Here is a 71,727-nt window from a genome sequence, read left to right on the forward strand (position 1 = left end):
TTAGGGTTATTTATAGAAAATTTTGATATATTTTAAGATCAATTATGCAAACGAGTTAATATGGAATAAACAAAAGAAGAAGACTCTTTTTTACGAATTTTAGTTTTTCACTTTACATTTTTATGTTTCTTTTAGTGGCAATAATGGTGACAACTACGATGGTGTTATCGGTGATGGTAATGGCAATTTTGATGATGATGACCTTCATGATGGAGGCAATAACAATAATCTTAATAATAATAATGATCGAGGAGTGTCAACCTTATGGGCGACATCATAAGCATAGAAAGAGAGATTCGTGATATACTTACCAACTTAGGTTTAGGTGCTAACAAAGTTCATGATGATAATAGGATTAACGGTGCCCGAATTGATACTAATAGCCATTATTAAAAAGGGATATTGTCAATTTTGTAAAAAAATGTCTAACTTATCAAACTACAAAAGTCACAAAATACTAGTTTACATATGCCATTAATAGAAGATATTTGAAAGGATTTATTCATAGATTTTGTATTAGGACCGTAAAAAACTTAAAGGGGGAGTTGATTATGTGTTTGTGGTTATAGATCGATTTTCCAAGATGACTCATTTCATATCATGTCGAAGACTTCATATGTACAAATTGTTAGGCTATTCTTTCAAGAAATCGTGTGCCTACATGGGATACCAAAATAATCACTTTTAATGGAGATTTTAAATTTTTATCTCATTTTTGGTTGACCTTGTAAAAAAGATTTGACACAAGTTTGAAGTTTAGCAGCATAGCTCACCTGCAAACTAATGGTTAGATAGAGGTAACCAATAAAACTTTGAGAAATTTGATTCATTGCATTTACGGTGACAAACCAAGAGAATAAGATTTCACACTTGTATAAGCTAAATTTGCCTATAATAACATAATTCATAGTTCTATCATAGCGTTATCATTCTTTGTTGTTTACAAGAAAATACCAATGCATGCTCTAGATTTAGTTTGCCTACTAAAAACTTTTGGAATGAGTTAGCAGCTAATATGATTGAGCAAGTACAATCAACCAAAGTTGAAGTGAAGAAGTTGGAAGCTACTAATGTCATATATATATAAGGAAGCAAGCATAGGAGAGAGAAAGCGTTTAAGGAAGGAGATATAGTTATAGTGCACTTGCAAAAAGAGATATTTTCCATAAAATTGAAGTCGAATAAGTATGATTCCTATAAGATCTTAAAAAAAATCAATAATAATGTTTATGTTATTGGTTTACTAGATGATTGAGGGATCTGAAAGACCTTTCTTGTAGACTTGTATGATTATATTTTAATTAAAAATCTATTGTCTCTGAACATAAAATTAAAATTGAGAGCGAGTTTTTCTCAAGTGAAGAGAATTAACGTAGAACAAGTAGAAGAAGACTATTTTAAAATAACATAAAATTGTTCACTTACCATTTTTATGTTTCCTTTATCCCACGTTGCTAGTTAATTAATTTTTAAGTTCTAAAACGAGTATAAATAAAGGTTTTCTCTAAACTTAGAGTCATCAAAAATTAATGTATTTAAGTATTATAAAAGTCTTCTCCACTATAAAAAAATATTTTTCTTATCCTTTGTTAAATCCTTTCTAGTAATATTTTTTTTCTTTTTATTTTCGTTCTAGGTTATGAGTGCAACAAAGATAGTGTAAGAATCTAAACATTATCAAATATATTTTAAAATTTTGTGATATAAATAAAAGAATATATAAATTATGAATTCATAATTTTTTAAAAATAAAATTTAGTTAGTGTCATAAGGAATAGAAAAAATGTCAATATAAGCGAGAAAGATAGATTGGTGCAAAAGGCAAAGAGAACGATTGAAGGAAGGAAGAATGGAAAGGGCAAAGGTGAGACCAAGGACGATAGTGGAGGAGAGGGAGAGGTGAGTTTTTTAACAAAGGATAGTGAGAACAAACACGCCCGAAGTCACTAAGAGGCATGAAAAACGATGATATTTTTTTTCAAAAAATAAGTGACGAATGCAGGATTAGATCATATGGTAAACTGTTAAAGATGTTTATCAACTAAGCCTGCTAACATGTTAAAAAAACTTTTTAATAAATCAAATAGTATAGATAACATTTGATAAGATCATTTAATCCCATATTCATTGAAGAGTATAGAAATCAAGGATTTATAAGTCCGCAAGATCTCCTTTATTTTTAGAGATACCCTTTGGAGTTCATATCCTCCGAAAGGACAAAACCGTGTTACCCATTATGTAATAATAGACTAACAAACTTAAATATTTCAATAGAAACATATTATTAAGAATTTTTCGAACTAACCAATTTGGTTTAAGAAAAAACCTAAACCAAGTATAACACTTGGTTTAAGAAACAAATAATGCACCAAAACTATATCATAAATTTAATAGTACAAAGGTATACTTTTTCATTATAAAAAAACTTTTTCCTTTGGAGCTCATATCCTCCGAAAGGACAAAACCGTGTTACGTAATAATAATAATAGACTAACAAACTTAAATATTTCAATAGAAACATATTATTAAGAATTTTTCGAACTAACCAATTTGGTTTAAGAAAAAACCTAAACCAAGTATAACGCTTGGTTTAAGAAACAAATAATGCACCAAAACTATATCATAAATTTAATAGTACAAAGGTATATTTTTCCATTATAAAAAAAACTGCAAAAAATGAAAAAAAGGTATTGTTACATTAAAAATATTAAGGATGGCTTTTTTAGGCAAATCATTATATATATATATATATATATATATATATATATATATATATATATATATATATATATATATATATTCAATATCGAATGTTGCCAAATAAGTCCAAAGTTTCTTCTGTGTATGGTTATCGGCCTACAAACAAACAAACAAAAAAGCAAAAAAACCTCGTCTGCATGTCGTATATACCTCGCACCATTTTCTTTGTTCTGAAAATATAGATTAAAAGGGGAAAACCGTCCAAAGTAAAGGTCTTAAATTAGCGAAAAAAGAGGAGCCTTTTGAGAAATCACATAAAATTCACGGATTGGAGAATTAAGCTTTTTTCTGAACGTATTCCATGTTTCCTTTTATTTCTCAAAAATAATATATTTACTCATGTAAACATTTTAATACAACTCCTTTAGGTATCTATGTCCTTCATGTATGCTACTCCCATTCGTATCCATCAATATTCTTAGATTTTTTAAAAAGTATTTATGTCTTTTTCACTTTATCGCATGGATCTTGAAAATTTATAGGTGTATAATTGTCAATTAAAATTTCATATCAATGTGGAAAGACTGTTTTTAACTCTAATGATGCAATTTTATAATTAAAATATCCTAAATAAATAAATTTAAAAATAACAAAACTCAGAGGGAATGTACATATGCAGCTAATATATAGACCATTTAACCCTTTTAATATATTTAAATACCTTCACAAAAAAACTTTAATGTAAATGAATAAAACATAAAACTATTAATTTATACAAATATATAATATTTTTGAAATATATTAAGGTTGTCTGTAGTTTTAATATTATTATACTACCCATCATCTAATGTAGATTAATTATAATTAGAGTTATGTAATTTTTTGAGTTTCGTAGCGAGTTATATGTATATATATATATATATATAAATATATACTCTTAAAGGTGTGTATAGAAAACTCATTGACTTACAAGGGATATGAACGCAATTGTGCATTCTAGGAGGAGTCAAATGGGAATAATAAACTTAAGGGGGATCTGTATGCACTTTTGTCTTCTTTGACACTCCCAAAACCTGTATATCGAAGAGAAACCATAGAAGGGTCCACGAATTAAAATAACAAACGTAAGGGCTGTTTAGAGAAATTTAAGGACTAAAATGAAAACTTAACTCCTCGAGGAGAGCGTTCTCAGATAAAGCTGATTTGTCGCCAACGAAGAGAGGAGGGGCTGAACATCTCAATCCGACGTCCCCAACGTCTCCTCTCTCTCTCTCTTCGAGCGAGGGCCCGATCGAAGCCCCAGATCAATGAAGCGCGGCTGAGACTGGATAGGAGCCCCGCGAAGCGCTCGCGAGGAAGGCGACGAAGCCGCGAGCGAGGGGCGGCACGTGAGGCCGAGGAGCCGAGAACCTGCGGTCGCCGAATCGTTCCTTCTCTTGTTCCCTCTAAGGAACCTAGGAAAGGTCGAATCCCGGGGTCCTAGTCGAATCGCCGCCGGTTCCGCACTTCGATTCCCCTTCCCTTCCCCGCCTGATCTCTCGTTTCCCGATTCAGCGCCGGTCAATCTCAAGGTTTCCTCTTTTTCGTGATCTGCGTGTTGGATTCCTGAAAGAAGCATAGTGTGTCTAGTTTCCTTCCAACCAAATTAAATGCGAGATCCGATGAACTCTGGGAGTGAGAGAAACTAATTTGAGGTAATTTGAATGCGATTTCGAACATTTAATCGTTGAAGTCTCAGATATCGTGTTCGGTTAGTGAGATTAGGCTTGGCGTTAGGAATGCGGAAATTTAACCGACACAAACCATAATGCTTTCTGGAAGGAAACATGCAATCCGAGTAGCAGACGTGTATAACAACTGTAAACTAGTGGTAGGTGTCCTATTTTTGAGTTGCTGACATTTTCTTGCAATTTTGCCTTGGACACATTGTTTGCATGTAACAATCGTTTCCCTTAAGTGCATCTTTGTGTTAATCGTGGGTGGGCGAGTGATATTGGTTCTGACAAGTGTTTTTTTCTAGTGACTATGAATCTCATTATCCACAATATAGTGACCACTATTTAACAATATTCATGGTCTTGATTAGTCATATATGTGGTGTAATATTTTTTTACCTTTGGTGGGAACGTTCTTTTTCTCTTGGATCAATATGTATCCTATGCATTAAATCTGCATGCTTAAAACTATTGTTCTTTTGTAAAGCAGGAGCAAGCACATCATCTCCAGTTAGCCATTACTGTGGTTGTTGCTGTTATATCTGTAAAAACATAATATGTTTAGATAAAGATAAACAAGTTATCCGAAGCAACACATTTTATGTATACCTATTTGTGTTGCAACAGATTTGTTTCTTTTTTTGGCATAAGTTTATCATGGAAGTATATGAATGTCATAAGAGCTGATAATAAACTGTCCTGACATTGTGATCTCGTTAGAGAAATATCAGGGGTTGATAACAGAAGAAATGAATGGTTGTATAGCTGTATTACACAGGTAATTATGTATTTCATGATCAGGGTTTGCAACGTTTAAAAGGTTTGACTGTTTCCACACAGATTTATTAATTAGAGGGAACTAGAAAGCCCAGAAAAATGAAAATTTGAAGAGACCAATTAAGAAACTAATCATGAAATTATGTGAAGCTATTTAAATTTTAAAGTTTAAAGCAAGTACAGAATTAATTTTTCCTTTATGCTTCACTGCCTTTCAATTGCATGTTAAAGCTATTTATTTGTTCTCTTTATAATTGTGCATATATTCTTTTGCTCTTTCACATGAATGATGGTTAGTAATTTTCAATACAAGGTTCCGATAGCAAACTAAGAAGTTAGATGGCCTCAGGCTTGTGCCTTAGTAAGAAATGGAATTGTTCAAGGAAATCATTCATTATGTCAAGTTGTGTTTCATTTATTGCAAGTAATAGTTTGATAATATTTTGACCTTTTCCGTGATTGTAATTTAACTTAAATTTCCATAGTATAGGTTGCTTGTCCCCATGGTATGCATGCTTGGACGTGGGAGAATGGCAGCAATGGTGAGGCTGCTTAAGGTTGGAAGTTTTCAAGAAATTACACGAGGTGATTCTGAAGTTCTTGGACATGAGCCTTTTCAGGTTATTCATTGTGCGAAAGTACATGATCTTGCGAACACATGACTAGCGAACTTGGTTGGTTGTTTTGTTCTTGCTAAATTTACACTTTATTAGCAAAAGAATTACAACAACAATCTGAATTTTATTTAAAATTTAATAATAATAACGATCATATCTAAGACAAATATTAGCAACTTGATAAGAATATCAACATAGTTTGCCATTGCCAAATCAACAATCCTAATAATTTCAGTATGAAGATTTATGTGATTATTGACATGCTCTAATTTTCTTATAAAAAAGATAAATATATCTGAAATGTTAATTTTGTAATATCCATCCAGAAATTTATTTTGTGTATCAAATAATCCAGAGATCTTTAACTGTTTTCATGGAATCTTGAACCCATATCTGGATCTAATAAAAGAAGGGAGAAACTTGATTTTTGGTTTCAGAAGTTTTCCTTGACATTGAAGAAAATATTTTCTGTATATCTAGGACAAATACTAGCAACTTGATATTGAAAATTAATGTGATCATTGACATACTGTAATATTCCTTACAAAATGGAGAAATAAATTTGAATGTTAATTTTGAATATCCATTGAAAGTTTTCTTTTGTGTATGACAATGTTTGTGAAATAATTAATTGTTTTCATGGAATCCTAAACCCGTAGCTGGATCTATTAAAAGAAGAAAGAAACTTGATTTTTGGTCTCAGAAGTTACCTTAATATTAGAGAAAATATTTTCTTTATATTTATTCAAGTGTTTTCTGGCTAGAAGTAAGTGATTTTGTTTGTTCTGTTGTTTCTGTTATCTTTTATTGAAATAGAGGCTGAAGTAGGTTGTGGAGTACTGATAGCCTTTGATGAATTTAGGATGAGATAGACGTGCACGGATTCTTCTCAACTCAAGTGAATGATTGGACTTCCATTTGTTTATAGTGGTTTAAAATTGAATTGACCAAAACTACATAATAGCTGACAACTGTCTGATTTGATTTCTTTTGAAATGGCCATGCTGGTTAATTGGCCACAATCAGGATGATTTCACTTCTGGTATGGTTTCAGCTTGGAAACGGTGGAAATTTCAAATGTTTGTATTGTTAGGAAGGAAATGGGTAAATACAACGGATTTTATATGGATGACGGTAAAGAAGGTTAAAGTAGTACTAGGTATAATTGTTTCTCTCAATTCATGTTTGACAGTTTTGTTTGACTTGGAAAGTAGTGATTTTATTGGTGTCTGTGGTGCTTGCCTATCACTTTTTTTTTCACTAATCTTGAAGAGCAAAAACGATATAACTGTGATCACTGCCTCAAATGAAGCCTTGGTAGCAATAACCAGGTTAGCTTTAGTTGTTATAGAAGTTATTACCATTATCAGCAGATACCTGCTGTTCTGCAAGTTCTAAATTTTTTCTATAAATTGCCACTATGCAAAATCTTAGGCCTTTCCCTCTTTGTCATAGTTTCTTGTTTATGAATAGCTGTTCATGTTTGCCATCATTTTTTTCATATGTTCTCAGTTATCTACACCTTGTCTAATAAATTTGTCCTCTACATAGGCTTAAAAATGGATATGATATAGAGGTCTGAAGACTCTGAACCAGTGATTTAAAAAGCGCTAGGTGCCAAAAGGCGCCAAGGTCCAAAAACGCTCGAGGCGCTAGGCGCTCACTCGAGCGAATCAAGGCGCTAAAATATAAAAATATATAATATAATTAATAAATATAATTATTTAAATAAAAATATGATATTAAATTAAGAAAATCTTGTAAAATTACAATATCCCATTAACAAAAAGTCTCAAAATTCAAAACAATAACAAAAATTTAAATAAATAAAAATTAACAATATTAAAATTAAAATAATATATTATTAATCTAATAAATAAAAATATTGTTACTAGTATACAGTTAGTAGTATACTGTTAATATACTGTTAACAGTATACGAAGTGAGAAGAGTGTGAGTAAGAGGAAGATCAAGGCTGCTGACTGAGAGCAACGACAGCGGAAGCGGGAGCGGTGAGCGACGACAGTGGCAGTGGTAGTGGTAGCAGCGAGCAGTGGGAGCGGGAGAGGCGAGTGACGATAGTGGCAACGATAGCAATAAGCAGCGGTAGCAACAAGCAGTGGCAGCGGGAGCTGCGAGTGACGATAGTGGCAGAGGTAGCAAAGAGCAACGGGAGCGGGAGCGGCGATAGTGGTAGCGGTAGTAATAGAAGTGAGCAGCGGCAGCAGGAGCGGTGACAGTGGCAACGGTAGCAGCGAGAAGCGGTAGCGATGAGCAGGGTTAGGGTTAGGAAGTCACGATAGGAAGGCTGATATCGGTGCTTTAGTTGGTTCGATTGAACCAACTAAAGCACCGGAGACCGAACCAGACCTAAAACACTGGTTCGGTCGCCTGGTTTAACCCGAGCGCTCGCCCGAAGCGCCCGACGCTTGGGCTCGGGCGAGTGCCCAGGTAGCGCCTCTTTGAAGCGCGTTGCCTGGAAATGAAGCGAGGCGCTCGGGCCTCACCTCATCTTGCCCAAGCGCCTATTGAAATCATTGCTCTGAACATGGTTTGAGTCTTAATGGAGCCAAATTTCACTAATAGCAGATACTTAAACATGGCAGAACTTGGCTAAATAAGATAATTTGTAGACTCTTTTTTTGGTATTTGAGGTGTTCACTTTTCATTTCTGCTAACCACTTTTCTTTTCGGGCCTTTATGTCTAAAAAAAAAGCTTGTTGGCATGTTTGGGTTATTTCCTTTGTACTTGGTAAAATTGTTGAAATCACACTGACATTGTAACATGATGTATTGACTAAGCATCCATTCATTTAGGTAGAGAACATATGGAGGTTTACTGGAATATTTATGACATCCCAGTTTAGTAATGTTAATATGTCTATTATTGACTTCAATGTAAGCATTTTGGGCTGCTGGTTCAGACCTATTAAATTAATGGATCATTTATCCTATCAGATTGGATTGTAACAAGTGGTGTTAGTGTGGGTTTAGTATTAAACATGATGAGTGATTTAGTAGAAAGAGACCAAGGACACCTCTTAACATGAAGTCATCACTGGACTGAAACCCATGCACCTTATTAGAGCTTGATTCTAGGCTATGAGCTGGCTTTTGATGAAGAAGTCATCCTAGGGGGAAAATTCTGACACCCTATTTTAGTCTTATACGAAGTAGGAGATTTGAGTTGGTTTATATGGTTAGATGAGTCTACTACTATTAGTTTGAACTTAAACATTTTGAGCTAGAGGTTCAGGGCTATTAGATTAATGAGTCAGTTATACTATCAGGTCTAATGGTATCATAATAATTTAAATTCGTTTAGTATAGATATTCAATGTCCTTACCATACCTATTTCCATCCATAGTAACGATGGTACTGATTTATATCCAATTTGTGTCCATGTCCTAGTGTAGAGCAATTGTTTCCCATATTGAATGTGTTCATATCCTTGTTGATTTTTGATATCTGCTTGCTAGAGGTAGTAGTATCTGAATACCAATGCCATGTTAGTTGAACTAGGTAGATGTAAGGTATGCATATAGATACATTTATATTAATTGTTTATGTGGAGCAACACCTAAAACAGACCATCTTTTTTGTTTAACAGTTTCCAATATGTCTTTCTGTTGTTTGCTTTTGATTTCACTGTGATGACTCGTGTTTAAGTCTATTGATCTAGCTCTTCTATGACTCTACAAAAACTAAGAACTAATTTAGATATTCCTAGTTATGGTTTTTTTATCAAATGAATTATCTCAGAACAGCTGTATTGTACTATTATAGATAATATTTCTTCTTGTTTTGCAGAAGAGGCAATCAATGAGAAAATTGCTACTCAATCCATAGACAATGAATTTCATGATGCGGATGAGGCAAACTTACTTGAAGAAGAAGGTTGTTTTTCTTACTTTCTACAATAAAGTTACATTATGTTTTTATACTGGAATTTAATTCAGTATCTTTCTTTTATGCTTTTACATTGGCTGATCTTTGTGCATTTATCATCACGTCACATTTATATCACAGTGGTGCTGAGTGCTGTTGATTTGGATGTTTACTTGTGAAGTCTAGTAAGGATGAAATTGAATGCAGTTGCCATGTTTTGAACTGCTGTAGTATCAGAAGATTTGGCTGTATCATCATCAACTTACTTTTATTTATAAGAAGCTGGATGGATGATGCATTGTGCCATTAGAGTTATAAAATCTCAGTCTGGTACTGACTTTGGTCAATGGCTGACCAATACGACACCATTATGGATTGACGTGCTGTCACTTGATATGGATTAATACCCTTCAGTCCAAAGAGAAAGAGGAAGAGAAGATGGGGAAGGAGGAGTAGGATGAGGGGAGGTGGAGGCAGAAGTGGAGATGGAGGAGGAGGAGGAGGAGAACATAGAGGTGGAGGCAGAGGAAGAGGCATGCTGATAGGAGATGTGGGATCAGTGATTGAAAGAGGCGCTCGGGCGAGGCGAGGCGAGGCCCGAGCGCCTTGCTAATGTCCCAGGCGGTGCGCTTCAAACAGGCGCCGCATGGGCGCTCGCCCGAGCCCAGGCGTTGGGCGCTTCGGGCGAGCGCCTAGGTAAACCAAGTGACTGAACCAGGATTTTAGGTCTGGTTCGGTCCTGGTTCGGTTGTTAGTTGGTTCAATCAAACCAACTAAACCGATATAACCCTTACCCAACCCTAACCTGCTGCCGTTGCCGCTCCCGATCTCGCTGCTCGTCGCTCTTGCTCCCGCTGCCGCTGCTCGCGCCTCCCGCGAGCCCTCCAGCTGCTCGCGCCTCCCGCTGCTTGCGACTCCCGCGAGCCCTCCCGCTGCTCGCGCCTCCCGCGAGCCCTCCCAGCTGCTCGTGCCTCCCGCGAGCCCTCCCGCTGCTCGCGCCTCACGCGAGCCCTCCCGCGAGCCTTCCCTCTGCTCGCGACTCCTTGCTCGCGCCTCCCGCGAGCCCTCCCGCGAGCCTTCCCTCTGCTCGCTACTAGAATTTTTATTTAAAATAGCATGTTTTTATTTAAAATTTTAAATAATTATATTTATTAATTATATTATATATTTTTATATTTTAGCGCCTCGTTTCGCTCGGGCGAGCGCCTAGCGCCTCGGGTGTTTTTGGACCTTGGCGTTTTTTGGCGCCTAGCGCTTTTTAAATCACTGTGTGGGAGGAGGTGGTGGTTTTACAAGGAGGAGGAGCCAGCAGTGACATGCTGGGATGGAGGAGGAGAAAGAGGCAGAGAAAGGGAGAGAGAAAAAGCACAGGAGACAGAGAAAGAGAGAGAGATAGAATGCTGAGAGGAGATAATGAAATAAAAACGAAAAAAAGATGGGTTTCAAAAATTAAAATAAAATTCATAAGGTATCAGGCAGTAGGCCTTTTTGCTGGTACACCTGGTTCCGACAATTAGAATCAGGTGGCACATATGGTAAGATTTATACCAGAAGAGAAGCCTGGGATGAACACAAACTGGGCAAAAACATAATGGTCTACAACTCTACATAACATTTCACGATTAGACTGGTATTCACCAGCCTATACCAACCAGTACAGGCCCGGTTAATAAACCTTGATCCAAATAGTTACGAGTGTGAAATCATACTTGATGCATAATTGCATGTTTGCTATCATGGTATAGTGAGAGCAAGAATTGCCACCTTGTGGTGTACCACTTCTTTTGGCTGGTATATGCCTGTCTAATCAGGGAGAAGGAAGCAGACTGCCAAGTTTTGCGTCGTGCTAACCTGGTCTCCCTTCTTATTTGATTTCAATTCATTCCAGTGTGAAACTTATCTAGACTGAGTCCAGATTGATGTTAGCTAGCCTCGAAGCAAGATAAAAATCATGAGTAGCTCCAGTTTCAGAATGACTTTTGTTTCTCCTTGTTTCTCTTCACCAACATCACACACTGGATATGGCTGGCTGCTAGCCCCCCATCCTGCGATCCATCCCATTGCTGAATCCAACGAGTCTTTTTCTAATAGTTTAGTGTATGATCCACAAGTTGACATAGAATTTTGCATAAGGATTCTTATCTCCAATATATATAATAGTTCAAGAGGTTACTTGGATTGGCATTTTTCTAATAATCTTTTCCTTATTAGACTTGCTGCTAGTTAAAGTTGAAGTTTCTTTGCCATTTGTTTGTTATTAAAAAAATCAATTAAATTACTTTTTTTCTCGTCACTTGTGCAGATATGCATGTATTTGATTGTAGACCATTGACAGATCCCCTTCACCTGGTAATTTCTTTGTTTTCTGGTGCATACTATACGGAGCTTGATGAATGTCTTGAATAAGCATTTCATAGCAGCTTACTCTTATAATACAGTTTAAGTTGTATAATTCAGCATATATTTCAAAGTTCAATGCATTTTTGTTTTCAGTTGCATCTGAGATTTTCTTCTTGCAGTAATCTGTTTATTGGCAGCATTTTTCTGCTTTGGTTCAGAACTCATGTATTGTTAACTTCTGATATCTTAAGAAGTGTTTTAGGAGTTTTGGCATCATGGTGAAATTGCTCTTTTATGACATGGGTGATTCGAGTCATAGAAATGGCTGCTAACTTCGAGTCTTCCTTGTAATGTTCATGTATTGATCAAGATAGTTTCTCACAGAAGATTTGGCCATTTTGAGTCTTCAGTAGTCCTCTAAAACTGTTACCTGAGATCATATCTTCGTTTAGCTCATAAAATTGAGATAGAGACCAATGGTACTTGTTTAATATTCTTTTATTTCTTAAGTTCTTGTTGTTCTCTTGTCCAATTTACTTAATGGACTCATCAGTGAAAACCAATGGACCGCTGCATCTGCATCACAATGATTGCCATAGGCCATCGCCATCTTTGCCTGACCCCCGTATCCACCAACCAGTCCTTTCCAACTAACCATGTCCTGAACTGCACCACCTGCATCTTAGCTATGAGCTTGGATGCTAGTTGTTTGTGATCATCTATGCCATGACCTACTTTTAGATGGAGGAGAGCAGGAGACACCAGGATGAGAATTGGTATGGATGGTATGATGGAAAGAGGAGAGAAGGTGATAATGTACTGACAATTATGAAAGAGAAGAAGGGGGGGGGGGTGAGGTGCTGATTACGATGAGTGTTGGCATGGCTGAGAGGATTCGGGTGAGGATCAATGGATGGAAACTATTCTTGAAAATGAAACACCTACCATGTTTCTATTTTCTTGTTCTTTTCCCCTGCTTGTTCTGAAAACTGAGAAAGGAAAACAAATTCTTAAACAACTTTTTAGTCATAATAGATGCAAGAAGCTTATGAATTGATATCCCAAGAAAGATTTAGTTACATCATGTTTAATGTTGTGGCATGCTGCTATGCTGGTTAAGTACAAAACTGCGACATTATAAATCTACCTACTCATATCAATTTGATAAGTGTTTGTTGGATCTTGATGCAGTCTACTTATTAGCAAGACTATCACATACTTGATTGAATTTCCTACCAAAATTGAAAAATCTATTAAAAAGAGATTTTCTTAGGGTGGAAATTTACTGATTTGTCAATAGCTCTAGTATTTTGTGACAATTATAGCCTAACTTTAATTGCAACACTTTATTGCTGATACGAGATTATCTAATTTGATGGCGTTTACTTGAAACTAATAAATAAGGTTTATAAAACCAAAGTTTTCATCACTAAAAATTGTTTTTGAAATATCTAAAATGATGATAAACCACAAATATATGTATTTATGAGTAAAAATGTTTCAAAAATATTGCCAAAATTCTTTCTAGCTTTTCTTTTGGTTTATTTATTTCTTTATTTCAATGATTTCATAGAATTTTTCTATCAAGACCACCAAATCCGTCAAAAATGTATGGTTGTAACCAAGGTCTGTCGTACCGAAGCATACCGCCCGTACCGGGCGGTACATACCGGTCCGATAGGTTACCGGTACGCAGACCGTCTGGTACCACTACAGTGCTACAGTACTATATCGTAGCACTGCTACAGTATGAAAAAAATAAAAAATTATTCGGTACACCCTGATGTACCACTCGGTACACCGGCACTGTACCGTACCGAGCCCGGGTTGAAACGCCGGTACGGTACGGTACAACGAACCTTGGTTGTAACTCATCTTATTGAAACAACGAATGATTATAAAATCCTGAGCAAATTGACATTAAGGATGTTAACAAGATGGGCTTGGGCGGGGAGTGCTTCCCCTATCCCCGTCTCATCCCCCATCTCCCATCCCCACTTCATTCCCTATTTAGACAGGGCGAGGGCGGGGAATCTACGAGTTCTTCATATTCTCTTAATTAATATATTTTATTTTTTAAAAAATAAAACTATTATAAAAACTAATTAACAATATCAAATTTATAAATAATAATAATAATTATATTATAAAGTTTACACATAATAATAATATTCAAATACAAATATATCTAAATATAAATATAACCAAATATATCCAAATATAACTACAACCAAATAAATACAAATATATCCAAATAAATTTATAAATTAATAATTTTCTCAAATAATCTTGCTTTTCTAATTTTCATGCTCATGTAATGGATCCCACATAAATTAGAGGGAGGATGTGCTTCCGACAAAAGGGGGTGGTAGCGGAGGTAGTTGTTGTTGGAAAAAGGGGAAGATGGTAAGGAAGAGGGGAAGGTGTGACAGTTACTGGGAAAGGGAGAAGAGGGGAGAGAGAGAGAGACAGAGAGAGAGAGAGAGATACTACCGTCGAAGGGGAGTAGAGATGTCAATTATACTCGTGGGTATAGGCACCTATGGGGATATGGGGAATAAATACGGATGGGGGTGGGGCTGAGGGGCATTTTCTATTATCTATGTTGTTATGAGATGCATTCTCTATCTGTTCTTGTCCTATTTATGTTATTATATAGTATATAATATATATTCATTAATAATAATATAAATAAAAATATACATATTTAAGAATTGAACCCAATATCTATGACTTTAATATTTCAACATTAACCATTAAACCAATCTTATGTTTAATTTTTTTTATATATTTAAAAATTTTATAAATAAAATAATAGAAAAATAAATAAAATATTTCATCAAAAGTTCAAAACCCTAATTCAGATTTGCCTCTTCACCATAAAGAAAAACTCCTCATTAGTCACAAGTTTTTAGCCACAAATATTAAGACTTGTTATCAAAAAATGATTTATTGATGAGATTATCACTAAAAATATTTTTAATAATAATAAATATTTTATGATTAAAACATCATCATTGAATTTTTTATATTTATAAATTAGTGATAATTTTGACACTAATGTTATCATGAATATTTTGGGTCTTATGATGATAATTTATAATTATAACAAATAATATTTTCATTGATAGACATTAATATTGTTGTCACTAAAATTACTATTAGTGACAAATTATACAGTGTCACTAATGTTTATTTTATAATATTTAAGTTTTTTGGTTTAAATATATATTAAATTTAATGGGATGCACGATTTGGACTGTAGACTCATATATTAACTAGACCATAGGGTCGCTTGATCCTACAACTGAGATGAGAATGATAAAAAACCCTAAATGCTTTACTGTTATTGTTGTATAAGGAACTTACAATGATTCAATCTTTTGGAGAAGCAATCGAGCCCACATTCCCTTTGACAATTGATGATCGATGATTGGTAACAGCTCCCCTTTAGGGATGTCAATGGGAAGGGGCAAGAGCCAGGAGTGCTTCTCCATCCCCGTCTCATTCCCTATCCCTCATGCTCACCCCATTCTCCATTAAGACGAGGTGGGGGCAAGGATGGAGAATTTGCGGGTTCTCCATATTCTCCTAATTAATCAATTTTATTTTAAAAATTATTGTCAAAATTAATTAACAATTCTAAATTAACAAATAATAACAATAATATTTATAAAGTTTACACGTCATAACAATATTCAAATATAAATATATCAAAATATAAACAAAACCAAATATATCCAATTATATCCACAACCAAATAAATATAAATATATTCAAATAAATTTATAAATTAATAAATTTCTTTATTAATCCCACTTTTCTAATTTCCATGCTCACATATTTGTGAAAGATAGATCCTACATACATAGAAGGGGGATGTGCTTTTGACGAAAGGGGGTGGTAGTGGAGGTAGCTGCTATTGGGAAAGGGAAAAGATGGAAGGGAAGAGGGGAAGGTGTGGTGGTTACTGGGAAACGAAGAAGAGGGAAGAGAGAGGGATACCAATGAAGGGGAGTTGTTGCCAATCATCGATTGTCAAAGGGAATGTAGATCGATCGTTTCTCCAAAAAATTGAATCGCAACGTGTTCCTCTCACAATAGTAGCAGTGAAGCATTTAGGGTTTATCTTTCTCATCTTAATCGTAGGATCAAGTGATCCTATGGTTCAAATCACACATAAGTCTATGGTCTAGATTGTGCATCCCTTTAAATTTAATATACATTTAAATCTAAAAGCTCAAATATTAAAATAAACATTAATGACAATGTATGATTTGTCACTAATAGTAGTTTTAGTGACAACAATATTCAAGTCTATTAATGAAAATATTATTTGTCACAATTATAAGTTGTCATCACAAGACCTAAAATATTCGTGACAACATTAGTGACAAAATTGTTATCAATTTGTAAATTTAAAAGATTCAGTGATGATGTTTTAGTCACAAAATATTTGTTGTCATTAAAAATATTTTTAATGGCAATCTCATCAATAAATTATCTTTTGATGACAAGTCCTAATGTTTGTGACTAAAAATTATGACTAATGAGGAGTTTTTTTAGTGAAATGGCGAATCTCAGTTAGTGTCTTGAACTTTTGATGGAATATTTTATTTACCTTTTCTATTATTTTGTTTATAAAATTTTTAAATGTATTAAAAAATTAAACACAAGATTGGTTTAATGGTTAATGTTGGAGTTATAGGTATTGGGTTCAATTCTCAAATATGTATATTTTTATTTATATTATTATTAATAAATATATTATATATTATATATAATATAATATAATAACATAAATGGAGTGGGGATAGGATGGGGAGTGTTTTACCCTTCCTCATCCTTGTCCCCATCCCCACCCCATTAGGGGTGGGTTCCTGCAGGTACGAGACACCTCTAGTTGGCATGCATATTCTTATTCTGCCTATGTCTACCACCATTCCTTGTTATTCGGCATTTGGTGGCATGGACTGGTGCAGAATTCAGTAATCATTGTATTTTTTGACTTGTAACACGAGAGTCGGTATACATAGGAACATGCTAATCATGACAATTTAATTTAAGAAATCATATCTCCTTACTGTTTTGGGCCTTTTGGCCACTGAGTTTTATGGTTCTGAAGCCACACAGGATTATGGCCTTTCATCCTATTTATCTTGATTTTGATGGTTAACTTTAGTAACATGCTAAGCATCGGATTTTATATAAAATATCTCCATATTGCTTTTGATTCTGAATTTTATGTTTATGAAGTCACATCAACAACAAGATTATGCCCTTTTGTCTCATTTATCTTGATTATAATGGTTAACTTTATAGCATGTATTTTACTTATTCATAACTTATGGCCTTCAAATGTATTATCTCATTTTCTGAGTTATTATCATTTTACCATTTTTCTTATATCACCTATAAAATTGTTTTTAATTACAATTGCATGATATTGGGCTATCGCTAATTGTAAAGACCATCATGTAAAGTAGTAGTTCTCTTTCTAAAATAGTATAGCATATCTGTTCAAATGTACACTTCAAATTCACCAAAAATAATACAATTAAAACATATTGTTTACTGTTTCTTTCTCAATTATATTATCTTTTTGCCTCTTAAATCTCCCCTAACAATACTATTTATGTCCAAGGTTTGTTGCAATGCTTGTAAGAAGCCAATTAAAGCCAGTCAGTATTCAGCTCATGCAGGTTCAACTTATACTTATTTTTTATAGATTAATAGTTATTAGTTAATCTCTATGGCTGGGTGTATTGGTTATTGATTAACTTATTTGAAAATGACATCCATATTAAATTGTCTGGGATCCTGATTATTGGTTATGCTCTTGGATTAGTTCCAGCTTAAACTCATTTTAATTTTAAATTTTGTACTTCGTTGAAAAGTGTGGTTCTTTGACGTTGTTGTGAAGCTGTGGTTCTCTCTTGATGAGGAAATGCTGGATTTGTCTTTCATGCTAAGTTCTTTGTGAATGCATCCTTAAACCAGACTTCTTAGTTTGTAAATTGATTAAACAAGATTCTAATAAAATAAAGGAAACATACCAATTGGAGCAAATGACATATGTACCATTGCTATGAATCAGATTAAATCTGATGTGAACCTTTGGCTTGAGTCAACAAGCCAATGTATGACCAGCTTCGGAATATGGGACTGGCCAGTACTTTCAAGCATCCACACATGCAATCAGAAACAGATTGAATCTGATGTGAACCTTCGGATCCAATGTCTGACCAGCTTCGGAATATGGGACTGGCCAGTACTTTCAAGCATGCACACATATGCAATCAGCTTTGGATGATTAAAGACAAGAAATGGCTTGACGTTGTAAGGGGTGAAGAAAGAAGCCGATTTGAATGAATCGCCTTACACGTACTAGGAAAGGAGGATCAACGTTGCAGTCTTATTTGGGAAAGGAGAGTGGAATAAACTGGATAAGGATTGACCTGAAAGAGAAGGTAAGGCCTTAGATAACTTTTCCTATCAAAATAGAGCTGCCTCTCCTTGTTTACCAATATCTGATTAACTTATAATATTATATACTCAAGTTCTGTGACAGTCCACAAAGAGTAGAGGGGGATAGTCTTAAGAGGTGGCCTCTACTTTCTTCCAAAATATGCTCTGGCAATATTACTTTTCCTGTTTCTAATTTATGATATTAACTACTGAACTATGATTGAACTGCTCAAGTTAGTTACTTTTGCTCTCTCAATAAAAAGAAGCAAAAGTAACACTGTAAATGCCTATATATCTAGAAGATGAATATTTGGACTGTGGCAGTTTCCTGAACATACTGAAGTATCAGAACCTAGTCTTAACCAGTATCTGCTTCATGGGCTGTCAGTATTCCATCTTATCTTGGATCTGATATCTGTTCTGTTAAACCTGTTGGTCAACATTCATCTTTGTTCCATATATGTATATGTATATGTATATATATATATAATATGTATATGTATATATATATAATATGTATATGTATATATATATAATATGTATATGTATATATATATATATATATGTATATGTATATATATATATATGTATATATATATATATACATATATATATGTATGTATATATATACATATATACATACATATATATATATATACATATATACATACATATATACATATATACATAACAATCTGTTTTGGCTGATTGGTAGCATCTTTTAAGCATCCAACTTTTTGATTTGTGGGTGCCACTCCTCAGTAGACATTACTGTTTCTGCAGAACGCTGTGGACCATCGAACTGCATGAATGATGTTCTGGAAAAAGATGGTGGTTCAAGCCGTAAGAAGCCTCCAAGGAAGGGGAGAAAATTAATTCAACCATCGAATGGAAGTATCCTTTCTGTTATTTCTTTAACATATTTCTTTTTGTTTTTGTTTTTATTTCAATGCCTTCTGTAATGTAGATTGTGAAATGAAAATCATTTACAGGTTGGTCCTTTGGCTTTTTAATTTTTTGCTACACTACTGTCGTATATATTTAACCCGTCGTCGAGTTGGCACCATGAACTGCAGCTGCAGCCCATGCTTTCTAACATGGTATATAGTACATACACAAATCTTAAAAAGGTTTTGCAGCAATGTGTTGGCATATCTTATATAGGTATGCCGGCATGTTCTGGACCCTTATAATCCAACAGGTAGCCAGCACAGGTCCAATACCTGAAATGTGAAACCATGCTCTAGATGATGCTCATGTGGTGAAAGTTTACTGGTTTTCATAGACTTTCTCAAAGCATATGAATGGGATGAGTAACATTTGACAGAAGCGTTAGAAGGTTGCCTAGCCTTAGCCCAAAAATTTGTGATTTAGCACAATAACGACCATGCTAGTTCATACAGAGTTGTAACAATATTAGGTTGAAAAGTTACTTGAATATGTTAGGAAATGCATGGAGTAAAGTAGCTGTGACTAACTTTTTAGTTTTTAATGGTAAATTGTCTGGTAAAAATGATATGTGCTTGCAACAAATTAGAATAATTATCCTCACAACCTAAGGAATCAAGTATGAGACTGCTGTGTGCCATTTAGACTGTTATTTACTGGCATCACTATGATGTTAGATTGATATTTATCTCTTGGTACATTTGATAGGTTTTAGTATATTCATCCATGTCACAATCAAACTGAGAGTATATAAAACCTTACCATTTCAAAGTTGTTAATTAAACTAGCCATTTTGGTCAAAGAATAAAAATCGTTTTATTGCTTCCAAAAAAGTTAATCTGGGATAATAGGCTTTACAGGCATAGAAATTCAAAGCATTTAAGGATACTAAAGCAAACTTGCTTAAGTGGCCATATTGCCACTTGCCATCATGTTGTTCTCATGTGCCTTGCTTTCTCAATGACTAGTTACAACTTGATGAGCATGTGGGCCATGGGTTGGCATCAAGCAGCATGGTATCATGTGATGTTTTGTTATGCTGGAGAAACTCGGGTATGTTCAAGTACTGGGCTGTGCTATTGGTAGAAAAGTTAAGTGGTGGCCTATATCCACTGGTCAGTGATGGATTTTATGCCATCATTGTGCATTAACATGGGCTCAAGACAGGTATTAAATATTGTACATACGTGCTGGCATGAATGCACTTACTGTGCTAGTTATACTTTGAATTGCACTATGCTATAAAAGCACAGATTGGTACTTTCTTTCTTAGTCTGGAAACTCCAAATACTTCTGTCTTCAAGCAAATAGCTATTAAATTTTTTTAGAAAATCAAGTTGAACAGATATATTGTAGATAAGACTTGCATTGGCAATTTTCCTATTAATGCGATTTGTTCCAAGTTGGTATACATATTGCAGGGTCAAATCATTAAAAATAAAGTTCTTATAGACACTGTTATAAACTTGAAGTCAGTATTATGCTTACAATAGATCTGTGAAAAAACTTCTAATTTTGTAAGTCTTAACTTTTCCTGGATCTGCAAATGACTATTATAGAGCAAGAGAAGTCTTTATTGATGGATGCCAATCATGTTGGTGGTTCTGCATCAAACATTGGTAAACATAGCAACATTTGTAGTTTTGAATTATTTATTGTATTTTGGTACTAGATTCTTATAGCTTCCCCCTTTCCACCTTTAATTTGAATGATATACTGCATAAACTCTGCAGTTGACTGGTTACATGTGATATTATGCCTATCCGAAATCGAGAATTGATGTAGGGAATACATATTATGGCCTATTATGAGCAAATTGGGTTTAACAACCTTTGAGAATATTACTTCCACATGCTATCAGGTCACTAATTTAACTGGATCAAGACAATGTAGAAAAGAAATCATTACCATGTTTCTGGCATTCTTTTTTATAGATGCTAATGGTTCTCCAGCCCTTGGAGTAGTTTACAACTGTGTTGGAAGTTCTGTTGACATGACCATTTGAATGGCACATGCTGAAGCATAATGACACTTAGCACAGCTTGGAGTGTTGATGGCACACAAAATGAAGCCAAAAATTCATAATCTGAAACTAGTGTTGAATCAGAGGGGTAAAAACAGTTATAAATGGAAGATTTAACATTTTATAAGGAAAGAAGTGGGAACCCAGATCTTTTGTTGTAATAGCATTCAATGCAAGAAGTGAGAGGGAAAAAGAAAGAAAAAAGAGAACTGAGGGCTGAGAGCTTCCTTTCAATGATGCCGACCTTCAAATTGTTTTTGTCATTCACTGGTTCTTGATGCAGTTCACACCCTCTGTTCCCTTGTCTTCAATCTGGTGGATATAACTTCTTTCTTGGCAGTGATACTTGAGTAAATTGAATTATATTATCCACTTCTCTCTATATATTTTTTGGGGTTGATACTTGCACACTCTATATTGTTTACTGGATTTTGCTGTCCTTGCACTACATACGGCCTGTCCAACCAACGATGCATGCTATCTTTGTTTTTCCACTTTGCACTTTCATCCTTCTAAGGATTTTCTTACAGTGGACCAAACTGGGTAGTAGGAAATATATGGCTGGATATGCAATCAATCTGTGTGTGTTAATGACTTGAAATGATGAATGTAAATGATATTTTCAGATTCATTTATAGGAAACCTAATAGAGTGGTTCTGATGTTCTTAGTGGGCCTCAAGCCTGATTGAATCAGGTTGGTTGGAGAACGTTTCAGAATAAAGCTTGATCAATACAAAAGTTCAAAATAAGGGCGAGGAGCATGTTTGAGCATTATCAACAGGATGCAGTAGCTGTTAAAGGGGGTAAGGGTGCTGGCACTATGTCAGCATGAAATTTTCCGGCCACCATGGTTCAGCACTACCATGCAACCCTGTGATATCTCATTTAGTTGTCAGCTATTGGTATATATTACACAGCTAGTTATGCAGCCAATTTTTTGTAACTGTGATTCTTGCATTACATTCTTGTGAAGCCTTCTATCTGCTTTCTGCATACTCTTCTGTGCTATAGAAGCAAGTACAAAATTATTGTTTTACTTGCTAGTTGGTTCTTATTTAACTAGGAAAAGGTCATCTTAACCTGTCTCATATATGTTTCTCTGCTGTTTGTTATATTGACTGTCTCTTGTTCACTTTGCCAATTCATTTTCAATTCATCTTCACTAATTCTCTTTTCTGTCACTGCTGCAGCATTGGATAATCATTCCAGAGCAATTGATGCTTCTGAGATTACATCTGAGGGTACAAGACCAGTTCACATATATAATGCCTTTTTTAATCCAAAATTCTTGAGCATTGTCCTGTGATCAGGAATAATGACCATGTTCATGCAAAACCATTAACATGTGTGTGATTGTTTTTTTTTCAAATGCATGATACAATCTGTTTATTTAGAACTCCTTTCCCCTCTTAAGGTTCACTAATCATTTAATTTTATTTTACTCTTCAGTTTTTCATTATAATTGATTTAAACACAAAAATCATTATTCATAGTTCTGTAACTGAAAATTATGCTGAAGTTGCAAATATGCAAGCACTTTAATGCACATAGATACAATACCATTTCTAAACAAACATGCTAAGCTTTATGTATGCTTCATTTGTTTGGTATAGTTGAACTTCTTGGTGTTAGTACCATTTATAGTATTAAACTGAGATCATGAAGGTCCTGAATACTGTCCTCGTTCAAAGCACTAAAATTGCTGGTCATATTTTCTCTATGCTATCTATTGCCTGACTCAGGTGGACATTTTTGGTTGGCACTACAATACAAATCAGTGACATAGTCTCGTTTTACTAATAAAAAATTTATATGCCCACTTTGGAGTAAAGTTTTTCCTACCTCAGTGCAAGTAAAAAAGATATATTTTTGGGCGTTAATTTTTCTCTTTTGTTATTGCTTAACATACTTAAGTTGGGCTTTCATGGAGGGCCTTGGATTTTTACTTTCTAATGCTATCCTTGTTTTATCTATCAACTACAGCTTGTGGACATATAGCTAGCAGCAAGTCCAAAACTATCTAGTTTCACCAGCTTATTATTTGTTGTACTGGAAAATAATTTTCTACAGAGATTTATCTATTAGAATGTTTCACTTAAATTTGAGGCAGACAAGCTAGTCACTGTTCTCTGAAGTCTTTCATGCACTAAATGTTTATGACAATATTTTTTTTCCTCTTTTTCTTCAGGATGTGAGTTAGAGAAGAAAGCTTCAAGTAGAAGAGAAGTACCTGGCAATGCTTCAAGTAAATATCAATCTGTGACAAAATTTGTTGAACATGGCCTAGTCAATAATCAACATCATCGAAGAGGTAAGTTCACTTAACTGAGTCTGTTGAGGCTGTTATTACAATAGGATAACAGATTCTTCAATGGAGATCTGTCTTGTATTATTTCTCTAGCAGGAAAAAAATATGTTGGTTGTAAATTAACAGTTTTGTTACTGAAACATTTTATCTGTCTTGCATGGTTATTTATAGACTGTTTTCCAAGAATTTGAAGGGCATTCCATAGTGCGTTAAGACTGGCTGGTCCACCAGTAGAGTTAGTGCTGGTATGGACAATATCAAATGGTACAAGCTGTCAGAAAGAAAGAAGGAAACACTGAAGGAATTAGAGGGACTTACCGGTTTAGATTTTTTTTTTTTGCAGGATTTTGAAGGTCTGATGCCTTCTTCTCTACTTTCCCACCTTGAGTTTAGCATTGAACCTTAAGTCTAACCAGTCCACTTAAATATTTTCTTAAAGAGTTAAATGGATTAGTAACAATTTACTCAAGTGAAACAACTCAGTTCTTAAGGGAAAATGTCCTAATAACCATTCGGTTCTTGACCAGTATCCATCAGAACTGATTGGTATGTTCACTCTTCAAAGAATATTGTCCCACATTTTTCCAGTATAGGCAGTATGTCTTGGTATTTGTCATAGTTTAAAAATAAGATCCCTGAGTTGAATATTGGAAACCTCATTTCCTTTTGGGTAGATAATGCAGTTTCCCTCATAACCCATATTATTTCAATACCGACTATTATAGAATGCTTCAAAGTGTTATTTGTTCATACCATAGTCATGTGCAACTATGTAGCTTCAAAGTGTTATCCATCACAATTTCAGATGCCCCAGCTCCACTTGCATCCAAAATTTACTACTCACGTGGAGACCATCGTCTCCGGTGGGAGCTTTGCCACCTTTTCCATGAAGCATATGCAAAAGAGCATGGCAGAGATTTTCAAAGTCCAGAAGAAGCACGGGAGAATGACATGTTATCTTCACAGATCTCCTCTTCTAGTAAATTGCCTCATGGAACAGTCAGAGATGATGTCGCTCCAAATTAAGGTATGAAAAGGACTAATCTTTTTTCTAGAATATGATGGCAAACTCAACCTTTGTTGCTTTAAAGCTCAATTTTCTTTTTTTAAATTTCAAGTCAAAACAAATATGACACTTCTTATCTCTGATTGTCAAACAGTGTTTTGCTATTCGCTGTTTTATTTCAAAAGACTAGTAATGTTAGCTTTTTGTGGAAACTTCCGGAGCAACTTGACAAATTGAGGTGTTCTTTAATAAGAATGTTCTTAAACGAGTCTTCAAGTAAAAGAAACCAGCATTTCCAAAAGTTTCAGTGATTCCTTTGGAGATATTAGACAGAAGTATTAGTCTGCCTAGAAATATTTTTTCCAGACTTTTATTAAATCATCTAGCTAGCTGTTGGACTTTGGAATCAAATGCACATAATATGTGATTGTGTCCCAGAGCTATTTTATTTTGAACTTCTTTACAAACACAACCAAGCCTCTCAAATACTGGTGTCCTTTTACATGGATCTTTCTGTCCATTTGGTTCTAATAAGGGTTACAGTTTTATAAGTCAAAAAAGTTATTATATTTGCTGCCTTGCTTCTTAATAATTAAGCGCAAGCTTTGAAGGAGGCTTAAAATTGAATCTATGAGTCAGCAGATCAGGTTAAATTTGAGGCATCAATAAACTGAAGGTTCTTTTGAGTACATCTAAATTACCTTAAAATGATATTACCTTGTCTTATAATCAATTAGATTTATTCCCAGTTTGCTACAGTTTGATTATTTCTTATATATCTTTTTTTGGTAAGACCAGTTTTCATCTCAAAGTTTAACTAGGCATAATCTTCCTTTCTATCATTTTTGACAAAAAGGTGTAGTGACGGCACATCAAAAAAATAAGGACCTTTTTTATTTTATGTTTTTGTTTATGCTTCTGTATGATCATAGATGATCATGTTGAAGTTTAATGCCAGTTTTCCTTGGGAGTTAATCTTGTTTTTTTATCAATGAGAATATAGTAGGGTTGAAATCTGTTTAGAATTATGAAAACCTTAGATAAAAAATATCTGAATTGAAGCAGGACTAAGATTGATATACTCTAATTAATCACAGTGAACATCTTATGCAAGTAAAACTAAAAAAAGCTACCTACATGATTTATTAAACAGCTTATCAAAGTAACCCAGTTATCTTTGTTTGATCTCATGTTTTTGTTATCTCCTTCTATGCATCTGATTTTATTGGATCCTTTAGTTAGTTTCTATTCTCCATCCTTAGTATTTAACTTGCATGAGAATTATATGTCATGCAACTATACTTGCTAATCATTTTTCTAGTTTCTTTCTGACTCGACACTTTTGGAAATTCATTATAATTTGGTTACGTAATTTATTATGAGGTAATATCATGTATGATTACTTTCTCATAATTCTATCAGCTTCATTTCTAGTGAATTTATATATTATTAAACTATCATTGTCTTGACAATTTTCTCAGGCTTTAAAAGGAATAATATAATTAGTATTGTCTCTCTAAAATAAAAAAAATCACTTTCATAACATACGTGTCAATAAAGGTTTTAAGTTTTGGTGGAAGCAATCTAAGTAAGTTGTACCTAACTATTTCAGCTGGTTTCTGTTGGACTTTAGTAGATTCAGCTGGTCCAGCGGTTTCATACAGTTTTGATATGTTTCAGTTGGAATTGATTGGTCTCAATAAATTTTTTCCTCATTTTGTTGACAGTCTGATTTTGATCAAACTCGACCAGCAATGATTAGACTTAATTATTCCAAGCACTTGGAGAATATTTTTCTTGCTTTCTTTTTTTTATTCTTTGGTAATTAGCAATACTTACATCACTCTTAAAAACATTCATCCTTTCTATTTAAATGTCCACAAACTAGCCAATGACTTCAGCGATCAGCCAATAACAATGAGCACTAGCATATATCTTACCTCATTTTAGCATTTCTGATTAAACCTTAAATGTCAAGTCAAGAAACTGAGGTGCAACAGTTCAGGTATTAACAATTTCATTCATCTAGTCAAATAAAGTTGTACTTATGTTATGCATAATATGGCACTACTAGGTAGTGTATATGTAATGTCTTAAAATTGGTACTTGATACTTCATAGTTATATCTTTGAAGATTGACTACCATGGTTGACAATTCATGGTGCCCACGGTGACAAACTTTCAGCCAGAAGTCCAGATACTGGACCTAAACAATGGCCTGTAGTTGTCACTTAGGTCTGTTTGTCTTGGCTAGATTGTGCCCCACTGAATAGTTTTATAATATGTAGTCTGAAATTAAAAATTGATAAACAAGAAGCATATGTATCACTTCTTATGGAAATTTTTATCATTTCAACCATTTAAGGTTCAACAATTCCAAATCTAGATTCTAGTCATTTCAGCTAAAAATAATGTATGATCAGTAGTTGGAGAAAATGTAACTTGTACATTGCAAGGTTTACTCAGTTAAAGTTGAATGGACATGCTACTTATTGCAGGCAAGAAAAAGGATAACAAATAAGAAATCTACTATGCCTCTTTCATCCTCTTATACAAGTGCCATATGGTAATCATAAGGTTTATGAGGCTGAAGACATTCCAGACCTTGGTTGATTTTAATTTGTCATCAAAGGAAAGCAGATCAAGGATTAATCAGTGATCAACTACAAATAGTGTTGAATATACTACTCTGATTTTATTCATGTTGTTACTTGCTAGTTTGCATGTGGCTCCTGTTCATCAAATTCTCAACCAATCGTTGTCTTTGGTGAGATTATGACATTATCCTAGTCTGAGAACCAACGATCTTTTTTGTCAGTATCATACATGGGCAAGACATTTATGGGTAAGACATTTATTTAGACATGCCTTATGAGTTTTTCTTTTCTTTCATAAGAATTTTGATTAAAGGGTTACAAATTGAGAAGATAGTGCTTACTCCTCATATATCACTAACTTCTGAGTATCGTTGAATAAAAATGAGATTTTACATTAACATGTCTTTCAATTGACAACCAGAAAGATGCATGCAACTTGGCTGCTGTTCAAAGCCCTGATCAGATTCTGGCACAAACTTCAGACCTATGCTTTGGAAAATCAAGATCACCATCAACTATAAGCTTCTCAAACCAATTTTGTTACATCTTCCAAAACCTTAGGTGCCTGCAGCTGCTGCTTTAGCTCCGGCAGGGATGATGAGAACCAGAATCTTTTGACACCATACTCCTCATAGGAACTCAGGTAGAACTGTTGTGAATCTTCCACTCTAATCTGATTTTGGAAGTCAGAAATTGATATACATATTAAATGGCATATACACGTCTTATTTTTTTCTATTCTTGAAGCTTCTATAACAACCTCCATTATCTATTTCTTTTGCCAAAATTCATTACGAGCCATAGGTCACTTTTTTCTGTGTGCAAGCTCGAGTTCTATACCGATGTGTCTATGTTCCAACATGATCATGTGTCATTTTTGTTCACGATGACCTTAGCATGTGAACTTACCTTCCAGAAACAGGACAGGGTTGATTACTGTTGAGAAAATTAGAATGACTTGAGTCTGGAATTTGAATAGGACCAGCCACATGATGGATACCTGGAAGACACATTTCGTTGCTGGCTGATTCTATGACTTGTTCATTTTCATTTATAATTCAACACGTTCTTCATATACAGGATATGAATGTACTAATTACATGGAAACTCCCTTGCTAATAGTTTAGCTTTGCCAGCCACATTTTCTTTTATGGTAAACATCGTTTAATTGAAAGAATAAGAGAATGCTGTGCCCGTAGGCATATGCTGGGTCATCCTTGCCCATGACCCCATGCCATGAATTAGTAATCCTTGAAAACGATGTGACCATTAATGTTTTTGATTCATGGCCAAGGCATATGCTGGGTCATCCTTGCCCATGACCCCATGCCATGAATTAGTAATCCTTGAAAACGATGTGACCATTAATGTTTTTGATTCATGGCCATTGGCTCATTGGTCATTCCGATTTGCTGGACATGTGAACTTTAGATTGTTGACCGGAGTTTACATGGAGAGTTTCCTGGCCATTTGTTTATCACATAATTGACTTGGGAGCAAATTGGCCATGCTAATGACAGAGGTCTAACATCAGTTGAACAATCGTCGCAAATATTCTGTTCTGTATTGTTGTCCAATATGCTATTAGGGTACTTTTTTTCGACCTGTGTTGTCGATCTGGAACAGACAATTAATGCTTCACTTTTTTTAATCTTTTTTGCTGCTCATTGCTGTTCCCTTAGCTGTGTCATGCAAGAGTGCATTTCATTGCTAGTGTAAAATTTTGTACCGATTTATCTTAAATATATATATAGAAGCATAACCTGCTGGCTGTTTTCTAAATTAAATTACTTTTTCAAATTTATCTAAGACTGGGTTTCTCCAAAGTCATTTCAATTTCAATCTTTAATTCCTACTATGATTTTGGTTGAGGATTTCTCCATTAACTTTCTTTTTTGTGTTCAGATACATGAACAACAAAGCTAGCAGATTGAATTGTCCGGACCGCTAGCTGTCTCCATATTTTGGTTCCTTGAAGAGATCATTATTTTGTATACCTCCAAGTAATTGTAAAGAAATGGTCAGGTGCACAGCAAAAAGGTGGTTTTTGGTCTCTCACTATTTGGTATACAAGTTCAATTTTGTTTACATCCCCAATGACCTCATTCTCATTGACACTGTAAATCCAATTCTGTTATATATAGAAAAAATGATCTCTGCCTGCATCTTGCAAAATGTGTTTCAGAATGTGTAAATCCAATTCTGTTATATATAGAAAAATGATCTCTGCCGGCATCTTGCGAAATGCGTTTCATAATGCGAAGCAGATGGTTGAGATGGTATGTTGTCTTGATCGAGCTGATTCCGATGCCTAAGGACATGTATCCTCATTTTTTATTGTTTAATTAGGACCAATATGCGCATATAACCTTTCCTGTTCTCACTTCTCATGAATAGTTTCTTCTTCTTTTTTTATTCTGTTGTTATTTTGAATAAAAACCATTCAAAAAATATTTAATTATATTTTTCTAATGACACTTTGGAGATGAAGACATCATCTCGAATTGGTTGCTTTCGAGTGTGTGCGTACAATTAAATCATTATGTACTGTGAAATTTTCGTCATATATAAAATTTCACATGTTATAGTATAAATTGTTAACAAAAAAAACAGTAAATGAGGATTGCCTTTTTCTTCCTTCCGTAAATAAATTAAAATACAAGCATATAAATCCTATTAATACTTATAACTGAATCGAGCTTTTCGTATACTGACGACGGTCAAGATTAGATCCGGGAAGATCTTAGCACTTCTTGTACATTAGTTTCCTTGTGTCGATTCGATCGATGATTACGCCCCCACTATGTTGACACCTTCAGCTCGGGATGAGTACTCCCTCTCCAAGTTCATCAAGATCTTATCCGGTATCAGATCTCCGAAGCAGTTCCAAGCCATCCATTCCTTCATCACCAAGCTCGGATTCTCTCGCTTTACCGTTCTGGTGAGCGGCTTGATAGATCTCGCCCTCAAATGTGGATCCTTGGACGACGCGGACAAGCTGTTCGACGATATGCCCCACAAGGATGTCGTCGCGTGGACTTCCATGATCATCGGCCACGCACGCCACGGGCAGTCTGACAATTCTGTCTCTTTGTTCCGGGCAATGCTCGCCAGTGGCACGGCACCGAATTGGTACACTTTCTCTGGCGCTTTGGCTGCTTGTTCCGGCATCGGAGTTGAGGCCCTGGATTACGGTAAGCAAATCCATGCTCAGGTGCTTAAGTCGAGCTTCCTGGGGCCAGTCGATCCCGTTGTTTACAATGGGTTGCTTGACATGTACTCCAAGTGTCAGTGTCTCTTGTTCGCTCGGAGACTATTTGGTTCCATGACAGTCAAAGGCCTTGTTGCTTGGAACTCGATGATGTCTGGTTACCTGCGATGTGGGCAAGCCGAGGAAGCTTTGGAGTTGCTCATGTTGATGGTCGCTTATGGTATGAGACCCGGTGACTTCACATATGCTATCTGTGTCGACGCGTGCACCGCTCTGGCGTCGATCAAGCAGGGACTTCAGCTTCATGCTTCGATCATCAAAAGTGGATTTGATTCAGACTTGGTTATCAGAAACGGTTTGGTGGATATGTATGCAAAGTGCGGTTGTATTGGTTCGGCGAAGCTCGTCTTTGAAATGATGCCTTCAAGCGACTCGGTGCTTTGGACCACCATGATTTCGGCTTTCGGGAAGTATGGATGTGTTGGTGAGGCAATTATGATGTTTGAAAAGATGGTTGAGCTGAAGATCGAACGTGATGGAATCACGTACCTTGCTGTTTTATCTGCCTGCAGCCATGGGGGGCTGGTCGGTGAAGGTTGGCGCTATTTTCGATTGATGTTTGAGGAAGAAGGCGCCGCCATTGCAGAGTCGGAACATTATGGATGCATGGTCGATCTTCTATGCCGAAGTGGCTGCTTGGAGGAAGCTCTCAGTTTCATTGAAGGCATGCCATTAGAGCCAAGCATTGCTGTTTGGAGTACATTGCTTAATGCTTGTCGGATATATGGTAACACCAAGCTTGGTAAGCTAGCTGCTTGTCGTCTATTTAAACTGGATCCAGAATTCCAGAGCAATTGGGTTATTCTCTCCAGCATACATGCGGCAGAAAGCGAATGGGATAAGACATGGAAGTTAAGGGCAAGCATGAAGGGTGAGAATGTGAAGAAAGAGCCAGGGTGTAGTTGGATTGAACTCGGTGATGGTGTACATGTATTCCACACGGCAGACAGGTCTCTTCCTCAGGTGCTTGAGATCCTCCAGACTCTGGAGGCACTGAACAAGGATTTGATCATCCTACATGTGGAGAGATGAGTCATCCTGTGATGATAAACTTTATAGCTACGGATGAAAGGTCCAGATTTCTCCCATCTATCACAGTTCTTGGAAAAATAGAAGAAACCATCTCTTTCTTTTGATTTCTTCATCGATTGGCATTCTTCGGAGGATCTTTAAAGTGCGGCATACGTGAGGGTAAATTGAATAATCCTTTTAGCTCCGTATCATAAATGATCGACCACTTGCATTGCATTTGTGGCTTCTACGCTGATTACTGAGGTGTAGTGGGAGGTAAAACTATGTATAGTATTATGCATCATGCCTCCAATATTAACTCTATGATGTGTAACTTTTGATAGAAAAATTGTAGTGTATCTATCTGGATCTTCGTTTTAGGATTAGCCACTCATTCACATCATTTTTTTTCTGTCACATTGATTGATTGGTTATTTGTCATGTCCAAAGTTAAAGAGGGTGATGAAGAATTTCATCCACATTTGTTTTTGTACCATTTGAATGTGTCAAAATTATAGTTTCGTGTGTGTCGGTGGTCTTCAGTATGCTACCAAAGACATGATGAAATCAGAGGTGAATTTGCAGACAAGGCTACTGTAATTGAATTAGCAAAGTGTCTCGGTGCCCAAACATCGATACGAGTGTACCTGAAATTTCTGTCATGAGGTTTGAATCGACTTGCTCCAAGTAAACAGGAATATCTGGACGAAGAAGTCCAATTTGTGAAGCAGATCACACAGTTCGCCAATACGGGTACACGTTTATACATCCACCGTGGATATCCTCCCCTTTTGTCAAAATCCAGTTTCTTTGAGAGGATTTAGCATTTGCCAGCACTGAGTTCCCTTCAATCCCAGGCATGCAATGCATCAGCTATTTTGTTGCCAGTAATCGTTAGCTTTTAGTTTGCTAAACCGGTTTGTTCTGATTGATCCAGGTCGAAACCTCACAAAGGCTGAATTAACTTCACTCAACTCCACATTCTGAGCTCTGCCTGGACTGGCATTTGTAAGCCCACAATGGTTTTATTTCTTTCGCATGGAAGTATGATGAATTTGGGAAATGCTAAGTTGAAACACATAGCATTGTTTTTAACCTGACTGATGACTTTGAGAAAAGGCAAAAAAGGTGACAGAATATGTTAAATCAGGATGAATTAAACTTAAATATGAGAGAGAGACATTAAGCATATGATTAAAGAGAATATTTCATTCATTGTCTCTAACCACATTGATGAAATCCAGCGTCAGAAATAAATAAACGCAACACAACAACAGAACAATTACTCTACACAAGCAGCCGAGATACGTCAGCACTGATTCTTGCAATCATGCAATACCATCAAACATTACTGATCAATGACAACATTTAGAAGGAAACAAAAACAGTTCTTAAAAGATAAAATAACCTTAACAGTTGTGGAAATCCAACTTTGATCCTCCACTTCCATTGCCGTGGATCCCAGTAATATAACATCCTCTTTGAGTGCTGCTTCATTGATGGCAATGATTCATCATGTGCTTGTGGCATTAGATATCATTTCTCTGATACCATTAAAGGATCTGAACCCCAACATTCTTTTCACAACATGCCTGCCTGTTGGAATCATCTGATGAATTCTCTGGGCACAAATAGTATAGCCCCTTACAAGCCCACATAACAGCAAATATCTGACACCAATGATGATGATCAAGAGAGATGAGGGTAAGGAGGAGAAAAATAAAACTGAATGTCCTAAACATTTACAGACCCCCTTGCAGCCTTCTACATGGCACCGTCTGTGGCCTATCCAACTAAATAAATCACAGAAGAAAGAAAAAGATGGGATGACAGGCACTCTTCACCAAAAAGTGATGTTTCAACAGTAACCTCAATTGGCTCATAAGATGTCAATGATTTGGTGGCAAACCAAGCAGGAACCTAATTACATCACTAAGTGAAATTATTCCTTCCACACGCTTGCTGCCAGCCTCAACAATGATAACTCGTCGCACCCCTGTCACCAATCAAAGATGGGCATAAGATAACAAACACATGAAAACTAACATCACAATGACCATATTATACCAGGATTTGCTAATTTCTCCATCACTTTTTGTAAAGGATCAGTGCGGAGGCACATCTGGCATCTCTGACCGTTAAAAAACCCGTTCGGTGAGTTTGCATCTTGCCCTAGTTGCAGTGCCTAATTTTGGCATAGAAAAGAACAGAAATATCCATTCAGTTAGGTCATTGAGTAAACAAAAATAGGACACAATTTATCAAGAACTATGGTTGTTTTACATCAATTCATATAACAGCAGCGGAAGTCCCTAGAATGTTAAAAAATGATAAAAGCTTTTTGTACAATGTTTCACAAATTCTAGATCATTGGTTTAGTATAACATAGTGCCACTGATTGTTACTAGGGACTCGAGCACACCTTTAAATTTGCCTTGGTTTTCTACTCACACCTCATCCAGAGGGATTTCCAAGAGCAATATAGAGTTTAGCTTAAGCAGTATTTGATCAACTTTAAATACCGCCCCTAAAGAAATGAATAAAATGTAGGAATTAAATGGAAAATTGCACTGTTAAAAAGGTGATCTATTATACCAAACGAGAACCTAAATTTTTATTTCTTACATCGCTTCCTTCCAATCACATTGTAAGAGTTAGCACATAATGGAAAATTCAAGGCTGTCTGTTATGAAAATAAAAGCCATTAACCTTGGCTTGTATGAATCAAAGAGATAAAGGGTTGTTGACATTTAATCTATTGGTGTCTGTAACCCAAATTTTAATCGGTAAAAGATTACAATGTAATCAGTCATTCATAGTCAATCCACTTGATAAGGAGATGACTAAAAAATTTAAAAGTGGCATCTAGACACCTGTAGTACAGTGAGGGCTGCATTTTACTAAAACACCACACCCGAGAGTTGCCTGTAGTAAATTTACATGACCTTGTCCTCCTAATGGAACAATTTTTAAGATCCTATAGTATTATTGTTTCTAACTGAGGGAGATGAATTTCTCACAATTGACATTTGTTCAGGGCAACATCTACTAAATAAGCTGTTGTTTGGTGAAATCCATGTCCAAATCTACCTTAAGCTGGCAATCAACTACCCAGTGCCTGTTCATCTTTTCCTCATCAATCAAGGACATGAGATCAGCTGGATAAGGACCTTGTGATCCCTTGAGCATGCCAGACTATGTCATTAACTCAATTTGTGGTATGGACCTCATATCAGTCACCCCTCCGCAGACCATTGAAGGTCTATTATACCCCAGAATACCAGTCAATCTTCTTATCCTGGTTAAATCACAGCTTCCATGGCCTCTCAAGTCCCCAAGAGTATTCTGTTTAAATCACAGCCACTCTGGCCTCGAGTCCCAGAGAGTGCTGATGGCATGTTGGCATGGCTTTTACTCAAAGAAAGGAATGCCGATGAATACTTTAGGGTAGGATTGTTTTAATAAAAGAATAAGTTCTACATGTTTACCTGGTGAATACTGATCTCATCAAGGTGTATCTGCGCATAAATTCTGTCTTTAGCCAAAGCTGTGATGTCACTGCAGAGACGACAGAAACCTCCCACATTCACCGAACAACAAATAGAAGGAACATAAAAACACTGGAAAGTGGAAATGCAGAACTGGCAATTTGGCATACCTTCTGGAGTATGTATCCACCAAAGAATCATTGTCATCAACTATGGGTATTGAACTAACTTCAGCTGTAGACAAAAGGTACTAGAACTCATTAGAAACTTGATATGCAATTTATGTACTTGCAAATTTATAGATAAGGTTAACGTTAACTTTGAGGTTAGAAGTGATATAAAAAAGCTCAAAGGTCTTAGGAAAAAAAGGCACATTGATACCAGGCTCAAAATAATACATTCTCAAGTTAACAATAAGTTCTTCATTGGCATGATCAACCCTCAAAAGCATAAAGCTCAAAGTTAACGTAAAGCATGATCCTTATCATTTCACCTAAAGCATGTTAACGTAAAGCATGTTCTTCATTGGCATGCTTTATTTCACCTAAAGCATGTTCCTTATTAAAGCATAAAGCTTTAAAGAAATCATTCAATATGGTATAGCCAAATCAAACTTTTACCACTGATCATCCGGTTAGAAATAAAACAAAAAAAGATATAGAGAAACTGAAATCACACCATGAAAATGACCAACCATCAGAAAATAAAGCAAGATACCACACCAAAAGCAAAGCAAAAAAAAACGAGGATATGTTAAAAGCTAGAGCAGTGGAGAAGACATTGCAACAATTTACAAATCAGATAAACATGCTAAAAGTCCACCTTGAACCAACAAAGAAAGAGCCAAGCTGAGCGATGCATTTGGTCTTAACATGGCTAATGGACGCCCACTTTGATCTCCAATTCGAGGAACCCATGTACCCAATGGAATTTTGCAAATTGGTTGTTGTAAAATTGGTAAAGAACTGGAAGAATGTCTAAAGTGCCTGCAGATACCTGGAAGTTGAGAAGAAAAACTGTTAAGGTCCATCATTAGACAGTGTACAATGATGTGACAGGCACACAACAAACAAGACTTTGCTTACATTGTAGGATTCCTGAAAGAGAAGCAAGATGCAACAACTGTGGAAATGATCCATCTTGAACTGTTGAATGGATAATTGGAACTGTTGACACTTTATTTTGCAGAATCTTCAGAGCTACATCTTTCAAAGAATCATAAGGACCAGCCTAGAGAAAAGATTAGCATTTTATAATGAGTTTAATATGGTATTTATGTATATAATCATTCAAAAAACCATCAGGACAATCCTAGACAAAAGAATAGTACTTTATGATAAGTTCAATATGGTATCTGACTTTATGATAAGATCAATATGGCATCTAAATATATAAATGCAACAGTAATAGTGACACTGAAAAAAATAACAGTAACTTTAAGAATCTATCTTAAAAGCCCCTTATGCCGCAATTAGCTAAGGTAATCATTAAGAAAGGTAAATAAAGTGTAGTCCTATATTTCACAATAAAACAAATCCAGGCCAACAAGAACATAACAAAATTGTGATCCTTTACTACACTGTCAAGGAATTATTAGTTGACCAAGATATAATCTTTGAACACACAAGAAATTCTCATTTAGCATTTTTCATGAATACTCTATTTCAAGGATTGAAATATCGTATCATATCGGAGTTTCGATATTCGCTCGGTACGGTATGGTACTGTATACCGAACGATATATATATATATATATAAGTAAAAAAAATCTTATATTTATAGATAAAAACAAAAAAAAAAATTTCGGCAACGTTGCTGAGGCGACGTCGCGTCGCCTTTTTCGGCGACGTTGCCGAGGCAACACAGCGTCGCCTTTTCCCGCCTAGAGAGAAAGAGGCGACGTTACCGAGGCGACATCGCATATATATATATATATATATATATATATATATATATATATATACACTGCTCGGTAGTGGGCGATCCGTGTACCGATCTGCTGACGGACCGCTACATACCGCCCATACGTATTATTCAAAATTGTAATCCTTACTCTATTTTCTCATATATGAGGGCATTGCACACATCTACTTAACATTCTCTGAAGTTACTGTCAAGTGCCAATTTAATACAGAATCTTTGCATTCTGATAACTAGGATTATCCAAATATTATTATAGAAGCTTGCCTCATCTAATTTATTGCCAAAAATAGGGTGCTAATTATTTATGGTGTTTTAAGCTTGAGATAATAAAGTTACTGATGCTGTCATGAAAAATTATATTTTAAAATGTATCATGAATTATGTGATGATATAAGCATATTTATGAACATGATGAATGGAAGAAAAAAAGAATGAATGAATGAACAAATAGATGCTTGCCTGATGAAAGAAAAAAAAAATCAATGCAATATCATTTGGATGATATATATAGATTCTCTACCAATGGCAGATAGATTAGTGCTAGTAGCCAGTAGGGTGATTCCTTTCAGGAATTAGTGGACCCTTAGACATGTCATCTACACAATTTCTCTATCAATAGTTGGGAAGAAAATGTCCCAACACTTTTGTGTTGAAGATTCAGTCAACCATTGGGATCCATCAGGTGTCTGACCTTAGTGCCAATATTGGATGAGGTGTCAAACATCCCTTAGCAGTAAGGTTCATTATTATAAACTTTTAAAATTAAGGTTCTGTTAGCAGTAAGTGCTCATTATTATAGGACTAACAAGCTAGTCAACCTTTAGTTTCCTCTTTCAACATGAAGATAAAACAAACAAAGCATTTAGTTTGAAAGTATAACTAAATGAGACAAAACAACACGATAGCTTACGTGTATTATGCATCCTTGAACTGGTCTCCCATGCTCATCCAACTGCCTGTAAATTTGATGTTTTCCTTCTTTCCAAGCAGATATTGTGTGTGTCTCAAGTTCTTCCTCTGTTAGGTTTGAGCCATGATTTCCGAGCTGCAAGTCGCAAAAAGTTCATAATTCATAATGAAAACATAGAAATATCAAAAGGAACTAGAAAAAAGAAAAAGAAATAAAATAAACACCTAAACAAAAATCTGGCACTGAACCTAGCAAAGGAAATTTTTGTTTGGCCCAAAGAATGCATAATGCCTACTCTTTGAGTATGACAGAATTCACTGAACCAAGGCGAGCAAAATAACATTTGAAAAGAAAGCACTTAATCCATTGAGAATAATCTGTTAGGAAGAATTTTACTCAAAAGATCTTGCTTAACCAAACAACTACCACTCTGAGCATGTATAAACACCTAAACAAAAATCTGGCACTGAACGTAGCAAAGGAAATTTTTGTTTGGCCCAAAGAATGCATAATGCCTACTCTTTGAGTATGACAGAATTCACTGAACCAAGGCGAGCAAAATAACATTTGAAAAGAAAGCACTTAATCCATTGAGAATAATCTGTTAGGAAGAATTTTACTCAAAAGATCTTGCTTAACCAAACAACTACCACTCTGAGCATGTATTATTACTCGCTTGATCTACATAATTACAGAAACAATTGTCAATAACAATGACAACAACATACATAAATCATCTACAATTATGCTTATAGATCACATGCCCCACTAACACCCTCACACAGGGTTTGCAAGATTAGAGAGTGAAGGAACAAAGTTTAATGTAGCACTTGGAAGGCCACAACATTGCACAACCCCACCCTGTTGCAGCACACTTTGAATCCATGGCAGGTAAAGAAAGAGACAAGAAAGGAGAAGGAAAAGAAGACAGAGAGCTTTCGGCAATTAGGTCAGCCAAGGGCTAAAAGGGAGATGGCAAGGTTCAATTGAAAAATCAATTAGAGACGTAAGTATACTAGTATAGAACAGAAGCTTTCGTGATGGGCATTCTTCCTTGTTTTATCTTTCTTCATCCATAAACAGTTGGTTCCAGAGTTATGATTTCTATAGAAAATTAATCCTTATTTTCAAATTAGAAAGAACTACCTTCAGAATTTCTGTTAAACATCATCTTAAAAATAATCAAATAGTCTGGCTAGACATTCAGATACATGATTTTCTATTAATCAAAGTCAGAACATTTATTTTAGAATAGAAGCAAACATTATAATAAAACTCAAAGGTAGCTAAAGTAAATGTCTTTATCTCTACCATTTCATGATCTAATATCCAAGGAAGATCAGAGAAATATAGCTAACTTTAAACATAATGATTATTCAAACTACAATCATACAAAATGGAATCTACGATAAACAGGGGCAGAAAATATTATATACACACCTCTCTCAGAATTAAAATAAAATCCAATGCACTGAGTACACCAACAAATCGTCCGCTCAAAGAATCCCACAACGGAGCCACAGATATCCCCTGAAAATGTCTTTATTCAGAAAAATTGAGAAAAAACATGATTCTGGAGAAACGAGCATCGGTATAAATGAAATAATTGCAAACTTTAGTAGGTTAATCCTTCATTTTTTGTTTCAAAATTACAGTTTCAATTTCGGATGACATTTCAGTGGTTTCTGTTTTTGTAATACAATTTTAAGATTGACTTATTTGAACCCAAAATGATAAAAAAAACCTGAGAAAATAATGAAATAAAAATCATCGAGGAAGCATTATATGGCCAAAAAGCTAATATTAAATCCAATGGCATAGCATCAATTAACTATGACAGCATTTTAGAAAACAACACACTAGCGATGGAGAAAGCATACAATAGCACAAAATTTCATGAGGACAAGTAAATAACTTGTAGTGGTTTGCTTCCTCTCACAATAAAATCCAGAAGAATGAAGAAATTTCATCAATTAATAATTCATAATGTACTAAAACATTACACAATCATTATGGTTTATGCACCAACAATCGTTTAGTTATATGTTAAGTGGCAATGAGTTTGGCCTTCCAATTCACCATAGCTTGTCGGACAAGGGCCTTGATGCCCCAGATTAAGTTCTTCTGATGCGCCTGAACCTTATTTGTGCATAAATATGTTAACACATGCAAAATTAGACATCTTCCTCTATTATATTTTGTACGTGAACAAAGGCTTAAAACTTGTAAAACCCAGACTTAAAACTTGTAAAAGTCTAAGCCCTTGACATTTATGAAGAAAATCCTATATGTTACTTCAATTTGAAGGACAAAAGCATCAAGAAAAAATAAAATAAATTAAAAACAGAACTGTGTGTGCTTAAAAAATTCTTTCTTTATTAGTCAGCTCAAAATGTAATTACCACCAAAATAGCCAAAAATGAACAAAGGCACGCCAGCTTCCTGCCAATCCAGTCAAAATCCAGATCTCTGTCCAACCTTCATTTTAACATGAAGTTGTGTGCAACTGAACATGTTTGGCAATGGCAACCTTTAATGTTACCATCGTCATTAGATAGTTATTTTCCGCACGATAACTTCCCATCCAGTTATTCAACCTTTTCCCATTTTTATTTTTCAGAACATTCATATCTTAAGTTTAATATGAAAAATTGTGATGCCAAATGAACCATCAGCTGATGCATCAATGCAAATCAAGGTGTTTCACCAGGAATGTGAAACTGTAAAAGGTCAACCTATCTTAATATAAATAGATATACAAAACTGAGCAAACAACATTTTATGCCATCCTGCAATCATAATAATTGACAGCCCAACATCAAAAAGTATATACCTGTTCATATAGGATATGAAAGGCCTGCTTCACAGGCAAATTAACATCAAGAGCAATGACCTGATATTTAAATGAATGTTAAACCATTGGAAAATGTCACCTGATGTAGAAATCATATAAAGTTAGATTACAAATGAAGCATTTGTACCTTGCCTGACTCAGGAAGCAAATCATAAGCTGTATGTGCAGACAAGAATCCAGAAATACGATGGCGTGATATCTTTATATCAGCCTCCGAAATCCTAATAGCAGCATCTTGCACTGTGCCATCTGAAACTGCAACCTGCTTAATACAACAAATTAATACACTAGAAATATTGCATGCATATTGACATATTGCATGCATAACAAAGCTTGTTATCAACACTTACCACATGCTGAAAGGCTTCGTTGTCTACATCCATGCTCATTCTGCTATTAGGCGTCCGAGGACTTAATAATGGAGGTAGGGGATTAGGTTCCCGAGTTAGATAGATAGTGTTAACTATTCCATAGTTTCCCGTGACAGAAGGTTGACATTCATCATGCTTCCACTCACCATCAACATAAAATTTGTACTGCAATTGACAAGACAAAAGTGTAAATATGTCTATCCTAACAAAGAATAATTGCACAACTTCATAAACAAAGAAATCAAGAACATAAATCTCAAGTTACACCAGTTTTGTTATCCTATGACTAGAAAGATTATCAATATACCCAATGATATACCAACTTGTAATTATTGAACAAAATAATAAAAGTCACTACTGTGCCAGAATTGAACTATATGTTTCAATATTAGCACTTTGTCAAAAGGGTGATACCAACTGGTACGTACAAGTTCTACCGGTGTTTAAAACATTGGTAGAAATCACCCTAAGATATATAATGTAAAAAGTGATGTTCCTTAGTATAAAAAGCAAACTTAAAAGCAGTATCCAATAAAAACAGTGTATTGGCCAAGAGTATACCTGATGTAATCCTGGTGCAAGGCTGCAAATAACCTGGAACACTCTTGGGCAACCCTCCACAGGAGACATAGGTAAATATTCAGACCACCTGATGCATGTGATTTGCAAACTCATCAGCTCAAGTTAACAGTGAAACGATAATCTAGATGAACCACAAGTACTATAACCAAGCAGATACAAAGTCGTAAAGGAAGCACATTATTTTTTACTGCCATTGCAATGTGTGTTCTGACATTCTTAGAATAGTTGGGTCTGAACTTCACCTGATCTTTAATTCCCATATCAATCATAAAGACATAAACCATACACCTTCTTGAAACTTGTTGTTTTTTTTGGTATTTTCTGAAGTGCATCTGATATAAGTTTACGAGCAATTTGTTCCTACAAAAGGTAAACCAATAGTTCCAACTCCAAGATAATGGCTGTTTGTGAATGCCACAGATTGCTTGATCAGATGAAAGAGTAATTTCATTAACATATCATTTATCTAGTGAATTTTTCTTAGACATTTTCCATGGACAAAATTTTTAATCTAATTCGCCTGCATCATTGAGTGCCGTGCTTGAGTAGCAATGGACAAAACTGGTTCATATTTTTTTGCCTTTCAATACTAGCTTCATTAGCAATGGTGAAAAGAATAACTAAATTTGAATACAAAGATCAGGCAAGCAATTGTTTAAAAATAAATTAGAACTTGATTCTCATATATAAATTCAAGCTTGCTCCAAGACAAAATAAACATAGATTCATAGCTTACAATCATAAAAACACATCAATGTTTATTCAATGCAGTAAAAAGGAAAAGTTCAAAACCAACCTTGTAAACGAGCCGGTTAGGAAGACCCTTCTCCCACCATAAGGCCAAACAAACCGCGTTGGTACCAGCATGGCACCAGTAACACCAGCTGCCTCTTGTGAAACTTCTGTGCCTGGAGCAAACATTTTGTCCAAGCCCCTAAAATGAACCAATCTAAAGCAGTACGCAGACTAACCTCCTTTTGCGCCTCACCAATAACCCACAAATGCAATCTCCGGCCTCAAGTCAAAAAGACCACCATCCCACCACCTTCTACCGGATTTTTACTGTTCGATATCAGAAAAAAAAGGAGCAAAGAGAGCCCATCTGTAATATAAGTTACTTCCTGCAACGGGATCCTCCACAGCACGCGCAGAGGACCCCTCAGTGATCACACATCCCACGCCAGGAGGCCGCGAAACGCCCAATATAGCATCAAATCACCACAAAGCCGGCTAGAAAAGGTATCTTCCAACTCAAATCTCACTTCCTAAAACACTTCTTAAACCAAAAAGAAAGCAACCAAACTCTACAATTCCAACCAGAGCAACCACTTCCAAATCCCCTAAACTCCAAATCCAACCACCATCCCCGATTCAATCCAAGCTCTGACCTCAGCAGGCCCTTCGACTCCAACAATCAAACAAAAAATCAAGCGAGATCCACGAAACAGAAAGAAATCGATCGGATTCCCAACTAGCCCTTGCAACAGAAGCAACCAGAAAATGGATCTCCGGACTCCGATTCCACGATCGCACAAGAGATTCTGAGATGCCAAATCCGAAACCCTAATCCTAAGGTTAAGGGTCGACAAATCTCACCGTATTCCACGACATCGGCTCGATCCTCGCGGGGAGAGGAAGTGGCGACGGGAGAGAGAGGTGTGGCGACGAAAAGGGAAGAGGAAAAAAAAAAGAGGAACGGAGAGAGAGCGAGAGAACAAAAACGGAAAGCAAAAATCCCAAATAAAAATTAATATGCCGTCCTTTTCTGGGGTTCTTGTTGGTGGTGAAGGGCAGCAGAGAGAGAAAGACAAAGGGTACGCGGGCAGCGCTTGATCGGGCGATAAAGACCATCAATTCTAGATCGTGTGGTCTGATTCTCCTCACTTGTGGGCCCAATTTCGGCTGACCGAGATTCTTGGGCTTTTGGGCCGGTTAGCGTACATCGAACCGGTCCGCCTTCCGGTCCGTTATGTTGCAGCTTTGTTTCCCTCTCTTTAATGGCACGTTGTGGCCGCCGAGCTGGAGAACAGTTTGGTGAGAGCTGATGTTGTTGGACTCCGCCATCATTTGCCGCCTACGGGGCTCCTCTGATCTGCTCACCGTTGCCTCCTCCCACGCCGCGCTCCTCAAGTCGGGCGCCCGCACCGTCTCCGTCATCAACCATCTCATCAACGCCTACGTGCGACGCGAGGCCGTCCCTGACGCACACAAGCTGTTCGACGAAATGACCGTGCCCGACGTGGTATCCTGGACTTCCTTGATGGCCGGCTATGTCCACGTCGCCAGGCCCGATGACGCCTTATCTCTGTTCCATTACATGCTGAACTGTGAGGCCCAGCCAAATCCTTTCACTTATGCGACGGCCATCAATGCCTGCTCTCGCCTTGCTGACCTCGCATTGGGTCGGACGATCCATGCCCGGATGGAGACCTGCGGCGTCCGATCGGACGTCGTCGTCTCCTCTGCTCTCCTCGACATGTATGGCAAATCTAACGAAGTCGACGATGCCCGTAAGATCTTCGATGACATGATCGAAAGGAACGTGGTTTCTTGGGGTTCAATGATTTCAGCCTACGCTCAGAATGCCCGCGGCCATGAAGCACTTGCTCTTTTCGGGGAATTCCTTCGAGCGAGCTCTTCAATGAGCTTGGTTCCGAATCACTTCATGTTCTCCAGTGTCGTCAATGCTTGTGCTAGCGTGGGAAGACTAGGCTTGGGGAGATCGTCACATGCATCGATCGTTTGCCGTGGATATGATTCCAATGAGGTTGTTGCGGGCGCATTAATCGACATGTATTCAAAATGTGGATCCATTGACTATGCAAGAAAGGTGTTCGATCATATTGAGTGTCCTTCTTTAGTCCCATACACCTCCATGATCATAGCAGCAGCAAAGTATGGACTTGGGAACCAGTCACTGGAACTGTTCGATGAGATGATTGCTCAGGGAGTGAAGCCTAATAGCATCACCCTCCTTGGCGTCCTCCATGCTTGTAATCACTGTGGCCTCGTGGACATTGGCCTCCTGCACCTGAATTCGATGAGAGACAGACATGGCATTGCACCGAGCATGAGACACTATACCAGTGTGGTCGACATGCTTGCCCGTGCAGGTCGTCTTGATGAAGCCCACGAGCTCTCCAAACAAGTTAAGGCTGATGGTGATGATGCTCTGATGATATGGAGTTCCCTGCTCTCGGCTTGCAGGACATTCCAGCGGTTGGACATTGCAGCTGAGGCAGGGAAGAAGCTTGCAGAGTTCGACCGAGACGTGGCTGGTGCATATGTGGCAATGTCGAATGCCTATGTGGCAGTTGGGCAGTTGGAGAGTGCGACGAGGATTTGGGCCGAGATGAGCAGGCGGGGGATCAAGAAGGAGCCTGCTTGCAGTTGGGTTGAGCTCAAGGATGTAGCTTATGTGTTCTACACTGGGGAGGTTTCATCAGCTGGTCCAAGACAGGTGGAGTTGATGGAGTTGTTGAAGGAGTTGGAGAGAAGGATGAGGGAGAGGGGATATGTTGGTGGAGGGAATGGGTGGGGGTTGGATGGTGTGGAGGAGGGAGAGGAAGGAAAGGGAGTGATGGTTGGAGTGCACAGTGAGAGGCTGGCTTTGGGGTTTGGGCTTATAAGCACACCTAAAGGGATTACCATCCGGGTGATGAAGAACTTGAGGATGTGTAAGGACTGTCATGAGGCATTTAAGTTGATCAGTGACATTGTTGAGAGGGAGCTTGTGGTGAGGGACTTAAATAGGTTTCATCAATTCAAGAATGGGTCTTGCACCTGCAGAGATTACTGGTGATTGTATCATTATCTACACAAAAGCATGACATGCTACCAGTCTACTATCTGGATGCCTCTTGAGGACCTTAATGGCTGGGGTTTCTGTAAGAAATGGAATTAAGGAGAGAAAGGGAACAGAGTGATGGTTGGAGTGCATGGTGAGAGGAAAAGGAATGACCATCAGGGTGATGAATAACTTGAGGCTGTTAGGGACTGTCATCAGGCATTTAAGCTGATCAGTGACATTGTTAAGAGGGAGCTTAAGTGGACTTGAATGGATTTCATTCACCTGTTCAAGGATGGGTCTGACACCTGCAGAGATTGCTAACGATTGTACCAGTATCAACACAAAAACCCTATTTACTATGTGTTGGTTGCACCAGCACTTGAATACGTCTGGCATGCAAGACAATGTGATCAGTCTGCTATCTGGATGCCTATTAAGGGTCTTATTGGCTGGGTTTCTACAAAATGGTGAGGATCATCAAGGTGTTCACCTATCATTTCTGATCCTATTCTTCCATGTGAAATCCTAAATGAGGATAATTCAGCTGAGTGCAGCTGTATGAATAGTTGCTGATAATATGGTGAAGTGTCACTAAGATTGCTTCTTTTGTTATCTAGGTGATAAAGCTTGAGGCGTGATAACAGTGTCTCTGTTTACAAGGATAAGACTGCATGTATCGATCCTTTCCAGATCTCACAGACAGGAGTCTTGTTCATTGGTCTACACTTTTGTGATGGTGAAGGATATAGATTAAGATGATTCATAATGGACATAAGAGAGAAAGAAAGCGAGAGGGGAAAGCAAGCATGTAGGATGAACTGACAAGGATAGAGACAGTAGCTGCATTGAAAATTAAGTCGTATCAGCTGAATGGAGGTTGCTTTGTCAGCATTTCGTTCTCAGAATTTGTTGATACAAAGGAGCATATCCTCTATTGTCCCTATTGTCATGATTTTTTGTGCACCAGGTAAATTTTATAAAATTAGAATTGATCATTACCATAGGGCAGCACTAAATTTTCATGAAGCAACCGCATGAACTTTTAACACAAATACTAGCAGATGGCTTTTTATGGATAGAACCTCAGGGTTCTCTTTTTTCTGTATGGCTGATGAGGTAGGCTCATCACCTATTCATCTATCATCCTTTTTTTTTTTTACTAATACAAGTTTTTCTTTCTTTTGCTTCAGAAACAAACATAAATACTAGCAGCGAAGCATCATCTTTAATGAAGATGTTGACAGCAAAGGAGTATAGCATCAAGGTGGCATTAAGTTCTGAAGTCATTGGCAGGCTGAAATCTTAAAGATGAGCAAACATGGAGAATTATTTGCATCACTGAGATATTATATTGGTAATATTACATATCTATAAGCTGCAGTACATCAGAAGCCTAAGTTTACTGGATAGTTGATGCACCGAACTACATCCTCCTATACTGCCTTTCCAAATTGATAGCTTGTGAGTGGACTAAAACCATTGATTAATGGGAGAATCAACTGATCAGCCATGCTCTGCTGATCTTGGCATCTTATGCTTTGCTCATTGGTACACTTTGATCACATAACTCTAACCCACTGAAAAAAAATTCTGATGTGATCCAAGATGTGTATATTTAGTTGGCAAATTTTGATTGCTGAACATTTTTTATGGCTATTTAAAAGATCATGAGCAACATCATTGCATTGTTCAAGAAAGTTAGGGTTACAATTATCATGTGGAAATTAAGGACAACCTTTTGGTCGCTGTAAACAGTTGTTCTGTATACTCTCTTAGAAAGTGGGCACTGAAGCCAAACAAACATAACTTTTCTCTTGCTTGTCTCTACTCCATTGATTTGTGATCAGAGGATTAGTTTAATACTGACAATTAACAATTTTGGTAGGAAACAAAGAGAAAAATTATTCTCTTGATTGAAGGATTCTACTCCATGTAAGTTTGACTTATACCGCTAAACATGACAGGACTTCCTGATGGCCCATCATCTGCTCAGAAAGTTGAGGTGTTGTCATCCTACAAGATATGATTCAAGTACATTTAGACACCATGGATCACTATGATGACACCTCTCCCTCTCTCCCTCTCTCTCTCTCTCTCTCTCTCTCTCTCTCTCTCATATTCAAGCAACAGCACCAGGTACTCTCTTTAGCCAAAAGTGTGATGGACCACCACTAGTGCTTCTATTGACAAATCTCAATTGCAATCGCCTGGTTGGAGCTCAGAGAGCTCCAGTGACCCTCTCATGTTTAAATGACTTCTAGTTGATATTATGCTCATCTTGGATGCTGCATGCATGAGGTTTCAGCGAATTCCTTTTGTTCGTTCTTTGTAGAAAGAGATCGATCACTAGGCTGTGTAGCTTACAGTGTCGGTGAGAAGTTTGCAATGGAATATTTTCACTTTTCCTGCCTTGTGCTAAGAGAATTTAATGCGAGAGAGAGAGCTGATGTTAGCAATTAGCTTTGTGCAGCACAATCTACACCTAACAATGACACTATCAACAGTGGAAATGATTCCCATCTTCTGATCCACCGAGAACTTCTGAACGTTGATAGGTTGGCAAGAATGCTGCATGTGATCATGAGGCATCTTATAATTTACAACCATTCTAATTTTCTTTTCCTTCAGGATAAAAACAGAGGATTTATATCAGTTCCACCAACCATGCCATTGCCTCAATTTAATGCATAAACATTAATGTTCCTGAATTAATCATAATGGTGTGTGCCAAATCTGGTCTTCTGCTCTCTTAATTCTTGTTCTCGTGCCTCTTCTTCCTTGTCTTTTACTGTCATTGAAGGTTTGATGGAAGACACAGATTTAGATTGTTAATTTTGGATAGATAGCTAAAACATGATTATGTGATGTCTGTTGGCCATCTGGTAGAACAGATTAAACTTGGAATGATAATTCTTTTGCCTTATCATTTGGAATTCTGATAGAGTGATTAACAAATGAAATAGCCATCTTGTCACCATCTTTTTGAGGTTAATCTCCAAGGTTAGGACTGATGAGAAAGGTATTACAGATGAGTGGATCATCACAAAATGAAGGTAAATCCAAAAAGTATTTATTGTTTTACCTCTTTTTTTTCTTTTTTGTTCTGTAGTACTGATGATGGTAGAAAATTGGTGAGATTTAACAACAAAAGGAAAAGAGAATAAAGATCATGAGTGCTTTAACCTATGAGATTCATTTCACAGTAACAGTTGGTGGTCCTTAAAATCCAATCTCAGGTTACAATCCATATGGAGTGGCTTCATTCCTCCTCCAAGGCCCACACTCTTCCACTCCCCTCCCCCTGTTCTCTCGCTCTTTTCACCCCCCCCCTTTTCCTTTGGTCTCCGCCAGCTTTGATTCCCCACTGCCAAACTCTTCTTCCTCCCCCTCTGCTCTCTCTCCCCATGGCAGCAGCCGAAGAAGGTCCTGAACCACTGAAATACCAGGTATTACTACCTCATCTCTTCCTTGTCACTCTCCTCTGCTTCTTTCCTTTGCTTGGACTCTGAGAAGTGAAGCTGGTTCTTTGGTGATGCTGCAGACTTTGGCCTTGAAGGTCTCCACCCACTGTGAAGGCTGCAAGAGGGAGGTGAAGAGAATCCTAAACATGGAAGGTTTTGTCCAACACCTCTCTCTCTCTCTCTCTCTCTCCTCAGTCTCTCACTGTAGACATGAACATGTGTGTTCCTCAGGGGTTTACAGGATTAGCTTCGGCCCGCAGCAGCACAAGGTTGTGGTGATCGGAAACGTGGCTGCGGAAACCCTCGTAAAGAAGCTCACCAAGTCGGGGAAGCATGCCGAGCTCTGGCCCGAGCCGCTGCCGGATGAGAACGCCGGTGGGGGCGGGGGTGGCAAGAAGAAGAAGAAGAAGAAAAAGAAGAGCAAGAACAAGAGTGATGGCATGCCAAATGTGCCACCGGAGGTCCCCGAGAACAATCAAAGCTCCTCCGGCGACGAGAGCTCCCCCGAAGCTCCCGATAAGCCAGAGGGGGAATCCCCGAAGGGCGACGACAAGGAGCCGCCTCCGGCGCAGGAGAAACCGAATGGAACGGAGAAGGCTGCCGCCACCAATGCAGGTGGCGGCAAGAAGAAGGGGAAGAAGAGCCACAACGCAAACAACAACAACAACAGTGGAGGCGGTGGCAATCCTGGTGGACCCGGAGGGCCTCCACAAGAGTTCGGCAAGAAAGCAGCAGGCGGCCTTGCGATCCCACCGGCACTTAACCTTCCCTTCTACAGCACCTCACAGCTGCCATCTTACGTGGTGAGCTACAGCTCGGTGCATCCGAGCAACAACTACGGCGGAGCGTACCACCCGGCGGCGCCGATGCAGCACGGCAACTTTGTCTACTCCACGGCCGCCCCCGGCTCTTGCTACATCTTCAGCGAAGAGAATGCCAATGCTTGCAGCGTCATGTAGTATATACCTTTCCTTTATCACCGGCCCTTCAAGTACGTTGCATGGGTCAATGGAGTCGAGCTTATCGAGTCGGATTTCGGTGTATTGTATTGACGCTGCAGCTTTTGTTGTTGTTTTGTTTTATCATGTAAATAATGTTCGAAGTTAATCCAAAAACAGAGGATTAATCTAACTTCTAGTTCGTGAATTTTTTATATTTATTAAAATAAAATATATTTATTGAGTAATAAAAAAATAAGATTAAATATTTTATTTTTAAAAATATAAGGATCTTAATATAATTATAATAAATAATTTATAATTAATCTTATTCAAATCGATAGTCGAGACATAATATTATCTATATCTATATAATTAATCTATATATCTATATCCTTAATATAACAAACTGGGATCTTTCACTTCGATACTATCATATATTCACCAAATATTATCCCTCGAGCAACGATGAAGACTAGGTCTGCAGTACCGAACTATACCGTCCGATACAGGCGGTACGTACCGATCCGACAGATTGTCGATACGCGGACCGTTTGTTACCGGTTCGAGTGCACTGTAGCAGTGCTACAGTACTCGGCACACCTGAGTGTACCGCTTGGTATATCGTATCGTACCGATATCGAGCCCAGATTAAAATATTGATACGGTACGGTATTGTGTACTTTGATGAAGACAAATAAATACATCATGTCTATCGTGGGGGTTTGAGTGGAGCAGAACTCCACTCAGGAAGCAGGATCAGGTGACTCCTTTTGGCAAACAGGAAGCAGGATCAGGTGACTCAAAACCATGCTAAAAGTCAACTCATGAAAGCAACAAATCAAAGGAGAGCATGAGATTACATCCAAATGAAGTTACCAACCAACCATCTCACTAAATCATCACAATTCTACTTCACAAATACTCCCCCCTGAGATCAATCCACATCTGTACAGTTGGCATAGGTGTGTGAGTACTAATTGATTTGTAAGAGCGCTCAAATTCAGAGCATGCATGCACTTGAGGTATTTCCATATAATTAAATTTCCATGCCTTTCTATCTATGAATGTTCCTGAGATGGGAGTCTATAGATACTTGTACAAGATGTAACTCCATAAATTTATATACCACTAGGCATCATCACAGTATTCCAAATCCTTTTTGACTTCCCACATGGCCACCATCCATGGCTGGATTCTTTTTGGCCCAGACTCAGCCTCTCCAATGGATGCTTTGTCCTTCCAAGACTCCTCTAGAAACTGAAAGGAACATGAGAAAAGGGGGATGGGAGTTATGATGTGGTATCTTTGTGGGTGACGATGCCATTCCCACACCACTTGCTGCCACCAAAGGTAGCATCTCTGCCAACAACGAAGGCATCTACTTTTGCGATATGGCCAAATTTCCATGCATTACTTTTATCTTAACCCCTGGGAAAGCATTGCCGATGGTGTGCATCATATATCCCTACTATATTCCACATCCTTTGAGATCATTTTATTTCTTACCTAATTCTGTAAAGATCATGATATGTGGCGAAGGAACAACAGTGGAAGAGACAATTGCAGAACTGAGATGGAATTCTCTCAGCATCATCAGACAGCAGCCATGTCTTCTGCGAAGTTTCGAGACATGTGGATTTGTCTTGAGGGTGGAAATAGCCTAGGAAATATATTTTGCAATGTAAGAATTATTAACTCCAAAGCAAATCTTTGTGACAAATCTGGACCCAGTTCTTGTCATATGCTCTCTCTCTCTCTCTCTCTTAACCCTTAAGAGAGAATATTTTGTGACATAAATATTTTGTCTTGAGGGGGGAAATAGCCTAGGAAAGATATTAACTCCAAAGCAAATCTTTGTGACATAAATCTGGACCCAGTTCTTGTCATATTCTCTCTCTCTCTCTCTCTCTCTCTCTCTCTCTCTTAACCCTTAAGAGAGAATATTTTGATCTGCTAGGAAGTCCTATACCCCTCTCAGCCTTTCTATGGGAGCTCTCTCTCTCTCTCTCTCTCTCTCTCAACCCCTAAGAGAATATTTTGCCACTGCAAGGAAGTCCTATACCCTCCTTACCCTTTCTATGGGATCTCTCTCTCTCTCTCTCTCTCTCTCTCTCTCTCCCTCTCCATCAGACATTTGTAACTGTAGAACTGCAGAACATCATTATATAATTTTTATATAAATACAAGTGTCAGTATATACATAGCAATTAGCAAGATGAAATATTATAGCGAAATGGAGGTGGTTTCCTTTCTGTTGCTCTAATCTCTGACAGAACAATTTTGGAGTAAGATCAAGAATATAAGGATACAAAATAAGAAGGATCAATACACATGACTCCCTCATAATTTCAATAATTTCTACATCAAGAAAGAATGGAATGGAATGAAGAATGAGAAGAGAAAAGAAGTGGAATGAAGAATGAGAAGAGAAAAGAAGAGAGACTTGTTGGCTGGTGCAAAGCTCTCTTGTTTGAAGAATAAAATTCTGAGACATGCAGTAATATTTGCCAGCTTTGAGCAAAACGGTAACCCAAGATTGATTCGTCAAGCATGGAACAATACAAACGTGACTTTTGTTCCAAGACACATACTCTGTTTGCCACTTTCCTTGATTTGCCCAAAACTTAGCCATTTCAAATTTTCCTAATTTTTACCATTTTTCATACGTGTAACACAAAATCCAATTTCAATCTTCTACACCAGAGAATGAAAGAGTAATAGTTCTCAACCAAATAGATATCCGAATTCAACAGTTTGACCGGCAAAATGGTGAAACTTGAAACAACCCTGCTCATGAAACTACAACCATGACAAACATCTCATTTTCTACTAATCATCCAAAGGGAAATTGGCATGCAAGTAATAAGAAAAGAAAAAGGGTCCAAATTCGAGTAGTCATGACCATCCCTTTCCGCAGCAAATAACAAACCATAAAACAAAAATTCCGGTGGTCGCAGAGCAGGTCTAAGCAGTGGCAGTTGCACTGGCAGCAGCCAAGCGCTTTCTTGCTTCCTCGATGATGCTGAGCTTGATACCCTTGCCTTTGGGAAGTGACACCCATGGCTTCGTGCCCTTACCAATGGTAAAGACATTGCCCATGCGAGTTGCAAATTCATGGCCGGTGGCATCTTGGACGTGGATGGTCTCAAAGCTCCCCTTGTGCTTCTCTCTGTTCTTAATCACACCGACACGACCGGTATTTCTCCCACCAGTCACCATGACAACATTTCCAACATCAAACTTGATGAAGTCCACAATCTTGTTGGTCTCCAAATCAAGCTTGATGGTGTCATTGGCCTTGATAAGAGGGTCAGGGTAGCGAATGGTACGACCATCAAAAGTGTTCAGGTAGGGAATGCCCTTCTGTCCAAACTGGACAGAGCGAACCTTGCAAAGCTTGAACTGTGGAGTAGAAAAAAAAGGCTTTTTTAACACAGTAAAAGATCTCAAGAACTAATTATCATTTATATTCACATATTAGATTTTCATATAGCAGAAAATTGATCCTTAAAGGCATGCCAATGATTTTACCTTCATATAACTAGTGATATTATCCATTACAAGTTTTAGCAGTTGAAATAGTTGTTTCAAACCATATATTATCCATTACACATTCATATAACATAGAACTATTATTGTTTCAAACCATAAGAAACATAGTTGACAAGTAGACCAATAATAACAATACACAAGAGACATGACTAATCTTCGACAGGCAATTTTCTTCTATAGTAGAAGTTAAAATCAAAATTTGTTGTGAGCAGTTCAACAAACAATTTATAAAAGAATAAACTATAATGTCTACAGACCTTGGATTCTTCATCCCTTATCGAATGAAGACGGAAGCGTCCCTTGGTGTCATAAAGAAGGCGGAAGTTCTCATTTGTCTTGGGGATTGAAACAACATCTGCAGATTTCAGACAATTTTACAAAAAAAATCCACCAAAATAAACATAATGAAGATGCACTACATCATAAACTAGATGTAATTAAATATAAACAAAGTGATTTTAGGGTAAACAAAACCGATACTGGAAAAACAGCTAAGCATATTACATCAAAATAGGGTTGACTGCATACCCATGAAACCAGCTGGGTAAGTCTTGTCGGTCCTGACTTTTCCATCCACCATCACATGGCGTTGCATCAGTATAGCAATGACTTCACGGTATGTTAGAGCATATTTCAGCTTGTTTCTTAAAATAAGAATCAAGGGCAAGCATTCCCTGGCTTTATGAGGGCCAGATGATGGTTTGGGAGCCTAGTAGATAATAAAATCTGGTACTCAGACAACTGCATAAACAAATGAAACAAGATGAAGTACTTCAAGGAAAAGATTTTTAACTTACAAAAGCTCCACCAAGCTTGTCTAGCATCCAGTGCCTTGGGGCATTGAGCCTCTTCAGATGCTTCTTCAATCCCCTGGCCTGAAGTGCATCAAATGAAACTAAGTCCAACAAGCAAGAAAAAGAGTGAACGATCATGTATTTCATGAAGAATTAGGATGTATATTGATGGGCACCTAGAAGGCAGAAAAAAAATGACTGGCCTAGTTCTAAAAAAATAGTCCATCAAGACCTGTCATGGTTCTTGACAAGCACCGCTCTGTAAACAATCATCTCATGGAGCAATCAAACTTCCAATTTGTGCCTTCGAGGCCAAAACGACACCACAAGACTAAACAGAAGTCACAGGCTCCTGTTTGCTAGAGATCTTTGATATCTACAAATCCAGCGTATTGTTTTCGTCTGATCCTTGACAGTTTGCGTGTCTAGAACTGGTGTCGTTTCGTTAGTCTCCTTGGAACCCTCGAGCACCATATCAAAACTAGGGTGGCAACAGCCATCCAGTACCAAACTACCACAAGACAGCTCCTAAAACAAAGTTAAAGAGAGAAGATATATAGCATTGCCAATCATAGCTTTATCAAATCTTAGCCACAACAAAAAATCTTCATCACGAAGTATTCAAGATGCAGACAAGTGAACAAAGGTTTTCAACTGAAAAATATGCTTTCAGAGTGCATGAAACATGATATTCAATAATCAGTGCCCACCAACATCCCCAAAGGCACATACCAGAAACATTAATCCATCTAAAACTGCACAGATTCACGTCAAATCAGCTATATAACCCTTACATTGTAAAATGTAGGCACTAAAACCATGCAAACCTACTGAGATCAATATATTAATCACTACATGTCGACGCTTTTCCGGGCATAAGAAATTACTAACACGAAGGACTGATCTATGAACCCTAGATATGCAGGCAAACACCAACAAGCAATTCATCAAGCCACGGGAAAGGATGAGAAACGAAACGAACCATTTTTCCGGATCTCGGCCGCCTCGCTTCGCCGCCTCTCGAGAGAACTCGGAAGCGCCGCTGAACACCACGAGAAGCCGACAGGAAACCCTAAAGGTGACGCGCGGTCGCTACTTAACAGCTCGATGTGGCCTCCACTCCGGTTCTGGTCCAATCCGGTCCGGTCCAACTGAACCATGTTAGACACCAATCCAATGTTATTATTATTATTATTATTATTATTATTATTATTATTATTATTATTTACTCCTCGGAAATAAACTTGGCACACGTGCTATACTTTGGTGCGCTATCTACACGAGTTATCGGCACTTTTGACTCTCAACTAATATCGGCTCTTAGTAATATACAAACATCAACTTAGATATCAATCATACAATTATATATATATATATATATATATATATATATATGTTAAAATTAAATTTATAGAGGATAAATTCTAAATACCTTTTTAAATTACCATCTGAATTTGGACAGCGTAAAAATTCTAAGTAGGAATTCGAAGGAGACTTTTAAGAGTTGAAAATTTTCAAAAATAATAAATATAAAATAAGCATGAAAAATACCTCAACCCAACACAAAAACAGATTGGAACTTGAAAAGAATGTCACCAACCTTCTGCAATTTCATGCAAGTCTTAATGCATTTAAGAGTTAATGACAACAAGACTTAACCTTAATTTGTTTCACCAAATGGCCTCGAATGGGGTTGGAAGATGTTAAAGCATTAAATATCACCCAGTAAGAAAAGGCACAACAAGATTAGCATAAATATTTACACACATTTGTGAGAGCTAAGCTTTGGCATCAGCATGAAATCAATGGAGCAAAGAGAAATAACAGAACACACAGAATCAAAACTTGCTGTCTTAAAAGTGTGACCACAAGACAATATTTATTGTTGATGGTATGAATATGTTTCAAGGAGATCTATATATATTATAATTAGATAATTCTATTTGATTAGCATTAATGTTTTTGATTACATGATCCTATATGGTATAATATATTATAAATTTAATTAGATTTTGATTAGAATTTCTTAAGAATCTGTCATGTAAGATATTTTCCTAATTACTTATCCCGGACTCTCTTCTCTTACCTATAAATAAATAAGACCTCTTAGGAACTTAATACGTGATGTTAAGTTATACATTGAGAGATTACATATCTTCTCACACTCCTTAGAGTGACCCTATAAAAAATAAGAAAAAAAAGAGAATATGAGTCTAGTTCTCCTAACAAATAAGCATCACATCTTCTTTCAAATTTGACGAGTATTTGCATATCATATAAATATTTTTTTAATAACAATAAAAGTATTATAATATTTGATATATCATTATTTGATTTTAATTTCTGATATTAATATTTTTCGTAAAATATCATAATTATAGTTTTTATGCTTACAATTGATATGGAGTCATGTTTTAAAATCAAATATCTTAGATCATAAAAGTATATCAGATGTATTTTGTATTTAGATCTATTTCATTCACTTATGAAAATGTGCTATTTGATTTTGATTGTATGATGCTTGAATGATTCGTCGACGAGTTGCTTTCCTATCTTATCTTTGAATTTATTCCTTAGTATTCCTCACTTGCTTGTAACATGGATGGAACTATGTTAGAAGTATATTACCTGTATTTATTTGATGGGCTACTATCGATAGTTTACCATCGACGAAAGCACTATTAAGGATAGTTTGTCATCGTGGGCAACAACTATTTTGGGTGGTGTTGATATTGCTTGCGACGATGGGATTTAGCTATAGGTGGTGCTGCACACACAATAATGGTGCAATAATGTCAACTACGTGTGGTAGCACAAAAAGTGTTATTGTCGGTTGTTATAGAGGGAAGTGATGGCATTACGTGTGGCGATAGCCACCATGGGCAACAACTATATTAGGTGATATCATTGCTACATGTGGTGGTACTACATGTAGGAAAATCTAGGGGTGATATCATATGTGCAGCGGAAGAATAGAAAATAAAATTATCAAATTTCTTAAAAAAGTGTTCGTCATCATGTGAAGATTAGTACGCAAAATCCATAAAATCGAAAACTACGTATATAAAATATTATGTTTTACCTAGGGAGATTGTATATCCTTGAATCTCTACATATCTGTAGGAGAGGATAAAGAAGGTCAAGCATCCTTCTCTCTAGCGGTGATCCACACAGCAAGGTTACGACAATGCTCCTCGAATCGCTATCCAAATCTCCACACCTGTTATCTGAGGAGGAGAAGGGGAGAGGAGAATAGGAGGTGGCAACCAAGAAAACCTCTAGCCTTTGTGTGTTTGGTTCCCTCCTATTTATAGATGCCCCTGTTAATTTAACCATAATGGATCCTGCTTTAGTGGGTATTAGATTACCATCTAACTATCCAAACTACTTAGATTAGTATATCTCTATCAAATAATCTCTCATTGGTTCTTATTAGATCTCATCCATAAGATCCAATAATTCATGGGCTTATTGTATATCTAATAAAATAAGGGCTCCGGCGGATATCTCATATCCGAACCTTTACTCCTCTAATGCTTACCATATGTGTGTGGTCCTCTAGGCCCAATATCAAGCTGGTCGTGAGTTATACCTGTCAGAACTCCTTTTGGCTCAATGAATTATTATCTCTATAATAATTCACTTGATTCATCAATTGTAGACGTACTAGGCCACTACGCTGCAGTCCCTAGACGACATAAGGGAATCTAATATATTAGATATGTCTGTCCTCAACTACCATATATATATAGTCTTTAATCCATCTAATATCTTAAATATCATATACCGGGCATGGTATTGTCAGACCCATATGGTTTCTACTCGAGCCTTGCTCTAATCAGATTCTCCCAAAGAACTCTTTCTCTCTTAATCCGAATGACCCTAGTTAGGGATTTGTCTGAGTAAGAATACATGTGATATTCTTTTCATAACACCGAGAGTGGATGATCCTCTATCGACACTCAATAGTCCTCGTAAGGTTGGCTGCTACTCCCGATGATCGGCTGTGCATATTTGAAACTTCCAGGCCTATAAGTCCGGTATCAAAGAATGGAGTACTCATACAGGATATCCTTAGTGTCTCAAGTCTAAGAACCAAGTACACCATTGGAACAATGAAATCGATGTCTTTCAATGAGGTATCATTAATCATCTAGTATTTCGTAAGCAGATTAATCAGTGAACTCATTCTCGAGTGAACACTTACATTGTACCCCTAGTGTCTTCACACAAACAGCTATGAGACTAACTGCCTCCATCATATGAACGGGTATACAGCACACCAATCTATCTGGTTATCTTGATATCCCTCTTGAGTAATCTATGACCAGGAATATTTAGGGTCTGCGTTTAATAGTGAATTAGTCTTATTATTGTGATCTCATCACGATCCAATTCTTATTACATAGATCCATGAACATCATAATATTTATATACGTATATATGCAACAAGTAGTATAAAGTGATAAAATACTAAATTGTAATAAGCAAAAAGAATGTGTATCATGTAATATATACCATCACTCATATAATTGGCTTATAGGGCACCTATGACTAGCACTTATAGAGAAATCTAAGGGTGACATCACATGCACAATAGAAGAACAGAAAACAAAAATCCCCAAACTTCTCATAAATTGTATTCGTCATCGTACGAAGATTGTTGTGCAAAATTTGTAAAGTTAAAAACTGTGTATATGAAATATTATGTTCTACCTAGGGGAATCGTATATCCTTGAATCTATGCAGATCTGTAGAAAAGGATAAAAGAGATTAAGCATCCTCCTCTCTAGTGATGATCCACACAACAGGGCTGCGATGACACTCCTTAAATCTCTAGGTCTACTATCTAAAGAAAAATGAGAGAGGAGAATAGGAGACGACAACCAAGAGAAGCTCTAGCCTATGAGCCTTTGGTTCCCTCTTATTTATAGAGGTCCCTTGTCAACTTATCTCTAATCGATCCTATCCTATTGGGTATTAGATCTCTATCCAACTACCCAAGCCTCTTAGATTAGAGGATCTCTATTTAATAATCTCTCATTGGCTCTTATTGGATCTCATCCATAAGATTCAATAATTCAGGGGCTTATTGGATATCCAATAAGATATGGGCTCCGACGGATATCTCATATTCGAACCTCTACTCGTCGCAATGTCTATCATATGTGTGTGACCCTGTAGGCCCAATATCGAGTTGGCTGCAACTCATACCTATTAGAACTCCTTATAGCTCAGTGAATTATTATCTTTATGATAATTTACTCGACTCATCAACTACGGACGTACTAGGCCACAACGATGCAATCCCCAAACAATACAAGGGAATCTAATCCATTAGACATGACCGTCCTCAGTTACCATGTACCTATAGTCCCTAATCTATTTAATATCCCAAAGACCTTATATCGGGCATGGTGCTGTCAAATCCATACGATTTCTACTCGAGTCTCGTTCTGAGCGGATTCTCCTAAAGAACTATTTCTCTCTCAGTCCAAATGACCCTAACTAGAGATTTCTCTGAGCAAGAACACATGGGATATTCCTCTCATGGCACCGAGAGCGGATGATCCTCTATTGACACTCAATAGCCCTCATAAGGTAGACTGCCACTCTCAATGATAGGCTATTCGAGATTTGAAACTTTCAAATATATAAGTCTAGTATCAAAGAGTGAAGTACTCATTCAGGACATCCTTGATATCTTAAGTTTAAGGACCAGGTACACTACTTCGATAACAAAATCATTGTTTGACAATGAGGTATTATTAACCATCCAGTATTCCGTGAGCAGATCAATCGGTGAACTCATTCTCCAATGAGCACTTGCACTATATCCCTATTATCCCCACATGAGTAACTATGAGACCAGCTACCTCCATCATATGTATGGGTATATAGTACACTAGTATGTCCGGTTATCTTGATATCCCTCTCGAGTAACCTATGACCAGGATTATTTAGGATATGTGTTTAAAGGCGAATCGGTCTCATTATCGTGATCTTATCACGATCTGATTCCTATTGCATAGATCTATGGACATCATAATATATTCATACAATAGGTAATATAAAGTGATAAAATATCAAATAATGATAATAAGCAAAAAGACTGCGTGTCAAGTCACATGTGTTATCACTCACGTAATTGGCTTGTAGGGCACTTATAACTAGTAATCTCTCACTTAACCTAAAGTCAATCACCTATGTATCTAATCTCCATCAGACCCCTGTGATGCTCAAAGACAATATGAGACAATGACTTTGTCAATGGAGGTGGCTTGCTTGCGGGCATCGCCCTTGCGGCCGTCGCTGCAAGCGGCCTGCCTGCACGTAGATGGCAGTAAGGCTGCCATCTTCGAGGGCAGCAAGGGCAACAATAGTTGCTGCCCTTTCTCGTTTTTGCATCAATGATTTTGACATCAAAAACTTTTTTAAAACATAACACACAAAGTTCAAAAATAATCTTTTGCATGAACAACCTGGCTCTGATACCACTATAGGGAAATCTAGAGGGTGACATCATATACGCAACGGAAGTGTAACATCCCATTAGTCCCACATCGGAAGTGGGCAATGTGTATGATTAGCTTATAAAGGCCTGATGAGTGTACTACCTAAACTCCCGCTTAAGCATTTTGGTCCGTGGTTGAAGGACCAAAATGAAGTTATTGGCCAGTTGGCTCATCAGACTCAGGTCGTGACATTTGGTATCAGAGTCGACCTAGCATTTGGGTAGTCACGGCTCCAGCAATATGCTTATAAGGGCCTGATGAGTGATCTCTAAGAGAGGGTGAAGGAGGTCTAGTAGGGCTACTCCTCAAGTCTCCAAACCTCCTATCTATTGGGTATTGGATTTTCATCTAACTATCTAAGTATCTTAGATTAGTGGATCTCTATCCTATAATCTCTTATTGGCTCTTATTGGATCTCATCCATAGGATCCAATAATTTATGGGCTTATTGGCTCTTATTGGATCTCATCTATAGGATCCAATAATTTATGGGCTTATTGGATCTCATCAACCATCCAACATTCCGTAAGCGGATCAATCAGTGAACTCATTATCCAGTAAGCATCTGTTTTGTATCCCTAGTGTCCCCACACGAGTAGCTATGAGACCAGTTGCATTTATCATATGGATGAGTATACATCACACCAATTTGTCGCAATATAAGGGAATTTGCTCCTCGCTGACTCTTAGATTTATGATGAACTTCTTCATCCATACTCCCTCCTTTGTTGCCTCTACTACAACAATATACTCCCATCTGTGGTCGAGTCAGCAGTAGTATCTTGCTTGGAACTCTTTCAGTATACTGTTCCTCCATTCAGGGTGAACAGACACCCTAAATAAAATCATAATAATGAGATTGATTATCTTTTAAATATAAATCCTAAATAATCTCAGTCATAGATTACTCGAGAGGGATATCGAGATAACCGGATAGACTAGTGTATTGTATATCCGTCTATATGATGGATGCAACTAGTCTCATAGCTGCTCGTGTGGGGACACTAGGTATACAGTGCATGTGCTCATTGGAGAATGAATCCACTGATTGATTTACTTATGAAATGCTGGATGGTTGATAATATCTTATTGTCAGACAACGATTCCGTAGTCCCAATGATGTATCTGGTCCTTAGACTTGAGACACTAAGGATATCTTGTATAAGTACTCCACTCTTTGATACCAGACTTACAGGTCTGGAGGCTTTAGATTTAGCATAACCGGTCATCGAGAGTGGTAGCCAACCTTATGAGATCTATTGAGTGTCGATAGAGGATCATCCGCTATTTGTGTCATAAGAGGAATATCCTATTGGGATGGGGGTCGGCACTAAGAGGGGGGGTGAATTAGTGCAGCGGATAAAAATGTCAACTTCGTTAAATCTCTCGTACGTTGAAAACCGATTCCGACGTAAAAGCCGTTTCGTAAAGATAATAACTTTGAAAGTGTATTCGTAAAGATAGCTTGAAGGTAGTAAGCACTTAAAGAGATTTGTAGAAAGGAAATAGCAAGAATAAAATGTAAACTGAGATTTAGAGTGGTTCGGTCAATCTTGACCTACATCCACTTTCGGCTTCCTCCTCCGATGAGGTCACCAGCGTCCACTAGAAGCCTTTCTTCAATAGGCGAAGGCTAATCACCTTTTTACACCCCTCTTCTCATTTTACCAGGTTTAGGAGATAACCCTTACAAGCACTTACTCTCCTCTCTAAACAGGATTCTAAGTTTAAAGCTAAAGGAGGGATTACACTTATGATCGCAGTAGCGTTTTCTCTCTTTTAATCTCTCTATACTTGTGTATTTTAACCAGGGATGAGAGGGGTATTTATAGGCTTCAAGTTGATTCAAACTTAGAGCCTAAAAACATCTCATCCTGGGTTCCCCGAGCACGGGCGGTACCACCGCCTGCGCTGGGCAGTACCACCGCCTAGTGTCAGTCTAGCTGACACTGCCCTGGGCGGTACCACTGCCTGGGGGGTAGTGCTGGGCAGTACCACTGCCCAGACTGGCAGTACCACCGCCTGACATAGTCTCAAAGACTATGCCACGATGGTGAGACTCCTTAGGGCACTGTTTGTGCTTCTTATTAGGCCCAATATATTTCTTACATGGGCCTAGCTGGCCCATAATTGGGTTGGTCCAATCCAAGCCCAATTATGTGCCAACTACGATTCCTAAGATATATTCTAAGCTAAACAAAGTCCATAAGTCTATTCTTCCAGCGAGCTTCCAGCGATCTTCCGGCGAACTTCTGACGATCTCTCGGTAATGTTCCGACGGACTCCCGGTAAGATCCTGTATGTCACGATAATCTTCTTGGCAAGTTCCGACGAGCTTCTCTAGCAAGCTCCGAGACTTCTCGGCTTGTTCCTCCAGAATTTCCGACGAACGTCTGGACTTCCAACGAACTCTTAAACTCCCAACATAATTACGTCCTTGACTCTAGGACTTCATTTTGCTTCATGCCTTACTATCATACTTAATCCTGCATATATAAAAACATATTTTGATCTAGGCAATTAATTGTTAGGACCCTTTTTCTGAGCTTTTGAATAATATTTATTGAGTCTGTTTAGTCTAATTGTTTATTGAGTCGGTTTGGTTCAGTTAGAGTCAAGTAGAGGTTTATTTAATATTTATTTATTATTAGAGTTCAAGTCCTGATGGACTCTGGGTAGAACTCTATAAATAAGGATATAACTGTTTCTTTTAGGTAATCTATGAAAAATACTATTTTTGTCTTTTGACAAACCCTAGGAGGTTGATCCCCTCGAAGCGATCAAGGAGGGTCGATCCCCTCGAAGCGATCAAGGAGGCTGATCCCCTCAAGCGATCAAGGAGGCCGATCCCCTCGAAGTGATCATCCCTTTCTCTTCTTTTTTTTTTTACGATAAGACTTTAAGTTCTTATCAATTGGTATCAGAGCGACGATAAAGACTTTAGGGTCTTATTATTTGGTATCAGAGCAACGATCCTTGGCGTAGCCCGCCGCAGCCTTACCGTTGTCGATGTTTCCCCGGCCAACTACCTTCGACCACCGCTCGACCTCCTAGCTGCCCTATCTCATTCAAAAAAAAAAAGAAGAAGAAACACGAGAGGAAGAAGAAGCTGCAACCGCCCCTGCGTCCCCTGCTTCTGGCCAGCCCACCTGCCGTTGTTGCTCTCTGGCCAGCGCCCACCATCGCCCCGCTTCCCGGCCGGTGACCACCGTCGCCGCTGTTCCCCGGCCAGGAGACGACGTTGCCAGCGTCCATCCCAGGCCTATTGTCGCCGCCCGCCTCCCCTTGCGTCGCAGCGAAGCCGCTCGACCTCTCCTCCTCGGCGATCGTTGGTGACGCTGCTCCCAGCCGCGCCACCACCGCTGCCTCTCCACCGCTGCTCGCCTCCCCTTGGGTCACAGCCGCAGTCACCGATTATCGCCCTCCTCGCTTCGACCGAAACAGGGCAACTCACGGATTGCCCTTGTTCCCAACCGCGTCACCACCACTTTTCCCAACCGCATCGCCGTCGCTCAATCACCCAGCCAGCGACCTCTTCTCCTCGCGTCCCCATCTCGCTCGAGCGAGAAGGACCGTCGGCACCGAAGCCGTAGGCCCTCCATGCAGCGGTTGCAGAAACAGAGCTTCCTCTGTTGCCGCAGCCCCTCGTCGATCGTAGCCATGCCTCGAGCACCGTCGCCTTCCAACCGACCCACCATCACTGCCAGCCACCATGCGGCGACCACTGCTCGCCTCCCAACCACCGCTCCCCCTGGCTCGGGCGAGAACGACCGCTGCCACTCCCCCTTGCTCTGCCCCCTTGTGACCGAAACAGGGCAATCCTCTTGCTGCTGCGAACGCTGGTTGCCACCACCGTCGCCGCTGCTGCCCAGCCAGCGACGGCGCCGCTCGCCGCTGCTGCCCAGCCAGCGACGACGCCGCTCGCCGCCCAGCCTGCCACCGTTGTGTTAGGATCGAGAGCACTAAGAGGGGGGGGGGCAGTTTTCAGCAATTAAAAACGAAAGCTGCGTTCGTTCGATAAAAACTATTTTGATGCAAAAGCCGATTCTAAGATTACTTATGATTAAGTGCAGTTTACGTCTAAACACAGTTTGCGTCTAAGCGCAGTTTACGCAGTTTGCGTCTAAATGCAGTTTGCATCTAAATGCAGTTTGCGTCTAAATGCAGATTGCGTCTAAGCGCAGTTTGCATCTAAGCGCAGTTTGCGTCTAAGCTCAGATTGCATCTAAGCGCAGTTTACGTCTAAGCGCAGTTTGTGTCTAAGCGCAGATTGCGTCTAAGCGCAGTTTGCAGTTATAAATGGAATCAAAATGTAAACGTAAACTGCAAAGAAACTCGTTCATAAAAGCGCAGAAGACAGTTTGCAGTTATAAATAGAATCAAAACGTAAATGTAAACTGCAATGTAAAGATCGTACGAAAACACCGATTTACGTCTAAATGCAGATTCGGAAAGATCAGAACTTAGAAACTTGTTCGTAAAAGCGCATAGAGCAGTAGCTATGTAGGAGGTTTGCAGTAATGATAAAGTGCTCAAAATAAATGCAAACCAGAGATTTAGAGTGGTTCGGTCAGTCTTGACATACTCCACTTTTGGCTTCCTCCACCGACGAGGTTACCGACGTCAACTAGAGGCCTTCCTTCAATAGGCGAAGGCCAACTGCCCTTTTACAGTTTCACTCCTTTTGACGGGCTCAAGAGACAACCCTTACAGAACCTTTCTCTCCTCTCTTTACAACTCAAGACTTGAAGAACAGAAAGAGGAGAACTTTTGGACTTAACACAAATTTGAGCTCTTAGAATCACAGAAAAGATCAAGAATTCGGTGTAAGTCTGTATCTTTTCAGTGCTGAATGGGTGGGGTATTTATAGGCCATAACCCAGTTCAAATTTGGAGCTCAAAACGATCAAATCCCGGAATTCCGGGATCAGGCGGTTGCACCTCCAGACTAGAGAGGTTGCACCGCCTGGCAGAGCTCGAAGATTGAGCCTCTGGGCGGTGCTACCTCTGTCAGGGGCGGTTGCACCTCTCTGCCAGAGCTCGAAGACCGAGCTCAGGCGGTTGCACCGCCTGAGTGGAGAGGTTGCACCGCCTGGTAGAGCTCGAAACTTGAGCTCTGGCGGTGCTACCTCCTGACAGAGGAGGTTGCACCGCCCAGTCCCGCTCGGAGACTGAGCCCTGGGCGGTTGCACCTCTTGGCTGGGGCGGTTGCACCGCCCAGTCTCGCTGGGAGACATAGCCTGGGCGGTGCTACCTCCCTGCCTGGGCGGTTGCACCTCCCACAGCAACCTGGGTCCGAATGGGCTAAACCATTCGACCCAATTTGAGTTCTTCAGGGGCTCAATTGCCCCAGGATTAAGCTAATGGGATCACCTCCCATTTCTAACTTAATCAAAGTGCTAACTATGATTATTTCCTAAGACATATTCTGCAGCTTGCTTCGGTACGTCACTCGCTTCTTCCGGCGAGTTTCCGGCGAACTTCCGTCGATCATCCGATGAACCCTCGGTGATGCTCCTGCGGACTTCCGGCAAACTCCTGGATTGCGACGATCCACTTGGCAAGTTCCGACGAGCTCCTTTGGCAAGCTTCTGGACTTCTCGGATTTGTTCCCGCAGAACCTCCGACGACTGTCCGAACTTCCGTCGAGCTCTCGAACTCCCAACGTGATCATTGTCATGACTCCGGCGCAACTCCTGCTGCATGTCTTACTTTCATCGTAGTTAATCCTGCACACTTATCTCAACACATACATTAGACAACAAATGACAATTGACTTCATCATCAAAATCCGAGATTCAACAATCTCCCCCTTTTTGATGATGACAATCAATTGATAATGGAGTTAACCTTAACTCCCCCTGTCTATATGCCATACTTCTTGAATTTAAAAACTTTATAAATTCAAGAGACATATTCCCATCATGATTCCTATCATAATGTATCTCTTTGAAGATGATGTCAAGGCTTGACATACATTTTCAAATATAACAAGTTTGAATGATGGTTATTGTAGCAATTCATCATATTGTAAGATATCGACATGTAAAGCTGTGAAGCAAGATTTTGATATCATTATATGATGTACACATTTCGAATATTTTAGCAAGTGTAGCATTGCATCACATGGTAAGATATCAGTTCGTACGATGCAAATTTTTGTTTGATATCTTGATACAGGGCATATGGCAATCATATATTTCTTGGTGATGCAAGTATGGCCTAATCATAGCATCAGTGATAGCAACCATATCAACATCAGTAATAGCAACCATATCATTATCAGTGATAGCAGGTATGGCCTAATCATAGCATCAGTGATAGCAACCATATCAACATCAGTAATAGCAATCATTATCAGTGATAGCAGGTATGGCCTAATCATAACATCAGTAATAGCAACCATATCAATTCATATTTTTCTCCCCCTTTGTCATCAACAAAAAGCATGGTAGCATTATCAAAAAGCATGGTAGATGTGATTCCAGCAGGTTATCAAGCACATAAAGGAAGGCATGACACATATAATACTTTGAATATCTCTTCTCCTTGTTATGTTATAATTCGTTGCTTGAAGGAGGAAACTCATTTTTCAAAAAGTTTTCATAAGAGTGTATAGGAAAATCCTATTTTTAGCATTCAAACCGAAAATAAGATGATCTTCTTACATGCATTCGGATATGAGTAAGCTACTGATTTTCAAAAACATTTGTCACATAATTTCCAACATGTTATTTGATCAAGTAATCAATAACGTCCGAAAAATAATTTTAACTAGTTTAAGTATTCGGACACATCAACATTCCTAATTCTCTTCTTATGAAATCAAATTGTTCTTCACTTAGAGGTTTTGTAAAGATATCAGCTAGTTGATGTTTCGTATCAATGAATTCTATGATTACATCATGATTCGTAACATGATCTCGTATAAAGTGATGTCTGATGTCAATATGTTTTGTTCTTGAGTGTTGTATAGGGTTTTTTGTTAGGCATATTGCACTTGTGTTATCACATTTAATGGGAATATTTTTAAGATGAACTTTATAATCTTCTAAGATATTTTTCATCCAAACAACTTGTGCACAGCATGCACTTGTTGCAATATATTCAGCTTCAGTTGTTGATAGTGCAACCGAGTTTTGTTTCTTAGATGACCAGGAAACAAGGGCATGTCCTAAGAATTGACATGTTCCTGATGTGCTTTTTCTATCTAATCTACAGCCAGCGAAGTCCGCATCAGCATAAGCAATTAACTCAAGACTCTCTGATTTTGGGTACCATAATCCTAGATTTGTGGTACCATTAAGATATCTGAGTATTCTTTTAACTGCTTTGAGATGAGATATCTTAGGGTTTGATTGAAATCTAGTACAAAGTCCTACACTGAACATTATGTCTGGTCTAGTTGCAGTGAGGTAAAGTAAACTTCCTATTATACCCCTATAGGTTTTTTGATCGAAGCTTTCTCCACTTTCATCAATTTCTAACTTAGTGAAGGTGCTCATAGGAGTGTTAATAGCTTTTGAGTTATTCATATTAAACTTCTTTAGTAAACTCATAGCATATTTAGTTTGACTAATAAAGATGCCATTGCTTAGTTGTTTGATTTGTAGACCTAAGAAGAATGTTAACTCCCCCATTAGACTCATTTCGAATTCAAGACTCATAGTTTTAGCAAAGGATTCACAAAGAGATTCATTCGTAGAACCAAAGATAATATCATCAACATAAATTTGAACAATGAGAAAATTATTTTCAAAGTTCTTGATGAATAATGTAGTATCAACCTTGTCTTTTATGAAATTATTTTTAATAAGAAAAGAACTAAGTCTCTCATACCAAGCCCTTGGAGCTTGTTTTAAACCATAGAGAGCTTTAGTTAATCTAAACACATGATTAGGGAGATTATTATTTTCAAATCCAGGAGGTTGTTCAACATAAACTTCTTCGGAAATAAAGCCATTAAGAAAAGTGCTTTTAACATCCATTTGAAATAATTTAAAATTATTACTACTAGCGTAGGCAAGGAGCATTCTTATGGCTTCTAATCGAGCCACAGGAGCGAAGGTTTCTTCATAATCGATACCTTCTTCTTGGTTGAAACCTTTGGCCACTAATCTAGCCTTGTTTCTGACCACGATACCATTTTCATCTTGCTTGTTTCTAAAGACCCATTTAGTACCAATTACTAAATGGTCATTTGGCCTAGGAACAAGCGTCCACACCTCATTTCTCTCAAATTGATTCAATTCATCTTGCATTGCGATAATCCATGAATCATCTTTCATGGCTTCATCAACACATTTGGGTTCAATTTAGGAGAGAAAGGCGGCGTTGGCACAAAAATTTTTAAAAGAAGATCGTGTTTGAACCCCCTTTGATGTGTCTCATAAGATTAGCTCCTTAGGATGAGCATCTACATACTTCCAATCCTTGGGTAAGGAAATCTGGGAAGTGGATGCATCCAAGTTGCTAGTTGGAGACGGGGTTGCATTTAAATTCAAAGAATCAAAATTAACATCATCGTCAAGATCATTTTTCCTAATTTCGGAAATCTCATTGAAAACAACATGGATGGATTCTTCAATAATTAAAGTTCTTTTATTGAAAATACGAAAAGCTTTAGAAACCAAAGAATAACCAAGAAAGATTCCTTCATCAGATTTAGCATCGAATTTTCCTAAGTTATCCTTTTCATTTAAGATAAAACATTTACACCCAAAGACTTTAAAATATGAGACATTGGGTTTTTTGTTATTCCATAACTCATAAGGAGTTTTGGTGAGTAAGGGTCTTACTAAAACTCTATTCAAAATATAGCATGCAGTGTTTACGGCTTCGGCCCAAAAATATTTGGGTAGGCTATGTTCATTCAACATGGTTCTTGCCATTTCCTGTAGATTTCGATTTTTTCTTTCTACTACCCCATTTTGTTGAGGATTTCTTGGAGTAGAGAAGTTATGGTTGTATCCATTGAGTTCACAGAATTCTTGGAAGTCATGGTTTTGAAATTCTCCACCATGATGACTTCTAATTGACGAAATCATAGAACCCTTCTGATTTTGAACAAGTTTACAAAACTTGGTAAAATATTTAAAGCATTCATTTTTTTGTTTTAAGAAGTAGGTCCATGTATATCTGCTATAGTCATCAACAATGACAAAGGCGTACTTGCTACCTCCAAGACTCGATGTAGAGATTGGTCCGAATAAGTCCATATGGATCAATTGTAAGGGCCTAGAGGTGCTTATTTGATTCTTAGCTTTGAAACTACCCTTAATTTGTTTACCTAATTGGCAAGCATCACATACATTATCTTTAATGAACTTGATATAAGGAATTCCTCTTACAAGTTCTCTAGATGATATTTGAGTGATTAGTTTCATGCTGGCATGACCTAATCTTCTATGCCATAGCCAAGCATCCTCATTCATAACCGCAAAACACATTTCATCACATAAATCATTGATGTCAATAGTATATACGTTATTTTGTTTTAATGCAATCATAGACATGTTCTTATGTGGTTTTTCAATGATGCAAGCATTAGATTCGAATTTGACAGTGTATCCTTTATCACATAATTGACTAATGCTCAAGAGATTATGTTTTAAACCATCAACTAACAAAACATCTTCAATAAAGAAGTTGGATTTGTTACCATAGTTCATTTGCCAATGATTTTACCCTTGTTGTTGTCTCCGAAGGTGACATAGCCTTCGTCTATGCTAGTGAGCTTAGAGAATTGAGATGGATCTCCGGTCATATGCCTTGAGCATCCACTATCGATGTACCATCTCTTGCTCCTAGCTTGCGATGGTGTGGGTTTCTACAAGAAAGGATGATTTTTAGGTACCCATTTGCTTTTGGGTACCTCAAAGATAGATCTACATTGTTTATCATGTTGCATAGAGTTTATCATGGTTCCTTTAGGAACCCAAATCAATTTGTTTGGACTAATTTTCTTGAATGAACAATAATGTGTCTTGTGTCCAATTTTGCAACAAAAGTTACATTTTGCTTGATGTTGAACATGTAAGATGGGGCCTTTTATAAAGGTGGTTGGATTTAGGTGAGGACTTCTCACAAATCCAATTCCACTTCTTTTTGGAACGTGACCCTTGTTTGCAAGGATCATGTTCAATGACTTGCTACCAACCTCGAATTTCTTCAAGGTGTCCTTAAGTAGCAGGTTTTCTTTTTGGAGAGTTTCTAGATCATGACATTTGATACATGAATTTAAACTATCATGATATTTAATTTTTAACTTATCAAAATCACAGGTAAGACTATCATGCTCCTTTTTCAGCAATTTGTATTTTCTATTGATAATCTTGCATTCATCAAATAAGTCATGGAAGGCATTTAATAATTCATCGAAAGATAAATCAGCATCTAATAAATTCGTTACCTCCTCTCCGATGGCCATTAAGGCATAATGAGCAACTTGCTCGGTGTTGAACTCCTCTTCTTCAGACGCGCTCGAATCATCCCATGTTGCTTTGAGCGCCATCTTTTTTGTTGTTCTCTTTTTGTCTTGGGGACAATCACTCTTGTAGTGTCCCGGCTTTTTGCACTCATAGCAAATAACTTGGTCTTTCTTGGGTTCAAGTTTACTTTTAGTGTCATTCTTAAACTTGTTTCTTTTAATAAATTTTTTAAATTTTCTTGTTAGAAGTGCCAAGTCATCATCACAGTCCTCATTACTTGAGTTTTCTTTCAAGTGATCTTCCAAAGTTCTAAGTGCCATATCCTTCCTGTTCTTTGAAAGGATGTCTTCTTGCTCTTCATGAGCTTTGCAAGTCATCTCGTAGGTCATTAATGACCCAATTAGTTCTTCAAGAGGGAAGTTATTTAGATCTTTTGCCTCTTGAA

The 71,727-nt window shown here is 37.7% G+C and overlaps 6 protein-coding genes across 14 annotated transcripts; 4 read left to right on the top strand and 2 right to left on the bottom strand.

Moving 5' to 3' along the window:
* The first annotated feature begins 3,913 nt into the window (after positions 1 to 3,913).
* On the top strand, positions 3,914 to 29,554 carry LOC103969240 (uncharacterized). Of its 9 annotated transcripts, none has more exons than XM_018822634.2 (12): positions 3,914 to 4,394; positions 5,678 to 5,777; positions 9,621 to 9,707; positions 12,001 to 12,047; positions 17,683 to 17,740; positions 19,290 to 19,400; positions 20,993 to 21,073; positions 22,669 to 22,719; positions 23,667 to 23,789; positions 24,592 to 24,813; positions 27,811 to 28,032; positions 29,295 to 29,554. In XM_018822634.2, the coding sequence occupies exons 2-10, from the start codon at positions 5,696 to 5,698 to the stop codon at positions 24,810 to 24,812; spliced, it is 861 nt and encodes a 286-aa protein (XP_018678179.2). In that variant the 5' UTR covers positions 3,914 to 4,394; positions 5,678 to 5,695; the 3' UTR covers position 24,813; positions 27,811 to 28,032; positions 29,295 to 29,554. The 9 variants fall into 9 exon arrangements, with proteins under 9 accessions (XP_018678179.2, XP_018678178.2, XP_018678180.2 ...); XM_018822633.2 differs by having other exon boundaries at positions 5,683 to 5,777; XM_018822635.2 differs by having other exon boundaries at positions 3,914 to 4,271.
* A 486-nt stretch (positions 29,555 to 30,040) lies between these two features.
* On the top strand, positions 30,041 to 32,150 carry LOC135630829 (putative pentatricopeptide repeat-containing protein At1g68930). Its single transcript, XM_065138058.1, has one exon. The coding sequence runs from the start codon at positions 30,193 to 30,195 to the stop codon at positions 31,690 to 31,692; it is 1,500 nt and encodes a 499-aa protein (XP_064994130.1). The 5' UTR covers positions 30,041 to 30,192; the 3' UTR covers positions 31,693 to 32,150.
* Positions 32,151 to 32,862: 712 nt separating this feature from the next.
* On the bottom strand, positions 32,863 to 43,527 carry LOC135631675 (sucrose nonfermenting 4-like protein). Its single transcript, XM_065139430.1, has 13 exons — positions 42,596 to 43,527; positions 41,779 to 41,866; positions 41,197 to 41,382; positions 40,974 to 41,108; positions 40,826 to 40,885; positions 39,433 to 39,522; positions 37,993 to 38,127; positions 36,245 to 36,389; positions 35,982 to 36,155; positions 35,330 to 35,393; positions 35,160 to 35,229; positions 33,739 to 33,856; positions 32,863 to 33,667 (listed from the first exon to the last, which is right to left on the bottom strand). The coding sequence occupies exons 1-13, from the start codon at positions 42,718 to 42,720 to the stop codon at positions 33,561 to 33,563; spliced, it is 1,497 nt and encodes a 498-aa protein (XP_064995502.1). The 5' UTR covers positions 42,721 to 43,527; the 3' UTR covers positions 32,863 to 33,560.
* Positions 43,528 to 43,767: 240 nt separating this feature from the next.
* LOC135631674 (pentatricopeptide repeat-containing protein At4g15720-like) lies at positions 43,768 to 46,556 on the top strand. Its single transcript, XM_065139429.1, has 2 exons — positions 43,768 to 46,056; positions 46,207 to 46,556. Exon 1 carries the CDS (start codon positions 43,844 to 43,846, stop codon positions 45,599 to 45,601), a length of 1,758 nt encoding a protein of 585 aa, XP_064995501.1. The 5' UTR covers positions 43,768 to 43,843; the 3' UTR covers positions 45,602 to 46,056; positions 46,207 to 46,556.
* A 2,314-nt stretch (positions 46,557 to 48,870) lies between these two features.
* Positions 48,871 to 50,181, top strand: LOC135632144 (heavy metal-associated isoprenylated plant protein 36-like). Its single transcript, XM_065140599.1, has 3 exons — positions 48,871 to 49,035; positions 49,131 to 49,203; positions 49,282 to 50,181. Exons 1-3 carry the CDS (start codon positions 48,994 to 48,996, stop codon positions 50,007 to 50,009), a joined length of 843 nt encoding a protein of 280 aa, XP_064996671.1. The 5' UTR covers positions 48,871 to 48,993; the 3' UTR covers positions 50,010 to 50,181.
* Positions 50,182 to 52,698: 2,517 nt separating this feature from the next.
* On the bottom strand, positions 52,699 to 55,420 carry LOC103969259 (small ribosomal subunit protein eS4). Its single transcript, XM_009382752.3, has 5 exons — positions 55,320 to 55,420; positions 54,341 to 54,418; positions 54,072 to 54,252; positions 53,801 to 53,898; positions 52,699 to 53,393 (listed from the first exon to the last, which is right to left on the bottom strand). The coding sequence occupies exons 1-5, from the start codon at positions 55,320 to 55,322 to the stop codon at positions 52,956 to 52,958; spliced, it is 798 nt and encodes a 265-aa protein (XP_009381027.2). The 5' UTR covers positions 55,323 to 55,420; the 3' UTR covers positions 52,699 to 52,955.
* Positions 55,421 to 71,727: the final 16,307 nt, after the last annotated feature.

Source organism: Musa acuminata, chromosome BXJ3-2 (assembly GCF_036884655.1).
Source record: "Musa acuminata AAA Group cultivar baxijiao chromosome BXJ3-2, Cavendish_Baxijiao_AAA, whole genome shotgun sequence".
Classification (NCBI taxonomy): domain Eukaryota; kingdom Viridiplantae; phylum Streptophyta; class Magnoliopsida; order Zingiberales; family Musaceae; genus Musa; species Musa acuminata.

Coding starts and splice junctions, on each gene's coding strand:
- LOC103969259 (XM_009382752.3), bottom strand. Junction 54,253..54,340: donor ACAAGCTTGGTGGAGCTTTT/GTAAGTTAAAAA, acceptor ATTATCTACTAG/GCTCCCAAACCATCATCTGG. Junction 53,394..53,800: donor TAAGGGATGAAGAATCCAAG/GTCTGTAGACAT, acceptor TCTACTCCACAG/TTCAAGCTTTGCAAGGTTCG.
- LOC103969240 (XM_018822634.2), top strand. CDS start 5,696: ATGGTATGCATGCTTGGACGTGGGAGAATGGCAGCAATGGTGAGGCTG. Junction 22,720..23,666: donor TTCTGAGATTACATCTGAGG/GTACAAGACCAG, acceptor CTTTTTCTTCAG/GATGTGAGTTAGAGAAGAAA. Junction 23,790..24,591: donor TAATCAACATCATCGAAGAG/GTAAGTTCACTT, acceptor TCACAATTTCAG/ATGCCCCAGCTCCACTTGCA.
- LOC135630829 (XM_065138058.1), top strand. CDS start 30,193: ATGTTGACACCTTCAGCTCGGGATGAGTACTCCCTCTCCAAGTTCATC.
- LOC135632144 (XM_065140599.1), top strand. CDS start 48,994: ATGGCAGCAGCCGAAGAAGGTCCTGAACCACTGAAATACCAG. Junction 49,036..49,130: donor CTGAACCACTGAAATACCAG/GTATTACTACCT, acceptor GTGATGCTGCAG/ACTTTGGCCTTGAAGGTCTC. Junction 49,204..49,281: donor GAGAATCCTAAACATGGAAG/GTTTTGTCCAAC, acceptor TGTGTTCCTCAG/GGGTTTACAGGATTAGCTTC.
- LOC135631674 (XM_065139429.1), top strand. CDS start 43,844: ATGTTGTTGGACTCCGCCATCATTTGCCGCCTACGGGGCTCCTCTGAT.
- LOC135631675 (XM_065139430.1), bottom strand. CDS start 42,720: ATGTTTGCTCCAGGCACAGAAGTTTCACAAGAGGCAGCTGGTGTTACT. Junction 41,109..41,196: donor ACGAAGCCTTTCAGCATGTG/GTAAGTGTTGAT, acceptor TGTATTAAGCAG/GTTGCAGTTTCAGATGGCAC. Junction 36,390..37,992: donor TTCAAGGATGCATAATACAC/GTAAGCTATCGT, acceptor TCTTTTCTCTAG/GCTGGTCCTTATGATTCTTT.